The sequence below is a fragment of the Lolium rigidum genome, chromosome 1, assembly GCF_022539505.1.
Source record: "Lolium rigidum isolate FL_2022 chromosome 1, APGP_CSIRO_Lrig_0.1, whole genome shotgun sequence".
NCBI classification, from domain to species: domain Eukaryota; kingdom Viridiplantae; phylum Streptophyta; class Magnoliopsida; order Poales; family Poaceae; genus Lolium; species Lolium rigidum.
In genome coordinates this window covers 31,949,201-32,021,289 of record NC_061508.1, presented here as the reverse complement: position 1 = coordinate 32,021,289, position 72,089 = coordinate 31,949,201, and the positions used below count along the sequence as shown (strand labels likewise).

Below are 72,089 nucleotides of genomic sequence, written 5' to 3'. Positions count from 1 at the left end.
AGCATCGATTGCTATATTTGTGCTAGAGCTTTTATTTTGAAAACATAAAGAGAGCATAAAAGTAAAATTTTGAGAGGTGTTTGTTGTTGTCAACGAATGGTAGTGGGCACTCTAACTACCTCATCAACCAGACTTTCAAGAGCGGCTCCCATGAAGGACGTTATCTCTACCAAGCAAGGTAGATCATCCCTCTTCTCTTTTGTTTACACATGTACTTTAGTTTAGTTTTTCTTTATTTATGGATGACACTCCTCCCAACCTTTTGCTTACACAAGCCATGGCTAACCGAATCCTCGGGTGCCTTCCAACAATCACATACCATGAAGGAGTGTCTATTTGCAAAATTAAGTTGCTTACCGATGAATCGAGTAAAACATGTGAAGAGAATTATTAATGCAAGTTAATTAATCGGGCTGGGAACCCCATTGCCGGCTCTTTTTGCAAAATTATTGGATAAGCGGATGTGCCACTAGTCCATTGTGAAAGTCCGTCGAAGTAAATGACAAGATCGAAAGATAAAACACCACATACTTCCTCATGAGCTATAAAACATTGACACAAATCAGAGGTGATAAATTTTGAATTATTTAAAGGTAGCACTCAAGCAATTTACTTTGGAATGGCGGAGAAATACCATGTAGTAGGTAGGTATGGTGGACACAAATGGCATAGTAGTTGGCTCAAGGATTTTGGATGCATGAGAAGTATTCCCTCTCGATACAAGGCTTAGGCTAGCAAGGTTATTTGAAACAAACACAAGGATGAACCGGTGCAGCAAAACTCACATAAAAGACATATTGTAAACATTATAAGACTCTACACCGTCTTCCTTGTTGTTCAAAACTCAATACTAGATATTATCTAGACTCTAGATAAACCAAATATGCAAACCAAATTAGCAAGCTCTAAGTGTTTCTTCATTAATGGGTGTAAAGTATATGATGCAAGAGCTTAAACATGAGCACAACAATTGCCAAGTATCACATTATCCAAGACATTATAGCAATTTACTACATGTATCATTTTCCAATTCCAACCATATAACAAATTAACGAAGAAGAAACTTCGCCATGAAAATTAAAAGCTAAGAACACATGTGTTCATATGAACCAGCGGAGCGTGTCTCTCTCCCACACAAGCATTTATTCAAACAAAAACAAAAACAAAAGCACACAGACGCTCCAAGTAAAGTACATAAGATGTGCCGAATAAAAATATAGTTTCAAGAGAAGGAACCTGATAATTTGTCGATGAAGAAGGGGATGCCTTGGGCATCCCCAAGCTTAGACGCTTGAGTCTTCTTATAATATGCAGGGGTGAACCACCGGGGCATCCCCAAGCTTAGAGTTTTCACTCTCCTTGATCATAGTATATCATCCTCCTCTCTTGACCCTTGAAAACTTCCTCCACACCAAACTCGAAACAAACTCATTAGAGGGTTAGTGCATAATCAAAAACTCTCATGTTCAGAGGTGACACAATCATTTCTTAACACTTCTGGACATTGCTCAAAGCTACTGGAAGGTAATGGAACAAAGAAATCCACCCAACACAGCGAAAGAAGCAATGCGAAATAAAAGGCAGAATCTGTCAAAACAGAACAGTCCGTAAAGACGAATTTTAAAAGGGCACCAGACTTGCTCAAATGAGAATGCCCAAATTGAATGAAAGTTGCGTACATATCTGGGGATCACTCACGTAAATTGGCATAATTTTCTGAGTTACCTACAGAGAATTAGACCCAGATTCGTGACAGCAAAGAAATCTGGAACTGCGCAGTAATCCAAATCTAGTACTTACTTTACTATCAAAGACTTTACTTGGCACAACAAAACACAAAACTAAGATAAGGAGAGGTTGCTACAGTAGTAAACAACTTCCAAGACACAAATATAAAATAGAGGTACTGTAGCAAAATAAACACATGAGTTATCTCCCAAGAAGTTCTTTCTTTATAGCCGTTAAGATGGGCTCAGCAGTTTTAATGATGCACTCACAAAAGATAGTATTTGGAGCAAAAGAGAGCATCAAGAGGCAAATTCAAAACACATTTAAGTCTAACATGCTTCCTATGCATAGGAATCTTGTAAATAAACAAGTTCATGAAGAGCAAAGTAACAAGCATAGGAAGATAAAACAAGTGTAGCTTCAAAAATTTCAGCACATAGAGAGGCATTTTAGTAACATGAAAATTTCTACAACCATATTTTCCTCTCTCATAATAACTTTCAGTAGCATCATGAGCAAACTCAACAATATAACTATCACATAAAGCATTCTTATCATGAGTCTCATGCATAAAATTATTACTCTCCACATAAGCATAATCAATTTTATTAGTAATAGCGGGAGCAAATTCAACAAAGTAGCTATCATTATTATTCTCATCAAGTGTAGGAGGCATAGTATAATCACAACAAAATTTACTCTCCATAGTAGGTGGAACCAAAAGACCACTATCATTATAATCATAAATAGGAGGCAAAGTATCATCAAAGAAAATTTTCTCCTCAATGCTTGGGGGACTAAAAAGATCATGAAAACCAGCTTCCCCAAGCTTAGAACTTTCTATATCATTATCAACAATGGTGTTCAAAGCGTTCATACTAATATTACTACCAAGCATGCAAATAAGATTTCATAGGTTTTTTAATTTTCACATCAAACAATCCATGTTTTAAATCAGGAAATAGAATAAGAAGCTCATTGTTGTCCATTATGCCAAACTAGTGTAAACAAGAAACAACAAGATGCAATTGCAGGATCTAAAGGAAATAGCTTCGAGCACAAACACAATGGTGCCAAAAAAGTACTGTTACCTGGAACCGGAGTATGAGTGCCTTTTTACCTTTCCTCCCCGGCAACGGCGCCGGAAAAGTGCTTGGCGCGTAGTTGACGAGGGAGGAAAAGTGCTTAGTTGCCGGGCTTGCCAATGTGTGAGTGCCGTTTACCTTCCCTCCCCGACAACGGCGCCCGAAAAGTGCTTGATGTCTACGGGTGCTTCTATTCTTGTAGACAGTGTTGGGCCTCCAAGAGCAGAGGTTTGTAGAACAGCAGCAAGTTTCCCTTAAGTGGATTACCCAAGGTTTATCGATCTCGGGGAGGAAGAGGTCAAAGATATCCCTCTCATGCAACCCTGCAACCACAAAGCAAGAAGTCTCTTGTGTCCCCAACACACCTAATAGGTGCACTAGTTCGGCGAAGAGATAGTGAAATACAGGTGGTATGAATAAGTAGTAGCAACGGCACCAGAAAAGTGCTTTGCCCAGGACAGTAAACAAGCAGTAGTAACGCAGCAGTAGTAACACAGTAGTAGTAACGCAGTGTTATCACCAGAATTTGACCGAGTCAGAGGTGGGCCGCGATCGAAGATGGGTGTGAAGAAATATATATAGAAGAAGTATGTGGATCGGCCTTTTATACCAAGTTGGGCTTAATTGCCCGTGTATCTGTAACATATTAGATCGTATCGTAGTTTAGAGATAGAATCTTATTCGTGCACGGTTTAGTGCACGCCCACATTAGAAAGTCCGCTGGACTATAAATATGTACCTAGGGTTTATGGAATAAACAACAACTCACGTTCAACCCCAAAACAAACCAATCTCGGCGCATCGCCAACTCCTTCGTCTCGAGGGTTTCTATCGGGTAGCGACATGCTGCCTAGATCGCATCTTGCGATCTAGGCAGCACAAGCCCCACGTTGTTCATGCGTTGCTCGTATCGAAGCGCTTTTGATGGCGAGCAACGTAGTTATCATTAGATGTGTTAGGGTTAGCATTGTTCTTCGTTTAAGCATGCTTACGTAGTGCAACCCTTGCATATCTAGCCGCCCTCACGCCTATCTCAGGTGTGGGGCGGCACCCCGCTTGATCATTATTTAGTAGATCTGATCCGTTACGATTGCTCCTTGTTCTACAAGGATTAGTTTAATATCCGCAATAGTTAGGCCTTACAAAGGGGGAGGATCCGGTGGCACGTAGGGTGGCGTTCGCAAGTCCTAAACGGGATGTTCCTAGGATCAACATCATGTTGGTTTTTTGGCCTTGTTTAGGATCGGCTTACGAGCACCGTGCGTGGCCGCAAGGCCCAACCTCGGAGTAGGATGATCCGATTATGCGGTGAAAACCCTAAATCGTCGTAGATCTCATTAGCTTCATCTTGATCAAGCAGGACCACCAAGTATTCGTGCACCCCGTACGGATCATGGGTGGATCGGCTCTTTGAGCCGATTCACGGGATAACCCGAGAGCCGATCGAGGCTCGTATTTAACGTTTACATGTATGCCCTGCAGGAAACTAAGCGAGGCATCCTCATCACCTTCCCCGACCGGGTATAGGTCGGGTGGCACGCCCTGCACTTCGCAACGCCGCGTGTGACCGGAAGAGCATTGCGGGCCGTCGCTCGGAGGGGTCTCAGCCAGCCGCAGCTCTAGGCTCTTCCCGGCTCTACGGTGTTGACAAGGCCGCTGCCCGCCGGTGGGTTTTGGCAGTCAACACATTCTGGCACGCCCGGTGGGACAATCGTCTACATCAACCATATCGCCATCTACATCTGAGATGGCGGACGGCACGCCAGTCACATGCGACGAGATCAAAGCCATCCTCGAAGCCGCACTCTTCGGCTCTTCCCACCGAACCCTCTCCCATGGCGTCAGGGGGAGGGGTTCCACGCCCGAAGGCGCACTTGAGGGGAGAGATCTCTCCACCCCGTCGGAGGAGCGCATCAGGTCTCTGAAGCATGGGGATCTGCCCAAGGAGCTCAGAAGGAAACATGACGGGATCAAGGCAACCCTTGGAACCAAACTCATCGGCTCCGCTGAGAAGACCCGGCCGCACGATATCGGGCTCGGTAGAAACCCACGTCCGGGTCCCGGTGTCGACACGGTGGATCTCAGCCACCCCATAGATCAGCCAAAGTTTTCCTTTGGTGTCAATATGGCAGGATCTGCAAGCCGCCATGACAAAGAGGAAACAGAAAGCAGCCACTCCCGTGGCAAGGATGAAGAGGGAGCCGATCCGCGCGACCAACCCCGAGGTAAGGACAGGCGGTACCTGGCAAGAGAGGGAATAAGAAGCATGCGGTGTCAACGCCCACACCCCAAGCACCCTCTCAACAAATACGAGCAACACCACGACCGACGTCGGCGCTACGACGCGGACGATGAAAGGAATTTCCGGTCTGATGCCGAGACCGGAAGGCACCGCCAACATGGCAGAAGCAACAACGGGTACGATCGTCGCGCCGAAGGGAGGCCAAGGGAGCAAGATGACAACGCCAGACATTGGGACTGCCCCTTCTTCAGACACTGCTGGGATTCAGGAATGAGCCGATTGCCCACAATCGGCAATTGCCCAGAATGCAACAAGAAGAAGAAGGAGGCAGCCAACGTATCTGTGTTCGAGCGCCTAGGGCCTCTCCCGCCACAAAGCAAACGCGCTGAGTCACCTCGTTGGGCAGATCTTGAGGATTCGAAGACGAGGGAGAAGTGGAAGAAGATAGGTACCACCGGCCAAGGTGGTGCCCCGACGGACTCAGCCGTTCCCAAAAGCGCAGGGTTCAGCGATTGCGCGGCCTGGAGGAAGCCGAAAGGTTGTACCTGCATACGCTAAGGAAGGCACGGCCTGATCTGGCTGCAAAGGTTCAGCGAACCCTGGATGAAGAGGGTCGCCCACGGAAAATGGAGTGGCGCCTAAACAGAGGAAAGCCGATGATGAGACATCGGCTGGCACAAACATGGTACTCGTCTTGCCGACAGAGCGTAGCGCTCCACGACTCTACGGAGCACTCAAGGTGGACAACAGCAAGCGCATCAAGTCAGAGGTTGGGTTGGTTTTATCCAGCCTGACCAAGTAGCAAGATCAAACCAATGAGCAAACCAGGAGAGGCTGATCCTTGTGATCGGCCCCAAAATTTATGAAGGGAACTTACAAAACCTTCAACGAGCAAGCAATATGGAGGCCGATTCCAGCGATCGGCCAAAATTATCCTCACCCACCATTCTGCCTGGGTTCAACATGTTATCCAACAGAGCCGATACCATCAATTTTCTTGACAGAATCGGCTCGGGGGGGCACCCAGGTATATGAAAATACGAGGATATGCAACGTAAGCATCTCATCTTCTGGTGATGGGTATTGGAATATGGGGGCCGATGCACACGTCGGCATACGAGAGTCAGTGCGGATTTTTACGGAGCCGACGTACAAGTGCAATGCCCTGGCTAACCATACAAGCCGATATCTGCAGTCATTCAGCAGGTATCGGCTCGGGGGGCGTATAATCAGATGAACATGTGCAGATAAACATGTGAGAACATACGTGCAAGGAAACATTGGGGGCCGACTAAGAGAAATCGGCCAAATATAAAAAATATATGAAAATTCGAAAAATTTCGAACACGATCGATGCAAGCAGGCATCGACTTAAGGATATGAAAGCCGATGCATGGCCATCGACTCAAGGGGAGTAACTGTTACGATCAGAGGGTCAATGGAGCACAAAGGGAGATTTTTTATGAAGGAACTCCTCAATGGAGCAGTTTGGAAGCTCAGATCCTCTCTTCGAGAACAATGACAGGAGCAGCATGGGCGTGCGGGTCAGGTCTAGGATGGATTGCATCAGGTCCACCAAAGGAAAGGAGCCTATCTGGCCGGCAGGAGCTGAAGAAACTCGGGGGGCAGCTCACCTTGAGGGCTCTCTGCTTTGGGAGGCCGATTTATGTTTAAATCGGCTAGCTCGGCATAAGGAGCTCCCTCAGACATGATCGAGCCCAGGTCCATACAGCTCTGTTTTGCCTCGGCTAAGACTCGGGGGGCAACAAGCCTGGAAGATGCCCTGTTTTTAAGATCCGATTAGAGTCACCTCGGCTGCGGCTGCATCATGGTCGTCTCAGGGAGGAACTGGGAAGGAAAAGCCGTCGTCTAGTACAGGGCTTGGACCGTGCTGTTGCTGCAAGAAAAGGAAAGAAGTCCGACGCGTTGCTATCGGTCTTAGCATGACAAACGGAGGGAATGAAATTGGAGCGATTAAAAGATGAATGGAAAGAACAATTTCATTAATTCCAAGGAGCGGCTTTACAAGAAAGAGCCGATGGCTCTCAAAAGAGGGATCTGGGTGCCTAGTGCACTCGCTACTACTAGTCCTATACTACTAGTCGTCGCTGTCCTCGTCATCACCGCCGTCGACGTCGTCGGCGCCGCTCCCGAGGAGCTCCTCGTCGCTGCTGCCCCAGCCCTTGGCCGGAGCCTCTTCCTCCTCGTCATCATCATCATCCTCGCTATCCGCCCAGGAGCGGAAGCGCTTGGTCGGCGGGTACCCGATGGAGGAGGAGGAGTCATCCTCCTCCTCTTCCTCTTCGTCATCATCTTCGTCCTCGCTGTCCGCCCACATGCGGGGGCGCTTCTTCGGCGGGAGCTGGGCGGAAGGGGAGGCCTTGGCTTTCGCTGCTTCTCCTTCTTTCTCCTCCTTGTCGGAGGAGAAGGGATTCACTGCGGGGTGGAGGTTGTCCTCGTTCTTCTTCTTCGGCGAAGATTGGGGGAAGAGTTTTGAGAAGGAAGAGGAAGAGGAAGACATTGCCACAGGAGGAGAGGGTTTTTTGGTGCCGATAGCTGGGATGGAATAGAGGATAGAGAGAGCTAACCAGTCGGCACGGTTAAATAATGAGAAATCTGGTGAAGGTTTAATGCCATTACAGCTTCCAAGGGATCGATGCTAAAGGCTGTCGAATTTTTAGAGAAGCTGAGAAGACAGGGCATAATGATGACGGATGCTGTAACGGCTCTGCTCTGCCACGACATGACCCTTCGAAGGGAAAGCATAATGATTTTGGAAATGTTATTTCCAAAACCAGGGGGGCATGTGTTATCACCAGAATTTGACCGAGTCAGAGGTGGGCCGCGATCGAAGATGGGTGTGAAGAAATATATATAGAAGAAGTATGTGGATCGGCCTTTTATACCAAGTTGGGCTTAATTGCCCGTGTATCTGTAACATATTAGATCGTATCGTAGTTTAGAGATAGAATCTTATTCGTGCACGGTTTAGTGCACGCCCACATTAGAAAGTCCGCTGGACTATAAATATGTACCTAGGGTTTATGGAATAAACAACAACTCACGTTCAACCCCAAAACAAACCAATCTCGGCGCATCGCCAACTCCTTCGTCTCGAGGGTTTCTATCGGGTAAGCGACATGCTGCCTAGATCGCATCTTGCGATCTAGGCAGCACAAGCCCCACGTTGTTCATGCGTTGCTCGTATCGAAGCGCTTTTGATGGCGAGCAACGTAGTTATCATTAGATGTGTTAGGGTTAGCATTGTTCTTCGTTTAAGCATGCTTACGTAGTGCAACCCTTGCATATCTAGCCGCCCTCACGCCTATCTCAGGTGTGGGGGCGGCACCCGCTTGATCATTATTTAGTAGATCTGATCCGTTACGATTGCTCCTTGTTCTACAAGGATTAGTTTAATATCTCGCAATAGTTAGGCCTTACAAAGGGGGAGGATCCGAGTGGCACGTAGGGTGGCGTTCGCAAGTCCTAAACGGGATGTTCCTAGGATCAACATCATGTTGGTTTTTTGGCCTTGTTTAGGATCGGCTTACGAGCACCGTGCGTGGCCGCAAGGCCCAACCTCGGAGTAGGATGATCCGATTATGCGGTGAAAACCCTAAATCGTCGTAGATCTCATTAGCTTCATCTTGATCAAGCAGGACCACCAAGTATTCGTGCACCCCGTACGGATCATGGGTGGATCGGCTCTTTGAGCCGATTCACAGGATAACCCGAGAGCCGATCGAGGCTCGTATTTAACGTTTACATGTATGCCCCGCAGGAAACTAAGCGAGGCATCCTCATCACCTTCCCGACCGGGTATAGGTCGGGTGGCACGCCCTTGCACTTCGCAACGCCGCGTGTGACCAGAAGAGCATTGCGGGCCGTCGCTCGGAGGGGTCTCAGCCAGCCGCAGCTCTAGGCTCTTCCCGGCTCTACGGTGTTGACAAGGCCGCTGCCCGCCGGTGGGTTTTGGCAGTCAACACGCAGTAAAACAGTAAACAAGCAGCGATAGCAGTATTTAGGAACAAGGCCTAGGGATTAGACTTTCACTAGTGGACACTCTCAACATTGATCACATAACAGAATAGATAAATGCATACTCTACACTTTTGTTGGATGATGAACACATTGCGTAGGATTACAAGAACCCTCAATGCCGGAGTTAACAAGCTCCACAATAATGCTCATATTTTAGTAACCTTTAGTGTAAGATAGATCAAAAGACTAAACCAAGTACTAGCATAGCATGCACACTGTCACCTTCATGCATATGTAGGAGGAATAGATCACATCAATATTATCATAGCAATAGTTAACTTCGCAATCTACAAGAGATCATGATCATAGCATAAACCAAGTACTAACACGGTGCACACACTCGTCACCTTTGCACACGTGCGGGAGGAATAAAACTACTTTAATAACATTGCTAGAGTAGCACATAGATAAATTGTGATACAAACACATTGCAATCATAAAGAGATATAAATAAGCTCCTCACTATGCCATTCATCGGTGAATAAGTATTCCGTGAAATATAGCCTAAGAGACCCACACGGTGCACACACTTGTCACCTTTACACACGTGGGACAAGGAGTCTCCGGAGATCACATAGGTAAAACTCACTTGACTAGCATAATGACATCTAGATTACAAGCATCATCATATGAATCTCAATCATGTAAGGCAGCTCATGAGATTATTGTATTGAAGCACATAGGAGAGAGATGAACCACATAGCTACCGGTACAGCCCCGAGCCTCGATGGAGAACTACTCCCTCCTCATGGGAGCAGCAGCGGTGATGAAGATGGCGGTGGAGATGGCAGCGGTGTCGATGGAGAAGCCTTCCGGGGGCACTTCCCCGCTCCGGCAGGGTGCCGGAACAGAGACTCCTGTCCCCCAGATCTTGGCTTCGCGATGGCGGCGGCTCTGGAAGGTTTTCCGTATCGTGGTTTTTTTTTCCTCAGGGGTTTCGCGACGGAGGCTTTAAGTAGGCGGAAGGGCAGAGTCGGGGGCCTGACGAGGGGCCCACACCATAGGGCGGCGCGGGCCCCCCCTTGGCCACGCCGCCATGTGGTGTCGCCACCTCGTGGCCCCACTTCGTATCCTTTTCGGTCTTCTGGAAGGTTCGTGGCAAAATAGGACCCTGGGACTTGATTTCGTCCAATTCCGAGAATATTTCGTTACTAGGGTTTCTGAAACCAAAAACAGCAGAAAACAACAACTGGCACTTCGGCATCTTGTTAATAGGTTAGTTCCAGAAAATGCACGAATATGACATAAAGTGTGCATAAAACATGTAGGTATCATCAATAATATGGCATGGAACATAAGAAATTATCGATACGTCGGAGACGTATCACACAACAATGCAATAAAACTAAGATAAGGAGAGGTTGCTACAGTAGTAACAACTTCCAAGACTCAAATATAAAACAAAGTTACTGTAGCAAAATAAACACATGGGTTATCTCCCAAGAAGTTCTTTCTTTATAGCCATTAAGATGGGCTGAGCAGTTTTAATGATGCACTCGCAAGAGATAGTATTTGAAGCAAAAGAGAGCATCAAGAGGCAAATTCAAAACACATTTAAGCCTAACATGCTTCCTATGAAAAGGAATCTTGTAAATAAACAAGTTCATGAAGAGCAAAGTAACAAGCATAGGAAGATAGAACAAGTGTAACTTCAAAATTTTCAGCACATAGAGAGGTGTTTTCGTAACGTGAAAATTTCCACAACCATATTTTCCTCTCTCATAATAACTTTCAGTAGTATCATGAGCAAACTCAACAATATAACTATCACATAAAGCATTCTTATCATGAGTCTCATGCATAAAATTATTACTCTCCACATAGGCATAGTCAATTTTATTAGTAATAGTGGGAGCAAATTCGACAAAGTAGCTATCATTATTATTCTCATCATCAAATATAGGAGGCATATTGTAATCATAATCAAATGTATCCTCCATAACAGGCGGTACTAAAAGACTACTATCATTATAATCATCATATATGGGAGGCAAAGTATCATCAAAGTAAATTTTCTCCTCAATGCTTGGGGGACTAAAAAGATCATGCTCATCAAAACCAGCTTCCCCAAGCTTAGAACTTTCTATATCATTAGCAACAATGGTATTCAAAGTGTTCATACTAATATGTTCCATGGGTTTTTTAATTTTCGCATCAAACCATCCATGTCTTAAATCAGGAAATAGAATAAGAAGCTCATTGTTGTCCATTATGCCAAACTAGTGTAAACAAGAAACAAAAAGATGCAATTGCAGGATCTAAAGGAAATAGCTTCGAGCACACACACAATGGCGCCGAGAAAAGTACTTTTACCCGGGACCGGAGTATGAGTGCCTTTTACCTTTCCTCCCCGGCAACGGCGCCGGAAAAGTGCTTGATGTCTACGGGTGCTTCTATTCTTGTAGACAGTGTTGGGCCTCCAAGAGCGAGAGGTTTGTAGAACAGCGAGCAAGTTTCCCTTAAGTGGATCACCCAAGGTTTATCGAACTCAGGGAGGAAGAGGTCAAAGATATCCCTCTCAAGCAACCCTGCGATCACAAAGCAAGAAGTCTCTTGTGTCCCCAACACACCTAATAGGTGCACTAGTTCGGCGAAGAGATAGTGAAATACAGGTGGTATGAATAAGTATAAGCAGTTGTAACGGCACCAGAAAAGTGCTTGCTGGCGTGTGGTTGATGGTGGTAATATTACGGACAATACAGATGCAGTAGAACAGTAAACAAGCAGCGATAGCAGTATTTAGGAACAAGGCCTAGGGATCATACTTTCACTAGTGGACACTCTCAACATTGATCACATAACAGAATAAATAGATAAATGCTAGACTCTACACTCTCTTGTTGGATGATGAACACCACTAATCGTGTAGGATTACACGAACCCTCAATGCCGGAGTTAACAAGCTCCACAATATTCGATGTTCATATTTAAATAACCTTAGAGTGCATGACAGATCAACATAACCAAACCAAGTACTAACATAGCATGCACACTGTCACCTTCACGCTACGAAACGAGGCATAGATCACATCAATACCATCATAGCAATAGTTAACTTCATAATCTACAAGAGATCACAATCATAGCCTACGCCAAGTACTACACGATGCACACACTGTCACCATTACACCGTGCATGAGGAATAAACTACTTTAATAACATCACTAGAGTAGCACACAGATAAATTGTGATACAAAACACATTGCAATCATAAAGGGATATAAATAAGCACTTCACTATGCCATTCATAACAGTGAATAAGTATTCCGTGAAATATAGCCTAAAAGACCCACACGGTGCACACACTCGTCACCTTTACACACGTGGGACAAGGAGTCTCCGGAGATCACATAAGTAAAACCCACTTGACTAGCATAATGACATCTAGATTACAAGCATCATCATATGAATCTCAATCATGTAAGGCAGCTCATGAGATTATTGTATTTAAGTACATAGGAGAGAGATGAACCACATAGCTACCGGTACAGCTCCGAGCCTCGATGGAGAACTACTCCCTCCTCATGGGAGACAGCAGCGGTGATGAAGATGGCGGTGGAGATGGCAGCGGTGTTGATGGAGAAGCCTTCCGGGGCACTTCCCCGTCCGGCAGCGTGCCGGAACGGAGACTCCTGTCCCCCGGATCTTGGCTTCGCGATGGCGGCAGCTCCGGAAGGTTTCTCGTACCGTGGCTTTTCCGTATCGAGGTTTTAGGTCGGGGACCTTTATATAGGCGAAGAGGCGGAGTCGGAGGGTCGACGAGGCGGTGACACACTAGGGGGCGCGGCCAAGGCTCGGGCCGCGCCACCCTCGGCGTCCGGTGGCCCGATGGCCCCCCTCTGGCCTCTCTCGGGTGTTCTGGAAGCTTCGAGTGATCCTAAGATGCTGGGCGTTGATTTCGTCCGGTTCCGAGAATATTTCCTTACTAGGATTTCTGAAACCAAAAACAGCAGAAAACAAGAATCGGCCCTTCGGCATCTCGTCAATAGGTTAGTTCCGGAAAACGCATAAATATGACATAAAGTATGCATAAAACATGTAGATATCATCAATAATGTGGCATGGAACATAAGAAATTATCGATACGTCGGAGACGTATCAACAAGGGTACGGTTTTGGTTTCTAACGACATGACCCCTCTTCCTCTTGGTGTTTCTAATGTTTTGCGGGAATTTGGCGACGTGTTTCCGGATGAGGTACCCGCGGGACTACCACCATTGCGAGGTATTGAGCATCAAATCGATTTGATCCCCGGAGCTTCGCTACCCAATCAGGCACCATATAGAACGAACCCCGAAGAAACGAAGGAGATACAGAAGCAAGTACAAGCGCTACTCGACAAAGGTTATATCCGCATAAGCCTTAGTCCTTGTGTTGTTCCTGTTATTCTAGTTCCTAAGAAAGATGGTACTTGGTGCATGTGCGTAGATTGTAGAGCTATAAACAACATTACTATTCGATATCGTCATCCTATTCCCCGTTTAGAGGATATGCTAGATGAATTGAGTGGTGCTTCGTTGTGTTCTCTAAAATTGATTTGCGTAGTGGTTATCATCAAATTAGGATGAAAGAAGGGGATGAGTGGAAAACAGCCTTCAAAACAAAATTTGGTTTATATGAGTGGTTAGTAATGCCTTTTGGCTTGACTAATGCACCTAGCTCTTTCATGAGACTGATGAACCATGTTTTGCGTGAATTTATTGGCAAGTTTGTGGTTGTGTACTTTGATGACATATTAATCTACAGTCGTAATGAATCTTATCATACTATACATATTCGACATGTTTTGCAAGTGTTGCGTGATAATAAACTCTATGGTAATCTTGAGAAGTGCACATTTTGCACAGATAAGGTCATATTTCTGGGTTATGTTGTCTCTAAGCATGGAGTAGAGGTAGATGTGTCTAAAATTGAAGCTATTCAAAATTGGCCTACTCCCATGAATGTGAGTCAAGTAAGAAGTTTTCATGGTCTAGCTAGGTTTTATAGAAGATTTGTGCCCAACTTTAGTACTATTGCTGCACCTTTGAATGACTTGACTAAAAAGGGTGTTGTTTTTGAGTGGGGCGCAGCCCAAGATCATGCTTTTGACGAACTTAAGAGATTGTTAACTTTTGCACCGTTGATTGCACTTCCTGATTTCAATAAGCAATTTGAGATTGAATGTGATGCTAGTGGTATTGGAATTAGTGGTGTGTTGATGCAAGAGGGTCGTCCAATTGCATATTTTTCTGAGAAAATTTCTGGTGCTAAGTTGAACTATCTTATATATGATAAAGAATTGTATGCTTTAATTAGAGTTCTTGAGGTTTGGCAACATTACTTGTGGCCAAAAGAATTTATCATACATTCTGATCATGAAGCTTTGAAATATCTGAAAACTCAATATACTTTGCATAAGCGTCTTGCTAAGTGGGCCGAGTTACATTATTAAGCATAAGAAGGGAAAAGATAATATTGTTGCTGATGCTTTATCTAGGAAGAATATGCTATTAACTCAACTTGATGTTAAAATTCCTGGATTAGAAGTGCTATGTGATTTGTATGCTACTGATCATGATTTTGCTGAACCATATCGCTTGTGTGCTATTGGTAAAGCATGGGAAAAATATCACATACATGATGGGTTCTTGTTTAGAGCTAACAAACTATGTGTTCCAGAATCGTCTGTGCGTTTGCTCTTATTGCAGGAATCACATGCTGGAGGTTTGATGGGTCACTTTGGGCGTGAGAAGACGCTACTCATGCTAGCTGGCCACTTTTATTGGCCAAAGATGAGGCGGGATGTGGACAGGTATGTGAAGAGGTGCATTACTTGCAACAAGTCCAAGTCCAAGCTGAAGCCTCACGGTTTGTATACTCCTTTACCGGCACCTACTACACCTTGGGAGGATATTAGTATGGATTTTGTGTTGGGTTTGCCGCGTACTAAGAGAGGCCATGATTCTATATTTTTGGTAGTGGACAGATTTTCTAAAATGTCACATTTTATTGCCTGCCACAAAAGCGACGATGCGTCGCATATTGCTAACCTGTTTTTCAGGGAGGTTGTGCGACTACATGGAGTCCCGAAGACTATTGTTTCTGATCGTGACGTGAAGTTTATGAGCTACTTCTGGAAGACGCTGTGGAGAAAGCTGGGGCCGAAGCTACTTTTCAGTACTACTTGTCATCCCCAAACTGATGGACAAACAGAAGTGGTGAATAGAACATTGTCACAACTGTTGAGATCCATGATCAAGAAGAACCTGAAGGAGTGGGAAGATTGTTTGCCGCATGTGGAGTTTGCTTACAACAGGGCGGTACATTCTACCACGGAGTTGTGTCCTTTTGAGGTGGTGTATGGTTTCAAACCCATTACTCCACTTGACTTGTTGCCTTTTCCCATACACGAGAGAGTTAATATGGAGGCATCCAAGAGGGCAGATTTTGTGCGAAAGATCCATGTGAAGACTAAAGAGTTGATAGAGAAGAAAGGCAAGAGCAATGCTGCAAGGATGAATAAGAAGCGCAAGGAGATGTAGTTCAAGCCTGGTGATATGGTCTGGGTACATTTTCGCAAGGATAGGTTCCCGAAGCTACGGAAGTCCAAGTTACTTCCTCGTGGTGCTGGTCCTTACAAAGTGCGTGCCAAGATCAATGATAATGCATACTCGATAGATCTTCCACTTGATGAGTTTGGTGTCAGTAATTCTTTCAATGTTGCTGATTTGACACCATATGACGGAGAAGACCTTGGAGCGTCGAGGTCGACGCCTTTTGAAGGGGGGGAGATGATGAGGACATCCCTACCTCACTACCACCTCCGTCATTACAAGATAAAGATGAACCTGCTGTGAAGCTCAAGTCCAATGAAGTTCGGATTGGACCTATTACAAGGGCTCGTGCGAAGCTACTTAAATAACAGGTGAACTTGTTCCTAAACGATACTTTGATTGATGAGAACTTTATACTACCTAAGTCTTGCTACTTATGTATCATCAGGTATGAAGAGGAGACAAGCATTGCACGAGGAGGAGAGGAGCAGCTGGACGTGAAGATGGACGTGAAGCTGGACATGGAGCTGGACATGAAGATATCGCATGGTCACGCGAGGGAGGAGCGGGAGGCATGCGCGAGAGGAGAAGAAGAAGTCCAGGCCGGCCCAGCATCCGGTCAGACCGGCCGCCACGCCGGCGCGCCCGGTCCCTGGCCCGGTCCGACCGGGCGGCACGACGGATCCGGCCCGGCGCCAACCGGGCGGGGTACTAAGCCACACGCCCCGCCACCCGGTCGCCATCCGGTCCCTGGCCCGGTCCAGACCGGACCGGCCGGTCCTAGGCCCGGTCGACCGGCTCCCAGACTAGCCGTGTCCGAGTCTGTCTCGACCACGTTTAAGATAAACCCTAGTTTTTAGTTGTTTGCTTTGCAAAACTATTAAATCCCTACACCATATTGCTTGATATTGTGTAGATCTGAAAGTCTTGTGTGATCTGTTGTTCCATTGGGAATTAGTAGATTGCAACTTACCGCTTCGTGGTCGGCGGCTACGTGCGCAAGTGTGTGAAGTTACGAATATCTTGCAGGGTTGAGAGTTGTTGCATTGGTGACAGGGACCAATCGAGAGATCTTGTTGCGTCATACAAGTTATCATCCACTACATCGTCGTGTTCCTCCGCTGCTATCACCCCGTGATCATCATCACCACCGTTGCTTACTGAGAAGATCGGCCACCCCATATCAAGAGGTCATAATAACTACCTGCCACAAAGTAGGGAGACTTTCATCCATATGATATTCAACTCCACATGATGTTTGCACAAGCTATACAAATCTGTGGTTAAAAATTCCATGTTTCATGTATATGTTACATGATAAATTTATTTTTTTATAAATAAACCAACAATCAAGATATGATGCCCATGTATTTGTGAGGGCCACCTTGCTAGTTAATTATAGTAACAAATCGATATTTCGATTGCCTAAAATGCATGATAATACTTATGATATCCCACTATGGCTAATCAACATTACTACCTTGTAAAATATTAAAACCTAAATGTGGAATTATTGAATATTACAAAATTTTCTATAATCTTCAAATATATTATTAAAATAGCATATGTCTATATTAATGTTGCCCGACATACAATTACCCATGTATATACCCCTCGAGGGAATGAATTCTACAAAAAGAAAAGACCGAGAGAAGGAATATTGTGCAGTTAATGGCGGACTAATGTCTTATGAGCATCTAATACAGTACGTCCTCAGGTGATGGCCATTTAGTTTTAAGACTAGTTGATACTCCTTTCGTCATCTAAACCGCAAGGTCAAGAGTTTTCACCTGAAGCATAGAGCAACGAATTTAGCCACAACGGCGCCTCCAAGAGGCTTACAGTTGGCGTCGAAACGCTGAGCTTTTATTCGGAAAATTCTTCGCACACACTCAATATCTTGAACTGCCTACTGTCTTCGAGCCCCGGCTCTAGAACGCGATATAGGAGAAGCCAGGACGCCATGCTGTCAACTCCAGGATCTTCCATTGCCTGCTCCTCGACATCCTTATCTGTAAAAAATATATAGATCCATTTTAGTTATAAAATTATCTTTATCTGTAAAAAACTAAAAATTAAGCAAATTGTTTTAGGGCGGGAGGACAACGATTCATGTCACCTAGATTTTCCTAGCAGAGCAATTGAAGTCTGTGTCGCTGAGAAGCAAGAACGTGGTATGTGTCGATGGATCATGGATGCATCGTGGGACGCCTGGCGTGGTGTCCTCTATGGCTTGTCACACAATTCAAGGATCTGACAACAAAGCAGCATGGACCGCATGTTCGAGTTGCACGGTAGCCGAAGGGACATCTGTCAAAGGCAGGCAGGAGCGTGGTGCACGCGGGTGACGTGAATCAACTTAAAAACAAAGAGGTGAAATGATCGCACGTTAGCTGCAGAGAGCGAGATGTACATGTACCTATCATCCAAAGGCAACAGAGGCTAAAAAGGGGTGGGCGCGCGGCTAAAAAGGGGTGGGCGCGCTCTGGTCCTGACTGCGCTCTATAGGCCGTGTCAGCACGAGATCTGTCTCGTCCACCGATGTCCTTCCATGAGAAAACACTACTCATCGCTGATTGCCACCGCCGTCCTTGTTGCGATCGACAATGTGGTCCGCCGTCCGTATAATTCCAGGCCGACCGATCCATCACCTATTCACCTGCCATCGGTGGACCGGGCATCTGCATCATGTTCATGTCGTGCCCACATCAACCGTACTGGAGCATCCACATACCGTCCGAGGACGACGTACGGCGCTCTTTCCTGATTTTAGGGGGCTTCCCTTGAACGGCATATGTTTGTAGTGTGATGATAACTTCGGTTCATGGTCTCAAGCATTTGTTTTCAAAGTCAAATGTTGTTTACAAACTATAGGAAAAAATGATTGATTTATGCAAATGAGCCTAAACTCCACTAGCCAAGTACGAATGTAATTATTAGGTTCTACATATTCCACATACTAGTGACACATTGCCAATACAATTCAAATACATCGACCCTTTGTGCCTGCAACGTTTCATGTTGCTGATGGCAACAACTCCGTGTGTACCAACTCGTTGGGACTCCAAGTAGAGAGTGTTGTAGCAAACGTCTTTTTCCCAAAAGGATGACTTGAGGGTTTATATCGAACTCTCTGAAATTAATTGTTGAAGAATTAATCCCCTTCTCCTCTTCAAGCAATCTAAAAACCAAAATAAATTGCCTTGTGTCCCCAATTTCACCGCTTGGTTGTGAAGCACAAGGTTTCATGTAAGTAATATGAAGAGTATATAGTAAATAAATAAAAGTAAAGCAATCTATACTAGGCAAGAAAAGTAAAACAATAAAGTAAAGGTCTTTTGGGTTTTAGATTGAATTTTGGTAAAGGTTAAAATATTTATTGATTTTCCAAATTAATAAGTGCTGAAATTGTAGAAGTTGATAAAAGTGTTGGTTTGGTGTTTCTTATGATTAAAACTGGACCGGGTTCGTGGTTTCACTTGTCTACTCTCTCATAAATGCGTATTGGACTTAAACAATTCATAAATTATCACTACGATAGAGCTTTGATAACACAATCATGTAACACGTATTAAAATATGTTGCATGCAAAATCCAAGTAACACAATATTTGTGTGCCTACGGCCGACAGTAACACAAACTATATAAGACCCTAAGTTGTGTTACAGATATATCGACGTAGTAATATATAAATATGTGTGGCGTGTAGTGTGATACAAGTACATTGAAATAGTAACACATTGAAATAGTCACCTCTTTGTTTTTGCCGCAGGGACATATGTCAAAGGCAGGTAGGAGCGTGGTGCACGAGGGCGACGTGAAGCAACTTCTCCTAATAAAAAACAAAGAGGTGAAATGGCCGCACGTTAGCTGCAGAGAGCGAGATCTACGTATCATCCCAAGGCAACAGAGGCTAAAATGGGATGGGGCGCGCCATGGTCCTGACTGCGCTTATAGGCCGTGGCAGCACCAGATCGATCTGTCTCGTCCACCGACGTCCTTCATGTGCAATGCGATTCCATGAGAAAACACTACTCATCGCTGATTGCCACCACCGTCCCTGTTGCGATCGACAGCGTGCTCCGCGTGCGCTTGCCTCGTGTAGTTTGTTATACGTACTCCGTATAATTCCAGGCCGACCGATCCATCACCTGTCATCGGTGGACCGGGCACCCGCATCATGTCGCGCCCACAGCAACCGTATTGGAGCATCATGTTGGCTGATCGTGTTTCGTATTGGAGCATCATGTTGGCTGATCGTGTTGGTTGGTTTGCTGAAAATCCGGGCCACGTTTCTGTTTTCTCCCTATCTGCTATGGTCTGCTGTGAGTCCGTAAGTAATTCTTGTAGAATCTATCCGTATGTGTAGCATTACTGATCCACACACCGTCTGAGGACAGCGTACGGCGCTCGCTCCCGCTTTTAAACGGCATATGTTTGCAAGAAAAAATAGAGAAGGCAATTTATAGTCTACTTTGAATTTAAAGTTTCCACCATCAAAATGATCACCAAGTTTGGCCTCCAAAATTACAACAGAACATAGCAGTAAATCAAAATAGATCGTCCGTTGGCGATGTTCCTGCCGCCTGCCGCTCCTGAGCGCATGCAGCTGACGCTATCACGTCCCAAAGATTTCCAAATTTTGAAATATAAAAATAAAGAAATTTACAAGATTGTTGGCTATAAAAAATTCCACACTGAACTAAAACTTTTGTGCCTAGTTAAAATTAGTTCCCTAAATGATAAATTCATAAACCTTTAGTTTCAAAATATTTGGAAACAACACTTTACTTTTTAAAGGTTTTTATTTTATTATCAAAAGGAAATATTATGACACAAAGTAGAAGTACTAAAACCCTATTTTAAAGTACTGCATAAATACATACAACATTTTGAATTTTTGTAATTTATTCTGAAGCCAAAATAGTGCCAAAACATTTTAGAACTAATATATTTATTCCAATTTTCTAAAACTATTTGATCAAAGTTTGAATCAATTTGGATTTGGCAAATCAAGTAAAAGAAAAAAAAACTGAATGCTCTGAGAAATATGATTCACCTGCATTTATTGTCCACACATCATTTTCCTCATTGAACTGAATGCTCTGTATTTTCTCATATAATGTGTGTAGTTGTTGATGAGCCATGATAGATAGAGGCAGCTGGAACATATCATAAATATCCTCTTCTGTAATATTGTGTACAGAGGCCATATTTTGTTCTTGGTCCTTGGCAAAAGAGTATAGTTGAGGCATATCTAATTCCGTATAATCTTCATCCCATTTATCTTTCCATAATTGTTTGGATTGTCCACTATTGATTGAGCAACTGGATATACTTCTGAATTTATCATTTAGTGACATACAATCTCTCCACCAGAAGGAGCCTTGAGGTATAGTGGCATGTGGTGCACCTCTGTTATTATAATATGCTTGCCAAATGAGGTTTACCCAAGGTATATCCTTGTGATTATAGAATTTATATAGATTCTTCATCAGTAATGCTTGATTCTGTACTCTAGAATTTAGAACTCCCAATCCTCCCTGCTTCTTAGGCTTGCATATAGTATCCCAACTCACCAAGCATCTTCCTTGCATTTTTTGATCTCTGTCAGCCCAAATTAATTGTCTTCCACTTTTTTCAAAGTGAATGAAGATTGTGACAGGCACTTTTATCGAGCACATAGCATACATTGGAAGGGAGTTGATGACTGAATTTAGCAAGGTTAATTTCCCAGTATAGGACATCAGAGAGGAAATTCCTGATAATCTTTTATCCAACCTGCTCACTAAAGGCATGAGCTCTGCAACTGATGGTCTTGTGGTACCAAGTGGTAATCCAAGATATGTAAATGGTAAGGATTCCACTTTACATCCAAAAACCTCTGCGAGTCTGGTTGCTTCCTCTTGGATCACATTAATTGGAACCAATGTTGTTTTGTGGAAGTTCACTTTGAGCCCTGTGGAAGTACTGAACCGCTCCATTAACCCTTTAAGGTGGTTTAGTTGGTTTTCATCTGCTGGCATTATCATGAGTGTATCATCCGCATATTGTATGATGGGGTACTGTTGCCCATAGTCACAACCTGTTGGTAAACTAATATCTCCTTTCCTCCATGCATCATTTATTACTGCTTGCAGAAGTTCGGATGTGATAACAGATAATAATGGCGATAAAGGATCACCTTGCCTGACTCCCCTCTTACATATAATTTTTCCCCAGGTACTCCATTCAATAGCACAGAAGTTGTTGCCGTGTATAGGATAGATTTGACCAATTGAATCCATTTAGGTCCAAAACCCTTTGCTTCCAGCATAGCAATAATGGCTTTATAATCCACCTTATCAAAAGCTTTTTCAAAGTCAATCTTGAGTATGATGATTGGTTTCTTTGATATGTGGCATAAATGCAAGTATTCAAATGTCCATCCTAAACAATTCTAAATTGATTTTCCTTTGATGAACCCATATTGGTTGTGGTGCAAGATGGGTATAATATCTTTCTGCAATCTGTTGGCCATCAATTTGGTGATAAATTTTAGTGGCAAACTGACCAAAGAAATGGGTCTGAAATCATTCATAGTTTGTGGGTCATTGCATTTAGGAATCAGAGTGATATGAGCAGTGTTAATAGATTCCAAGCAGGTAGTACCATTGTAAAAATCTGTGACTAATCTCTTGAATTCCTGTTTGACTGTGGGCCAACATTTCTTGAGGAAGGCTCCATTAAATCCATCAGGCCCAGGGGCTTTGTCGGATGGTATTTCTTTGATAATCATATCTACTTCTTCATCACTGAATGGTTCATCAAGGTGCCTCAAATCATGAGATTGAATTATTTCATTGAGATTGAAATGCATCACAGTATATTCTGACTCCCCTAGTCTCTTCTTGAATGAATTCCAAATGATATGTCCTTTATGGTCATGATTACTGACAATAGATCCATCTTCTGCTGTGAGTGAAGTAATGAGATTTTGCCTGTAGCTCTGGGTAGCCACAGTGTGAAAGAATTTGGTGTTTTCATCTCCCAATTGAGCCATCTGATTTTTGCTCTATTCTTCCAATAAATCCTCTTAGCCTCCAACATTTTCCTAGTATGGGCTTCTAGAATGTTCTTGAAATTGTTTTCCATAATGGACAGGTTTCTCTGTTCCTCAATGTCATCCAAGAGAGCCAAAGTATAGTGACAATTGGATATAATAATATTTAATTTAGATATGTTCTTGCTCCACTTTTTCAGTCCATATCTGACACTTTTGAGCTTTGCATAGATAGTTCTGGTTGGGTCTTGGTAATATGTGGCTTCCTCCCAGGACTTATTCACTATTTCCTTGAAACCATCAAAGTCTAACCAATAATTTTCAAATCTGAAAATATTAGAGTTAGGTATATTAGTTCCTATCTGAATATGAATAGGAACATGATCTGACCCCAATCTTGCCAAAGGAAATGATAGAGTGTTGGGGAAATCACTAGTCCAATCAGCAGATGTGAAAACCCAGTCCAATCTTTCCAGTAAGGGGTTGTCTTGCATGTTGCTCCAAGTGAAATCCCTTCCTTTAAGTGGGATTTCTTCAAGATCATGGCTCTGTATCACATTATTGAAAGCCATTATATTATTTGGGTCTCCACCCTGTTTATTTCTATTGGAAGGAGCTCTTATCAGGTTGAAATCACCCACAATCATCCAATACATCATAGTGGTGGTATTCAAATTTTCCATCCATTCCAGGAAATCGGATCTTCCCTCATTGTGGGCAGGACCATATATGTTAGTAAGATACCATGATTTCCCAGATAGTTGGCATGTAAATTTCACTGTCACATGATGCTTGCTATTATCCACCAATAGCCCATCAAAAAGATTTTCATTCCATACAGTAATTATACCACCAGAATTTCCTATGGACGGTGAATATGCAAACTGATTAAATTTCCTTGGACAAAAATTCCTTAGATATGCCAGCTCAAAGCTTTATCTCTTAGTTTCCTGGAAGCACATGATGTTACAATTACATTCATTGATTCTCTGTCTTATATCATCCCACCTTTCCTGGGAATTAATCCCTCTAACATTCCAATCAAGAATATTCCAACATCTTGTCATTATATAAACCCATTGTTCAATATATGCACAGGTCTTGTCAACATAATTGGCAACCTGAAAAACAAAATGCTCATAGTATATGTATAATCATATATTGTGTAACTGTGGTAAGTCATCTCCTCCAGGAAAAAGGATGGGAAACAAGTGTAGTGTGAGCGTATACAGAGAAATAAAACAGACAGGGAATAGGTGAAAGAAAGGAAAACAACATAGATAGATGGGACACAAGTCACACATGAATAAAAAACCAGGATAAAGATGAAGTGATAAGGTCTCATAACAAATGATCTTACGGATAGCAAAATATGATCCAAACACAAAGGATAGATAAACCTAAGGGATAGATATGGGGGAACTAGCTTGCTCATAGAGCAGTAGAGACAAAAGTATGGGTCGTGATACATCATTACACATTTGCAAGCAACTTTTCTGCAGAGATCTCCGTAGGAGGAATCTGGCATTGCTCCCTGCCAATGGCTTGGATAGTGTCCAAGGGAAGTTCTGGTGGTGGAGGGGCATTCTGATCACGGACAGATGCAATATACTGATACATGAATTTCCCTTATATGTTTGCTTGTCCTCAGTAATGATAGTCATGATTCCCTTCATGGTAGAGAATGAGTCATCAGTGACGTTAAGAATCTGAATCCTAGCACCAATCACATTGTTAGCCATGATCTGATCCTTCAGTTTATCTGCATTCATCATGGTGTGTGTAACAAGTTCATGCAGAGCACAAAAAGCATCAATTGCCATCACAGTTGGCTGCATGTGTTTCTGATGTTGTGCCTGCTCCATAGATTCTTGAGGCGGCGTATGAACCATGTGTTCCATCTCCTCATTGTGTTCCACATCAGGTTGGTTATTCATGATATTCTGGTTGGCATCATGCCCAGCAAAAATTTCATCATTCCAAATGCCCCCAGATGGCAGAGCAGGGTAAGGGTGTGGATTTGCCCCATGAGGTGTGATACGTCTCCGACGTATCGATAATTTCTTATGTTCTATGCCATATTATTGATGATACCTACATGTTTTATGCACACTTTATGTCATATTCGTGCATTTTCTGGAACTAACCTATTAACAAGATGCCGAAGTGCCGATTCTTGTTTTCTGCTGTTTTTGGTTTCAGAAATCCTAGTAACGAAATATTCTCGGAATTGGACGAAATCAAGACCCGGGGGCCTATTTCGCCACGAACCTTCCGGAAGACCGAAGAGCATACGAAGTGGGGCCACGAGGTGGCCAAACCACAAGGCGGCGCGGCCGGAGGAGGGCCCGCGCCGCCCGTGGTGTGGGCCCCTCGTCGGCCCCCGACTCCGCCCTTCCGCCTACTTAAAGCCTCCGTCGCGAAACCCCGAGGCGAAAAACCACGATACGGAAAACCTTGCGAGACGCCGCCGCCGATCCCATCTCGGGGATTCACGTAGATCTCCTCCGGCACCTGCCGGAGAGGGGATTCATCTCCCGGAGGACTCTACACCGCCATGGTCGCCTCCGGAGTGATGAGTGAGTAGTTCACCCCTGGACTATGGGTCCATAGCGGTAGCTAGATGGTTGTCTTCTCCTCATTGTGCTTCATTGTTGGATCTTGTGAGCTGCCTAACATGATCAAGATCATCTATCCGTAATACTCTATGTTGTGTTTGTCGGGATCCGATGGATAGAGAATACCATGTTATGTTAATTATCAAGTTATTGCATATGTGTTGTTTATGATCTTGCATGCTCTCCGTTATTAGTAGAGGCTCTGGCCAAGTTGATGCTAGTAACTTCAAGAGGGAGTATTTATGCTCGATAGTGGGTTCATGCCTGCATTGACACCTGGGACAGTGACAGAAAGTTCTAAGGTTGTGTTGTGCTGTTGCCACTAGGGATAAAACATTGATGCTATGTCCGAGGATGTAGTTATTGATTACATTACGCACCATACTTAATGCAATTGTCTGTTGCTTTGCAACTTAATACTGGAGGGGTTCGGACGATAACCTCGAAGGTGGACTTTTTAGGCATAGATGCAGTTGGATGGCGGTCTATGTACTTTGTCGTAATGCCCAATTAAATCTCACTATACTTATCATGACATGTATGTGCATTGTTATGCCCTCTCTATTTGTCAATTGCCCGACTGTAATTTGTTCACCCAACATGCTTTTATCTTATGGGAGAGACACCTCTAGTGAACTGTGGACCCCGGTCCATTCTTTTAATACTTGAAATACAAATCCGTTGCAATACTTGTTTTACTATTTTCTCTGCAAACAATCATCTTCCACACAATACGGTTAATCCTTTGTTACAGCAAGCCGGTGAGATTGACAACCTCACTGTTTCGTTGGGGCAAAGTACTTTGGTTGTGTTGTGCAGGTTCCACGTTGGCGCCGGAATCCCTGGTGTTGCGCCGCACTACATCCCGCCGCCATCAACCTTCAACGTGCTTCTTGGCTCCTCCTGGTTCGATAAACCTTGGTTTCTTTCTGAGGGAAAACTTGCTTCTATGCACATCATACCTTCCTCTTGGGGTTGCCCAACGAACGTGTGAAATACACGCCATCAAGGTGGCAGTGGGTCTTCATCTCCCCCAGGCCCAGCAATTAAATCAGATTGCAAAATATAATTGATAACAGTCCATGAGTCACCATGCCCTTGCTCATTTGTGCTATCACAAAGCACAAGACTGATAGGAATATCTAGAATGTCTGGCACCCTGACTTTGACTAGGATTCTAGCTCTGTTCGAAGTGTCTCTATTCCAAACAATCAGTTTGCCAAATTCACTTACCGCTTCCCTAACCTTTTCCACATTCCATGCACCTAAAGGGTAATTCATCATCATAATCCAAGCTTCATGTGTGAAAGTGCAGTTCCTATGGTTTAAGGCTCTGTTATGCTTAATCACATGTAGTGTGCTATCTCCCATATTAAAAGGGCTATGGGTCACAGCAGCATCTCTAGTAGCAACATCAACAAACTGAACCAAGGCAGTACCCATACCAGATCTGGAGATGTGATGAACATGATGACCTTGGGTGTCGAGGTATCCTCTGATGAGTGTAGCGTCTGATGCAAACTGTTCAGGGTTGGTGGCAGGGATGATCTCCACAATGCCCCGCTCTTCGAAGAGATTCAGAGGAGCGCCGTTGAAGACATGATAGCCACGGCGACGCTGATGATCGTTTGGCTCGACGGTAATGAAACCAGGAGGGAGATGGGGTGTCGGATCATAAGGATAGTTGGCCATAGCGTGGATGGATGAGGCAGAAGGAGAGTTTGGTGGAAGCTCGGTTTGTCGTGGCGGCGATGGTGGAGCAGAGGAGGGAGACGAAGCAGCAGGGCTGGAGGAGGGGTTATGGCAAGGTGCCAGGCGTTTAATGCGGTAGATCAATACCCTCTTTTGCCGTGCCTGACAAAGATTCTTGGCGTGTCCATATCTGTAACAGGATTTGCATCGAATATCGGAGCGGCAATCCGGCTTAAGGTGACCAAAAGCAAGGCATCTTTGGCAGAAGACAGCGGGAGAAAATGAAATGTCGTGGTTGGGCTGGGTCAGCTGGGCGTTGGTGTTGGGCTGGATCGGGTTAACGGGCTGATGATTGATAGGAGACTAGTGGGCCGCTGAAGGAGGGGTGGAAGAATTGGGTTGATCGAGATTTGAAACTGCATGGGGGCGCGAGAATTCCGCGATCGTGCCACCCAAACCGGATCCTGGCGAGATTGTGATGGATGTGAGAAATGGTTGGCACGCCGGCGAGAAGATCGATTGTAGCTAGCACCGTGAGATGTCGAATTCCGACGAGAGATAGAATGCCATTCAAGTTGTTGCTCGTAGAGCCAAGAATCAAATTCTCTTTGCCAATTAGGACCGCCAAAACCCCAAAGGTGGAAATAGCATGTGAAACTCGGGCATGAATAAGATCTAAGGTTATTGATCAAAAAACCAACAGCCTTAGAGAAAACGGTGATTTGAAACACACGATCACTAATATGAATAACATTCAGATGTGCATCCGGTCCACCAATGCAAGATTGGAGGGCAAGTGTGACATGATCCAGATCTAGGCGAAAGATTGCACGACCAGAAGATACACAGAGGAGAAAACCATCAGAACCAGAAGGGAGACATACCGGAGTAGAGAACGCAGATCAAACCTTACCCACCAAATCAAGACCCGGCTTGAAATCCAGTGCGTCCCGGATGGCCGCCGTGTCCATGGATGTATCCGATTAGGTGGATGGAGAGGATGAGGATGAGATCGCCGTGATGATCGCCATGGAGGGGGAGGGGGAGAGAGGAGGGGGAGGAGACGACTGACGAATGCAATTTTTAGGTTCTACATATACCACACACTAGTAACACATTGCCAATACAATTGAAATGCATTGATCCTTTGTGCATGCAACGTTTCATGTTGCTGATGGCAACAACTCGGTGTGTACCAACTCGTTGGGACTCCAAGTTCAGAGTGTTGTAGTAAACGTCGTTTCCCCAAAAAGGTGACTTGAGGGTATATATCGAACTCCCTGGAATTGTTGAAGAACTACTCCCCTTCCCCTTCTTGAAGCAATCTAAAATACAAAATAAATTGCCTCGTGTCCCCAACTTCACCTCGTGATTGTGAAGCACAAGGTTTCGTGTAAGTAATATGAAGAGTATAGGAAATTAATAAAAGTAAAGCAATCTATACTAGGCAATAAAAGTAAAACAATAAAGTAAAAAAATTGGGTTTTCGATTGGATTTGCAAAAGGTAAAAATATTTATGAATTTTCCAAATTAATAAGTGCTGAAATTGTAGAGGTTGATAAAAGGTTTGGTTTGGTGTTTCTTATGATTAAAATTGGATCGGGTTCATGGTTTCACTTGTCTACTCTCTCATAATGGTGTAATGGATTTAAACAATTCATGAGTTATCACTACAACAGAATAGAGTTTTGATAACACAATCATGTAACACATAGTAAAATATGTTACATGCACAATCCAAGTAACACAATATTTGTGTGCCAACGAACGACAGTAACACAAACTATATAAGGCCCTAAATTGTGTTACAGATATATCGACATAGTATCATATAAATATGTGTGGCGTGTAGTGTGATACAAGTACATTGAAATAGTAACACATAAGTATGTGTTGGCGGGAGTGTGTTACAAACTTTAGTGCGGGTAACACATACTCATGTGTTAATCCAGTTTTACAAGCTCTATTGTAGGTCGGCTCCTAAGTTTATTGGGGGCAAGGGCGAAATTTGAACTGGAAGATCAAAACTTAATATCTTGGGGCCCATTCGGTGAAGGAAAAGGGATGGCACTGGATTTAGGTTTAAGTGTTGCCTTAGTCTATTTGTTAAGGAAAATCCTCCTCTGGTTTCCCTCGATGACAGTTGAAGCCCCTACCCCTTCAATCTTAGGGATCTTTAGTGTTGTTGCATGCATCAGGAGCCGCCACGCCATAGCCGGTGATGGGGCCGCCGCCTGACTAGCTCTTCACTTGCTACTGGTCTCCATCAATGGAGCTGTCGGGTTAGCTCTTCGCTTGTTGCTACTCGATCTTGGTTTGTTGCAAGACCTTTGGCTGCTCTCCTGGCTCCCAGCTCCTGACTCTTCCGTTTGTGCTGCTCCTCGCGTCAATGAGGGCGGGTGCGCTGCTCCGTTCAACTAGCTATCCATGCGTCATCGGAATTCATCGTAGGCCTCGGTTTCTAGGGTTTGGACGGACAACGAAGGGGGATCCCGACCGTACTAACAACAGGTGGACTTGACATGCTATCACATAAGGCGGCCACTTAACGGAGAATTCCGGCCACATAACGTTGAGCGCTTACAAGTGGGACTTAGTGGCTCCATAACGGGAGGATATTACAGCACCATTTGGTTTGGCCAACATTCGCTCAAACATGTCCCTGAAAGCAATTGGCTTCCCAAGTTCTTAAAATTCTGCTATTGCAAGTAACAACGGGCTTTCTAAGAGCATCTCCAACAGACGCGCCAAAGGGCACGCGCGGCAAAAAAAACCCGCTAGTTTGGCGCGCGCAGGCGCCCGCGCGAACCTCCAGCGGACGCGCCCCCCGCGCTAAAAAAATTTACCGCGCCCGCGCTTTTGCGCTATCCCACGCGGGAAACTTAGCGCGTCGACTGCCGCGCGCTCTATAAACGCGACGCGCGCGCACACCCCAACCGTCTGAAGTTTCCGCGTGTCGCTCCGCCTCTGCCCCTCTCTCTCTCCACCGCTTTGCCTCCCACGCCGACGCTCCGCCTCCGACACCGGCAAGATGCCTCCGCGCCGCCGCTCCGCCTCCGGCTACCGCGGCGTCCGCGCGCGGCCAAGCAGCCGCTTCGACGCGGAGATCCGCTGCGACGAGGAGCGAATTCGTCTCGGGACATTCGACACCGCGCACGAGGCGGCGCGGGCCTACGACGCCGTCTCCTGGCGCCTCGGCTGCTCGCGTCGAACAATGAACTTCCACGACGTCTGGACGCGGGAGCAGGCGGAGCAGCTCGCGCCACCGTCGCCGGTCATCACGCGCGAGCAGCAGCGCCGCCAACGGGATCTCGAGCAGCGCCTCCTCATCGCCGAGCACGACGAGCGCTTCCGCCTGGAGTGGGCACGCCAGTTTCCCGAAGACGTCGCCGCCACGGAAGCGTTCTACGTGCAGAAGGAGGCGGCGGTGGCGCAGAAAAAGGCGAGCCGCGAGAAGCGTCGGACGGAGTCCGCGGCGAGGAAGCGGCGAGGGCTGAGAGGCGGCGAGGAAGGAGGAGGATAAGAAAAACGGCGCAAGGCCGTCCACCATCATCCTCTCCTCCTCCTCCTTCGAGTGGACTTCGACGTCGGTGTCGGAGACAACTCCGAGTAGCCACTCGTCGGACTACGACTGGGATTCGGAGCAGGATTAGAGTAGTTTAAAATAAAATGTCGCGATGTATCATTGAACTTTTAATATATTTCGTATTTTCGATTAAATTTTCATATTTTGTTTGATTTATTTTGAAACGAAACGGTCGAACTAGCCGTTCGCGACGCGCCGCACGCTGCATAATGGCGCGCCCGGCGGAGGAGCACTTTTTCCGCCCAAGCACGCGCCGCAAAATACCGCTTCCGGCGGGGGACGCGCGGTATCTGTTTACAGCGCATTGCAACGTAGGTATAGCGCGTGAATATATGCCGCGTCTGTTGGAGATGCTCTAAACTTTTTACCGAAAACGGGAGATCCGCATATCAACTAGCCCTCCGTTATCCTATCTTTGAAAGAGAAACTATATATGTCCGCTTGAATGAAAAAATAAAAACGGGGCTTGACACAATTCAAGGAAGGACCGGCGGGGCACGACCGCGACATGGGCCGCACGTACGAGTTGCAGGTTTAGAGCTCCAGAAAGTGGTAAAGTAGCAGGTGTCAGAGGTAGGAGTGTGGGGCACGAGGGCGACATAAAGTAACCTGAAAACACAGAGCCGAAATGGGCCGTACCACGAATACCTGTAGCACGAGTAGCACGAGATGTGCTTATTACGACGTACACTCCCAGACAAGTATAGACTCGTGTAGCACGAGCCTGTCTGGATCTCGCAGGCCGGCTGGACCAACTCGACGTCGTTTATGTGCACTGATTGCCATCACCATGTCCATGCATGTGGCTATCTTTATTTTGCCTTGTCAACAGCGAGTTGGCTGCACCACGCAGTTTCGTTGTCTAGTGAGCGCACTTGTCTAGTACGGCCTCCGTTTCAAAGAATAACGCGCATATTATTCCAAAACGAAATTTGACCATAAAAGTTGAGCAATAAAATCTTGATTATATTATATGTATATAGTATCGTTGGATTCGAATTAAAAAACACTTTTTAATGATACTAATTTCATACAAACAATCTTTATCTATTTAAAGTAATTCTTGGTCAAATAAAAAGCTCAAAAAACGAGGACAAAACGCTGTAAAACATAGCGCGCACAAAACGCATCTTTTTCAGACGCTGTAAAATGCAGCGCGTTGGTGCATGCACAAATAGAAATCAACAACTAGAAAGCGCTATGAAGATCAAACACAATCAAATATAAATAGTTTGTTACAACACTATCAAATAAAAATTGATCGTTAATACAACAAACTGTGAATAAATGAAATATAACAACTAGAAATGAGATATAATTATTGTTGGCCATTCCATGTCCACCACTCTTCGATCAAATCATTCTGAATCTCAAGATAAGTTTCCTCCTTCCGAATAGTTTTGTAGGAGGCATGGCCACTATCTCTTCTCTCCTATGCACTCGAACTAGTCAGCCCATCAACTCATAGTGCAAGCAGTCATTGTATTGACCACGCTCATCCCCGATAATTATGTTATGCATGATGATACATGCATTCATTCATGACATACCAAAGGACCTCTTGATCACAAGATCTAGCCGGTCCTCTGACAATAGCAAATTGAGCTTGCAGAATCTCAAATGCTCTCTCAACATCTTTTCTTGCCATCGCTTGTGCATTATGGAAATGAACTTGTTTCTTACCAGATGGTTTGACAACTGGCTTCACAAATGTTTGCCACTTTAGGTAGATGCCGTCGGCTAGAAAGTACCCAAAGTTGTATGTGCGGACATTGGCTTGACACTGAACCGGTGGAGTATCACCCAAAGCAATCATGCTCATTAAGGGTGACCGTTGTACAACGTTGATGCCGTTCAACGTACCGGGCAATCAGAAAAAAGCATGCCAAATCCAAATTTCGTAGTCAGCCACAGCTTCAAAGATTATAGTGGAATCTTTTTTGTGGCCTTTGAACTATCCATGCCATGCGGCAGGATAATTCTTTCAACTCCAATGCATACAAGCGATGGAACCAAGCATATCTAAAAATCCACGATTCTTGTTGAACTCAAGAAGCCTTGCCGTATCTGCTTCATTGGACGCTCGCAAATAAACCTCGCCGAACACCTTCACAATTGCAACGACAAAGCGCATCACACACTTGATAGCTTGGCTCTCACCCATCGTCAAATGGTCATCAACTAGATCAGTTGGTATCCCGTATGCCAACATACACAAAGCAGCGGTGACTTTTTGCTCCGTACTATGCCCTAGTTCTCTGGCGGTATTCCTCCGTTGCTCAAAGAACCGGTTGTACTTCATGAGCTCCTTTGTGATTCTCTTGAATAAGTTGATGCTCATCCGAAAACAACATAGCGCTCTGGAAATGTGGCATTCTCTGCAAAATAGCTACGCATAAGCTTTTCGTGTGCTTTTATCCTCCTTCGCCACAATTTCTATCGACCAAGAACGGAACCACCATGGTTCGGTCTCTTCTTTGCGGGTATAGCACATAGCATTGTCATCTCTTCTTCTTCTTGAATGTCCCATTCTTCATCAGATGAATCGTATGCAAAGCTCATCTATCCATGAAGCGCAATAAATTCAACAAACAGACTAAAAACTCTAATTCAAAGAAGGCCGGGCCGCGGAGCATACCTTCGAGCACCTTGCGGGCGCTCCAGATGCAGGGAAGTCGCGGCGGCGATTTGGCGACAGCGGATCCGTGATTCGGACGCCTGGATGCATGGCGGCTACATGGAAGTGGCGCGTCATCGATTTTCCGCGTCGGAGTCGCCTGATAGGCGCCGCGAAGCCGCCGGAGGAGAAAGGGGTGGAGGTTTCGGCAGCGGAGGAGCGGCGCGCCGAAGTTTCAGAGCGGCAGTTGGACTTCGCGTGCTCGCCTTTTCCTTTACCGCATCCAGCGTGCCGGGCCGCTATTTCGCGCGCTGGGAAAAAATTAGCGCGCTATTATCGCGGCTGGAGCGATATATTTTGGCGCCGGCGCGCTAAACTAGCGGCTTTTTCCGCGCTGGCGCTTTTTAGCGGTTCTGTTGGAGATGCTCTAACCGTATCGATGGCGCCGTGACTGAACGCAACCATTATGAATTGATATCTTCTTCGGACTTGATGCACACATAGATGGAATAGCAACCAATACATATTTCTATCCTTCATATTCGTTGAACTCAATCGGAGACTTAATCTTGATATACCTCAGAACAATACATTATTCTTACCAGAAGATATGTTTATTAATAACTGCTTATAAGACCATTTTGGCACATACCCTTTTATCTCAAGCTTGTGATCAAAAGAATCCATTGACAGAAATTATTCATGGGTGAAAAGTGAGTTGCTTAGGTCCTCGAGGGCTTCCCAAAAGGCCTATTTACTAACTTCTTTTTGTTCCGCATGTGATAAAGTTATAAAGACATTTTTCCAAATCATATTTTTAGTCATGTTAGCACCATGCTTCGCTTATTTCCGATATCGGGTATATTATACTAGTTTACTCTCTCTAAGATTTTGCCGTTAGAACTCGTACACGATATCCGATTGTGGCTTGAATCACTAACCACCAGTTCTCAATCGAAAAGAGTGACCTTCCTTTCTTTAATCAAACAAAGATACTGATCCACAACAACACTACTTACTTCCTTATACTGTATCTTATTTCAGAAATACCACCAGTTCTCAAGGCGGCATGCTACCATGTGAGCCTTGGTACGCGACTTGAGGCACATGTGCGGGCGCAACACATCATTATTATTGATTCGCAAAAAAAAAACACATCATTATTATTTATTTTTCTGATTTTTCAGAAGAGGCCCAAATTGCCAAAAGGGCCCAGAAACGGCCTCCGGCAATAAGGCGGCCAGCCGGCACGGCAGCCCGTTTACCATGTGTGCCGTGCCTGGTCCATGATTGGAGGCCGCACGGCCTGCTTAGAAACGGGCTACCGTGGGCCGTGCTAGGCCAGGCCTGTTTAGTTTCGTGTCGTGCCCGTTGGTCAGCTATACGGTAGTACGAGAAATCTGCAGATTAACCCTAAAAAAAATGAGCAATCTACACAGACTATATACGAGAGATGGAAAGAAACACTTGCACCGGGCGGCAGGTTCGATGAGCTAATTGCAAACGAAAAGAAACACTTGCCAGCCAGAGAAATCGCTACTGCGCGCTAGCTAGCTAAGAGTCAGTGAGCAAAGATGGCGCCGGAACCAGATAACCCGGTGAGGGTCCTGGGGCAGTGCCAGGTCTCGCCGTGGCCGTCGCCACCGGCAGGGAAGCCACGGTCGCTGCCACTCACATTCTACGACCTCGCCTTCTGGGACGTCCCGCCCGTGCAGCGCCTCTTCTTCTTCGACAACACCGACCTCCTCGGCGGCCCCGAGTTCCTCCTCAGCGAGCTGCCCCTGTTCGAGAAGTCCCTCGCCGCTGCGCTGCACCATTTTTATCCATTGGCCGGGAAGCTGCCATGTGGGATGCCGGAGACCGCGGCGCCCAAGATCGTCTTCTCGGACGGCGACTCTGTCCGCCTGACGGCGGCGGTTGGGGACGACAACTTCGAGGACCTCGCTGGCGACCATGCGCGCGACACCGCGAGGCTCCGTGCGCTACTGCCTCCGCTGCTGAGAAATGGCGGCGGCGGCGGCTCTCGGTGCAGTCAGGATGTCTTCGCCGTACAGATGACCGTGTTTCCTCTCGCCGGCATCTGCATCGGCACAACGCTGCACCACGCAGTATGCGACGGTTCCAGCTATGTGCACTTCATGAGGACGTGGGCCGCCATCCACCGATGTGGCCTCCTGGATCACAGCGGCGGGAAGTCGATGGCGGTGGAGCCGCCCCCGCTGTTCGACCGCAGCGTCGTACGAGACACCGACGGCCTCCGGGAGGTATTTCTCAGCGACCACCGAGCATACGCTGCGGCGGGCGACAAGGGACCCCACGACTGCGACCACACCAGCGGCACCACGGAGCTCGCGACGTTCCGGTTCACGGACAGGTTGCTCCGTTGGCTGGGCAAGCAGGTGGAGTCCGAAACCTCGGCGCGGCGGTGCTCGCCGTACGCGCTGGCATGCGGCGCGATGTGGGCAGGCATCGTGCACGCGCGGGGCAGCAGCGCCAGCTTCGGGTTTGTGACAGGGTGCAAGCCCCGCGCGAGCCCACCGATACCGGCGAGCTACTTTGGGAACTGCCTGGGGCTCTGCCGCGTTGAGGAGAAGGTGGCGGCCAAGCAGAGCTGCCTCGAGGCGGTCACCACCTCGGCGGCGGCCATCTGGCGGGCTATCGAGGGTCTGGCGGAGCAGGGGCGGGTGTTCCGGGACGCGCGCGGGTGGGTGAGGCTCGTGCGGGAGTACGCGTCGGCGCGCGCGGTGACCGTGGCCGGGTCGCCGAAGCTGGGCCTGTACGCGGCGACGGATCTCGGTGCGCCGTGGGGACGGCCGCGGAAGGTGGAGATCGTCTCGGTGGAGCGGACGGGGGCGCTGGCGCTGGCGGAGAGCGGCCGTGACGGGGACGGCGGCATCGAGGTCGGGCTGGCGCTGCCGCGCGGGGAGATGGAGGCGTTCCGCGCCTTCTACGGTCAACTGTTGCATGCCGCAGCATGACAGTGCCTGCGTTTGGACTGGTCGATCGTTCTGCTTGACGGCCACCGTAAAATTTGTAATTTTACCTCTTGGATTGGATGGATGCATTACTCAGTTTTACCTGTTGAATCTTTTTCTTGTATTTTCTCCGTGTAGTGAGCTGTGTGTTTGTTAGCATAGGAGCCTTTTATGAGTGTTTTGTTGTTGTTGATGTTGTTGTTGTTGTTGTTGTTGTTATTGTTGAGGGGAGCCTATCATAGCTAGCTTTATTAATAATCAAACAATAAAAATGTATTGAACTAAAGCAAGTGTCTGCCTATTACATGTGCTGAATTATTTGTTTCTCTCCGTCAACTGGAATTGAGTTCAGTTGGTCGAATGTCCCATTGGTTTCTTAAAAGGAAAATGTTCGAACTCGACTTTAGTTTTACAACGAGATGAGCCCAATCTGTATGTTGAATGTTTGGCTATGTGTAAGATCAATTTCCTATCAAGTATTTTGGTATTTCAATCCATTGTTGGAGGCTTACAAATATTGAATGAAAATTGGTAGAAAACTTTACAAATTAGATTAATCAGCTGTAAAGGTAAGCTATTATTCTTGCGAGGAAGATTGGTTCTCATTAACTCCGAACTAAGTAATACGGTATTATATATGATATCTTTCTTCCAACTACCGTAAGAAGTCTTAAAACGATTGAATTATTTTTGATCTAGATTTTTTTAAGGTGATAGCTATAAAAAGAAAATACTGGTTTTGGCTAAGTGGAGTTTGATTTGCCGCCCTAATGACCAAGCAGGACTCTGAATTCATGATCTTGAGGTCAAGAATAGAGCCCCTTCCGGTAAATAGTTTTTCAAACTTCTTTCTGAAGATGAGTTGTAGCAAACACTCCTTAAGAGAAAGTAGGCTGGCTCACGTGTGTTGTCTAATGTTCATTAGAAATCAGGAGATTCCCACTTCTGGATTGGCAACAAAGAAATTCTTCTTCCCATATGGTTCTTTCTCAATTAGAGATGGCTCGTAAATTAGGTTCTAGGAGACTAGGAAGATAAATGGCTTTGCAAGACACATTACGAGAACAATAGCTGGCCTTGTTCAACACTGTGCGCCAAAAAAGCGACATGCTCGCTAAGTTGTTGGAAACTTCACCACCAAATGTCTCGTTCAAAAGAGATCTTATTGGCTCTAGACTGCATCTTGAAATGCTTTGCTACAACGTTTGCCTTTGGTCCATTTTATGCAAGGATCCGATGGATTTTCATGGAATCTATACGAGAGTAGAAAATTCTCAGTGGATTCTGTGTACAAAGCTCTAATCCTACCAGAGATGCTAGTTGATAATAACAAGAAAATTTGGAAGGTGAAATTCCCGCTCAAACCCAAAATTTTCGCGTGGTATCTTTGTTCGCGGTGTAATTCTTTTATGAGTACCTTTTATGAGTGTTTTGTTCTCCTTCTCTTTTGTCGTGGGAAGCCCATCGTGGGTGGCTTTATTAATAATCAAACAATAAGAATATTTTTAATAAAGCAAATCTCTACCTATCACATGTGCTGAATTGTTTGTTTCTCTCGGTCAATATTTGAACTTGATTTGCGTTTAGTCAGTCGATCGTTCCAGTTGGTTTCTAAAAAAGTTTTTGTTTCTTCGAAAATACATCTTGAAAGGTGTATCAATCACATAGAAGAGTTCCAATGAAGGCAAAGTGTGTGCTTCCCACTAGGGGGCAGCTCCCCACCAAAGCCTACTCTCCTAACTGCCAGAGTAACCCTCTAGGTTCCGGAAAGGAAAAGGCGGTTCCGTGGCAGCTTGGCCAAGCGCCACCTATCGTACTCTTCCTTCATCTTCTCTCTAGCATCCGCATGTGGCGCCACATCAACGTTGAAGACCACATCATTCATGTGCCTCTAAGTGCACTAGAAGACAATGATGATTGACGTCCACATGTCCCGTCTATGTGCCTTAGGATAGGAGCGAGACCAACGCCACTACACCAAGTTTGAGTCCACATCTAGGAGCTAGACAGCCTTATCCCAGCGGTCGAGCTCCTAGGACCAGACATGACGCATCACCACACAACCCAAGAGTAGGTGCTGCAAGGTCTTCGGCTCTTGGTCACACAATGAACATGCCGCGGGGCAAGGAAGTCCCCGACGCTGGAACCTGTTAGCCATCCAACAACGATCCCGTGAGGCCAACCAAGCGAAGAAACAGTTGTACGACGCCCGCGACCACCAGATCTCGTCAGTGATGACTACTTTCGTCGAGCCAGAGAAGAAAGTTTCGTACACTGACTTGAAAGAATAGCATCCATCGTCTGACCAACGCTAGACCATCACATCGCCTCGCTCCGGGACTAGGACAACAGCACCCAGCCTGTGCTAGAGCTAGGAGAACTAAGCTACAACCCCATCCTCCATATCAACTCGATATTTCCAGTGAGACAAGCACTCAGTATGAAATTTTCATAAATCACAATAATTTCATTTCCATTCGATCTTCACTCGGTGGATTCATGGCTTACGTGGTAGCTCCCATTTCTCCCACGAGTGGTGTCGCTTTAGAGCTCTGTTGGGTGATGGTATGGGCTACTACAACATTCCCAACACCGCCGATGTTTGCAATGAAGATGAAGCACAAAACGAAGATGGCAATGGAGAAGATGAGGCATGAGTGCCGGTTGCATTGTTTTTTTGATTGTCATGTGCTTGTGTGAACTTTGATTATGTTCATGAACTTGTTTGTGTTAAACTATGCTATGCTTTTGAACTATAGTATGATGATGAAGCTATGGTGTTGAATGTATGTGTTATTTATACATGATAAATTTATAAAAGGATATAGATTCATATGTTCATCACTTGTGTTTAGTTTTGCGAAGTGTATCTGAAAATGCCGCGGCCGGCTCGGCACCTAAAAAGTGGCGCCAAAAACAAAACAAAAGTGGTGCTCAATACTTTTGGACATGAAGACGTGAATAGTGCGCGCGCAGAAATTAGATTTGGCCTAGCGGAGGGAGAAACAGAATAACAACAGATCCCACGGCGGATGGAGTGGGGCGACGAGTGGCTCGCTCTAGACAAGCTGCAGCACGTCCTCGCCTGCCTCCTCATCGCGCTCGCCGCTGCGGCGCTGGCCGGCCGGAGCTCCCGCCCCTTCCTCCGCCGCCACGCGCTGCCCCTCGGCTGCGCCGCCTCCCTCGCCGTCGGCGCCGCCAAGGAGGTCGCCGACGAGGCTCGGCTCTTCGGGTCCTCCGGCGCCTCGCTCCGGGACGCCGCCGCCGACCTCCTTGGCGTTGCCCTAGCCGCGGCCCTCGTCTCCCTCGTCGCCCGCCTCCCCCGACGGCGGCGCCGTGAGAAGGCGCGCGACGCCGACGCTACTGACGGCAGCATCTCCATGGTCTGAGAGATCCGTGTCATCCCCAGCTACTACTTTTCGGTGCTAACGGGCTTTTTATTCTCGCCGGCCCACGTTTCCGGGCCGCGACAGGCCTTTCTCGACTGCGTGGCCTTCATGGTGTGACCTTGCCGCCGACCAACGCAGCGAAGACCACCCGCTATGGCGCTACTCGCCGCCGCCGCCCGCCGTCTTCCTCGCAGCCTCCGCCTCCTAAAGCCCCACCACTTCACCACCGCCTCTTCTTCCCCCTCCTTTGGCGAATCCGAGACCTCTGCGCCAGCATGGGAGCCGCAATCCCCCGTCCGCACGCCGCCGGACGACCAGTTCGCGGCGTGGGTCACGCGCCTCCGCCCGGGCTTCACCGCCTGCGACCTGGCCGACGCCATCAACTCCGAGCAGGACCCGGACCTGGCGCTCGCGCTCTTCCGCTGGGCCGCCCTCCGCCCGGGCTTCCGCCACGCCCCGGCCTCCTACCTCGCCGCCCTCAACGCCGCCGCCTCCGGCAAGCGCCCCGTCGCCGCCGAGAACCTCATCCAAGACGTCCTCGCGGGGGCCTGCCCTCCCGACCTCCACCTCTTCAACGCCTGCCTCCGCTTCTGCTGCGACCGCCGAAGCCTCTTCCCCATCGCCTTCGACATGTTCAACAAGATGCGCGCCCTCCCGCCCTCCGCCGCCTGCCGCCCCAACGTCGAGACCTACACGCTGCTCCTCAGCACCGTCGTCCGCCGCGTCCGCCGCCCGCCCGCGTCGCTCGTCTACCTCCACGCCGTCAGATCCCTCTCCCGCCAGATGAAGGCCTCCGGCGTCGTCCCGGACACCTACCTGCTCAACCTCATCATCAAGGCGTACGGCCGCTGCCTTGAGATAGACGATGCCCTCAAGGTGTTCCGTGAAATGCCCCTTTACAGCTGCGAGCCGAATGAGTTCACCTACGGCTACATTGTCAAGGCTATGTTCCAGAAGGGCAGGACCGACAAGGGGTTAGAGTATCTGAAGGAGATGAGGGACAAGGGGTTCGTGCCGAGCGGAGGCGTCTACATGTCGGCGGTAGCCGCGCTAGCCTTGGAATGGAGGTTTGAAGAATCAAGAGAGGTGCTCTTGGATATGTTGGATTGCAAGAGGAAGCCAGATATGATCACCTACAGGACGCTGCTGGAGGAGCTGTGCCGAGCTACGCGGACAGAGGATGCGTTTGAGTTGCTGGAGGAGCTGAAAGAGAAGAAGCGAGGGGCATTGGACCAGAGGATGTACTCAGAATTGCTAGGTGGGCTGCACTGGATCTCTCAGCCACAACAGAATGCTCTTCCTCGCCGTGACAGGGGCCCTGATGAAACGGACTCTGGGGATTGAAGTTGCTTTGGTGAATTGCATGTCTAATTCATGACTGCTTGAGAAGTCTGTACATCTGCTTGGTAGATTCAAGATGGATTGATGCATATATAGGAGCCGCCTTCTCTGGGATTATCTGGCTGACTCGACTTCCCACAGTTACTCCTACTGGCATGATTGATACAAAGCCCACTGGTAGAGAAGATGCACAAAATACCTTCGTTGGAGATGTGGGATAAAAGAAGGCGACATCAACTTTTCTAGGCTTGATAGCTGCTAAACTTGCCTGGCAATGGCAATTTTTGAAGTAATTCCCGCGGTTGCACGGCATTCAGAAAAACGTTGTTCCAGGTACATCGTATGTAAACAGCAACAGAACAAAAGTGTACTAGTGTGATACATTTTTCTTTTGCTCCTAAAGTTCAGCAGTAGAATAACTATTGTCGAAGTAGTATTTATGCCTGTGAGAAAGCGCTCTTTATCTTCTCTACATGGTATTCATAACACAGTCTGTATTGATTGCATTGTATAACCTGGTTCATGATTGTCCAGTCAAGATATTTGTGTGTGAGAATAGCACATTGTTTGCCATGTCCTTTCCAAAAATAGCATGTTCAAGTTCAACCACTAATCCTAGCATACCACATTGCATATCTTGATACTCCCTCCGGCCCTAAATGCTTGTTGCAGATTTAGGAAAAATGTAGGCTAACGTATGTCTAGGTTCATCGAACCAGCGACAGGTATTTAGGGCCAGAGGGAGTATAATAATTGAAACGCAGATCCTTGTTATATATATATATATATCAGGATTTTGAGTGTACATCATCGATTTGAAGAAACTACCCTAGGGAATCATATAGTGCTGGAGATAACTTGCATGCTTTTACTCTTGTGAAATCAATAATGTGCTGGTACTGTGAGATGTCCATTTGCACAAATGGCTTTGCTCTGAATTTTTATTGCTATCCTTGACTTGAAACCCTGCGTTCTGCTGAGCTAGTTTGTACTATCAGATCTTAGCGGTGGTTCCATTTTGATCATGATTACCTGCATGGAGCAGCAGCAAGTGCCCTTGGCTGGCAACTCCCCTACCCCAGTTTGATTTCTCACACAAAACTTCGCCTCCACAGATCCAATTTAAACTGTGGCCATCGTAGCTTCAAAGCCCAAGTGGGAAAGTCATAAGCTGCAGAAGTCGAGTCTACTATTGGCGCAACAGTCAGCATACACGTCGTCGCTGGTCAAGTTCTTCCATCCTTCCGTTCCAACAAATGTTTGGTAATGTACTAATTTGCATCTTGTCCTAGTTATTAAGTTGAAAATAATTGATAGATTCAGACTTGTAGGTGAACCTAAGAAATAACATCGCATCAAAAGGTGATGTACAGGAAGTATCTTAGCCTAGGTGTGCACACCATAAGCAAATGAATCCAAGGAGTAAGAGGAACCCACCTATTATGAGCTGACAGAAAAAAAAAATCCTTCCCCACAGCTTCATCAGCTTCACCCTAGAATTGACCTCATCTAGACCTTGCATACTGCTCCTCTTCTCTCTGGTTTGTCTCAAACTTCAGTCCTTACATGCAAAGCAAATATTCAGCAAAATCAGTGAGCGAAATGAGCACTGCTTCACTATTAAGGATATGAAAAGCATTTGGACTGCAGAAGTACCCTAAACAAATCTAGACAGTGAAGCAGATGAGGTGCATACCGTCAGACGTTCGTGTGGCACGGCAAAGTAGTCCGAGCGCTGCAAGAAGGCCAAGAAAATATTAGGAACAACTCGCTCTCTCTCTCTCTCTCTCTCTCTCTCTCTCTCTCTCTCTCTCTCTGGCTCTTTATACCTCTGTAGCATGGCATGTCGCACCATGTCAGTCTGCGATACAATACGTGGCTTTAGTGCACTAAGCAAAATATATATGAAAATTGCATCTAGATTCTCGACTCTTGATTCTTCAATGGTGGGCTTGGAAGCTCCCCATGTTGCGTCCACTCGAAAGCTTAATTGACAATGACTGCCATCTGATCAACTTTAGACTGCCATCGATGTGCATACAATTGTTAGCTTGATTAGCCTACAAATAGATGCTGAATTGAGGCGTAATTCATAGTTTAGACCTGCAGCTTCTGCCTGCTATAGCTGTACAACCAGCTCGAGGAGCTGGTCAGCTACTGTCTTCCTGTAGTCCTCCAAGCGCCCATCGATCCCACATCTGCAAGACAACAACATCAACCATTGTCTTAGTTCTTAGCTCTGCACCTCGAAGTCTCAATAATTTCCATCACTTGGGATACAGACTCCTGGTTAATGTATTGTAACCAAACGATGAACTTTTAGTAACCATTTACCAAAGTAAAGAAAATGAATCATCTTCAATACTGTTGGAAAAGTTAGCTACCAGAGCTAGATAGTTTTAGTTCAACACAACAGCAGGTTATGCCAACATACTCCTGATGCTCGCCCCAACGCCAACCATTGTAAGCAACCTGGAGGTGCTTCTGCCCTCCTTATTGATTTGCAAAGAAGACACGAAAAAAAAAACTTTAGTACTCTAATAGAAGCATGAATATTTATAGGTGCCATGTTTGACTAATTTCACAGTCGGTGCACATAGATACCTGACGGTGGTGTGCTCGTCGGGGCTGCAGTAGTCACCAGAGATGCCAGCAATGGAGACGTTGAAGAACTCGGAGACGGAAAACCGGGTCAGCAATAAACCAGAGATACCTGACGGTGGTGTGCTCGTCGGGGCTGCAGCAGTCACCAGAGATGCCAGCAATGGAGACGTTGAAGAACTCGGAGACGGAAAACCGGGTCAGCAATGACATCGCAGCCCTGATGCCTAGCAGTAGGGGACGTTCAGAGGACGAACTTGGCCCAGATTGGGCCCAGCCCCTGCCGCATGACCGTCATCAACCAACAGTCATGCCGCCCGCAGGCACGAGCTCAACGAGGCGTGCACAGCCATTGTCGTCCCGCAGCACCATCACCTGGAGGAACCAGAGCAGGCCCCGACACCGCCACTTCCGTTAGCTGCTTGGGAAGGAGAAGAGGGCCCCAGTGGTTGCCTCAAGGGAGAGGAGGGTGCCGCCCTCGGTGGGGGCGACGGGAAGGGCAATGAAGAGGGCAGTGGGTTCGGGCTTTTTTGGAGGTCGTGGGAACTCTAGATTATTTGGTGGGAACAAAGAAATTATGACCCGCAATAGAAGGCAGCCGGAAAGGAAACCAACGCTAAAATTTTAAAACAATAATCCTACACCTACAAAAGAAATCTTACGGATTGGTTCTACGGACTGATGTGGAGGTTGTTCATTGGTTCTTTTTCTTTTCCCTTCCTAAAATAGTGGAGCACGTTCTGATCTTCTTCTCATCTGCTTTGCCACAGTGGCTGTCCGTAAGAACTTTTCTGTAGATTTTTTTTTTCGAAATGAAGAACATAGCCCCAACCTCTGCGTCCACACAGCTTTTTCTAATTAAATTATTTACAAGAGCCTTGCAAAGAGAATACAAAGATCAACTCAAAGCCACCATCCTAGCGACAACTCTCTGTACCTACAAAATCAACACACATCATCTAAAAACCGAATGCCTTCCCAAGCCGCCCATTGGCATGTAACCAGTCAAGGCAGACTTGGTGCACACTAGCGCACACGTCGTAGAAATCAATACCGCCGTCTTCCTCGAACCCATCTCCAAGGGTGATCAACACATTGACCTTGCTAGGCCCGCCATCAACGCCACCATGACGCCGGATAGGGTCCATCATCCCGCATCCATCACCAAAACATCGCAGCGCCACGCCGCAGAGACTCGCCTACCATGATACAGTAGATGAACACCACACCACCGCAGCCCACCGCTGTCCAGCAGCCGCTCCAAAAACAATGCCCCAAGAGGTCGAACAACACAGATAGCGTCACCATTGTCTGATATAGGAGACCCAGATCTAGGGTTTCCCCTGGAATAGCACAAGTGAGAAGACGCAGACTGCTCCGGCGATGCCTTCAAGAAGGTTACGGCACGTGACGTTGCCATCGCCCGCCATGAGCGGAGTCGGAGCACGGTTTTCACTAGCGGCCGCGCATCTTCAAACTCGCTGCTAGGACCATATGTGAGATCAGGAGATCGCCACAACTAGCCTCAATTTGGCTGACCGCATCTGGCGGAGGAGACGGACACCACCACCATACCCAGAGTCGCTCTGCCCTAGGATTCCTCATGATGCAGGAGAAGCCCAGGATTTCCTCACCGCCGACTGGAACCGCAACAGGACATGGGCCCAGATCAGGGCCGATCTCCACGCAGCTGCCACCCGGCGGTGCCGCCGCCAACGAATCAGCGCTCCATGGCTGCCGCCACCCTTCATCGTCGCATCAGGGGAGGCACGGGTGGACGCCGCTGCCATGCCCGCCTGTCCACGACCAAGCATAGTCCGCCGCCGCCACGCCACCAGGCCTGGCAGCGCCTCTGGCCATAGATGTAGCATTACTCATTTCATAACGTAACTCCCTATCAGGCAGGAAAAAAATCCTAGCGCACACGCCAAACACCCACCGATTAGGGCAGGGGTTAGCTAGGCCGGTGGCTGCTGGGTCATTCGGCTGGGCTGGTCCGGTAAGGAGGAGAGTGTTTACCATTTTAAAACCATTCCTTTATTTCTATTTTACTAATTTTAAGATTAGTTTCAGAAAATAGAAAAGGAAGGACAGGATTTTGTAGAATTTAAAAGGGTAAATACTCCGTAAAGTTCATAATTTTTTTGTGCAGGTTTAATAAACTAAACTTGGCTTGGGTTATGGAAGTGCAAAATTTAGGTCATGCCAACAACTTTTTATCCACAATTTTTTTTCTCCCATTGTAACACACGGACACGTTTGCTAGTAAGTGCTAAAAATAACAATTGAAATTATTTTGATGTTTATAATCAGTACAACAACGAAGGCCTTGAAAGGCTCCTCCAAAAAACTGAAGAACGAACATGATTGTTATTATGCTTGCAATGTAGCGCTGTATAAGGCAGGATTCATCTCTGCTGGACATAATCTGCATTTAGCACTAAGGTGGACTATGATAATCTACCTTTTTAAACTAGCTTTAGCCAACTTTACTGTTTGGCTAACAATTATTTTTCTTACTTTTGTGGATATTTCCTTACAATACGTAAGATGTATTCAAAACAATACACTTCAGCAACCGTAAACTGAGCCATAAGAACTGCCACATAATGATCCGGCTTGTCGTATGATGCAAACATGTAGGAAGTGTTGCAGCCAAAGAAAACAGATCAGAGGGGCTTGTTGTCCAACCACCGCTGACCCATGGCAAAACCTTGTTTAGGCTGGTGTCGTATAGCTGTATGGCCACCACCCTGCGTGCATATATATGATATTAAATCATAATTTTAGTCTGTGGCATATGTTTCCTCTATGTAGTGTCAGTATCTTATGTTTAAGAGTTTATGCGCAGTACGAATATCAAAAAAATAAAGATGGTGTACCTTTACTGTCGCAAATGTCAAATGGTTGTCATATTCAACTGTAAATCTGCGCAGAAAAACAACATATTTTGCTAATCAGACTCCGCACACACCACAGTGGATTTTTAGAACCTGGGTATACATTTGACCTAGTTACTTAAAAAAAAACTTAGCAAAGTGAAGATTATAAGTTTTGAAAACTACGTAATAAAAGGTCTTAAACGTCGGTGTTGGGTAGAAACTTAACATTGTATATAACTGTACATATGCGAACATTTGTTGTTTTGTGCGAAACTTAAAAAGTAGTTACTGTATTAAAGGGCACGGTAGAGCTATGAAACTTGTGCCATGGAAATCTATTTGTTATATTTTATAAAAACTTAGAAAAGTAAGTTTTAATAGACTGTTCTACACTATATATACATGCTTGATTTTTTTTGTAATTTTATGAAATAAGTGTGATTTCGCAAAGTTTTGAAAAAGCAAGATCAAATGTACCAATTTTCATGGTAGAATTTACCACACAAAATCAACATGAAAGACGTGTGAAGCACACAATTCCTTTGTCGGCATGTGTGATGTACATGGGCATAAATTCTTTGACTAAATTTTTATATGCAATAGAACCTTCTTGCTTTTGTGAAGCCCTATGCACATAAAAATCATTCTAGGACCTTGTGCATCTCGTTTTGACAAAGAAAAACAGAAGTTATGCTTGGTCTTAATGAAAAAATAGAAAAGGAAAGTAGAGTACTGAATTAGAAGGATAAGAATTAGGTGACTTAACCCTGCAGACTGACCATCCACATGCCATGCTCTCCAGTCGTCAACAATGGAAAAGTTGAAGGATCTTACCCACCGTTGTGTTCCCAGAAATGGTACCCCGGGATCATGGTCTCCGCTGCACTCACAGAGATCACTTTTTTAAGCCGTGGAAGAAGATTCAACCAGTGTGTGATCTTATAACAAAATAAAAAGGAATACTACATATTCAAATCAGATATTGTCCTTCGATATTTTCACCTGAACACAAGCACACGGTAACCCCTAGTGATGTGGTTGAAGTGATAAGGTATGCTGCTTGGGACGTCTTCCGTGTAGGGTAATCCATTGACGCATCTTATCCACTCTCCAATTGTGCCCTATATGTCTTGTGGTATTACTAATCTCGAATAACCCATGGTAATACTGTGTAGCAGGAAAACATACACTAAAAAAGGCCCTCAGTTTTAACTTCAAAGCAACAGAGGCTTCACTACTTGATGTGTGTGTAATCTACGGAAGCAGTTGATATAAGAGTATAAATGTAAAACATAACAATATGGTTACCTCCTTGATCTGAAGAGCATCTCTAGTCACCTTTTCATTTGCCCAAATGTCAGATAGGTAGTAACGGTATGACTGCATTTCAGAAAGTGATGTTGATGAAATTGTCATTAGGGAAAATCAAAGAGATGAAACCAGAAAGTACCATATTCGACAAGACTGTCATATTTATTGGATAAATACTTAAAACATACAAAAACATTTATTTCAGATAACTTACAAAACAATTGATAGTAGGGTGAGGAGATGGCACGCTTGGCTTAATGTTTTCTTCTGATAGGAACCTGTTTCTTGAAGTCACATGTTTTGGTGAATCACTTACACATTTATCATCCAAGATATGATCGTCGTCAAGTTCAGAAATGAGCTGCAATACAATGTACCAGTATGTTTTAATTATGGCTATTAGTTTCAGAAAAACAATATGCCAATACATGAATCTTACCTTCTCGATTTTATTTAGAACCCCAGCACACACAGCATTATGTGTGCTTATATAGTTCCCTTTACAGTTCTCCATTGCAGCCTTTAAAAAGACAAAGAAATATGATAAATGATTGTATCACTGCACTTCATCAATGTGTTTGAATGTGGAATTACGTACTTCATATAGTTGATCAGATATGATTCCAACGCCATGACTATAAAGTATTCTAGAATTGAAGTCATCAAACTTGGAGCCTGTAATAGGGTTGCCAACTAAATAGCCCTATAAGAAATTGAGCGAACAGAACAAAATGGGAAAGGTTATGATTTCACATTTCTTGTGCACGTTCTGTCATTACTCATTACCACCAAGTGAAGCCTATCAACCAAGTTTTTAAGGCTAGAAAATTACTTGCCTGGAGATTAATCACAGGTTGCTTCCTTTGTTCATTTCCTGAAGTGAAACAAAATAAAATGAAGATATCATTACAAGTTGATTTTTAATTAGGATACAAGATTATAACTAATCAATCCTAAGCAACTCGAAACATGAACTGGCATGTTCCCAAGTTAAAAATGTTGAGTTCATAGAGATCTATGTGAGACTATATAGTAGATGAAATAAGAAATGCAACATTTAACTCATATTTTTAAATGGTCGGCTAAGTCCATTAGCCTGCTAAAAGGTGGCTATAGCAGGCTATAGGCCTCCTATATCTATTTTTGCGGGATGCTGCTATAGCCTATAACCGGGTATTTAAAACCTTGATTTTAACTTTTGTTTCTCCTCTAACTTGCAAGGAACTTTTTTACACATTATTATTTCTGTAAAGATTCCACAAAAATATGGAAAGGGTCACAAGAAATTGCATGTCATCTCCTTATTTATTTCTTGGACTTGCGGGTATTATCTGAGTTACCTTCTGAGATGTATTGCGCGATGAGTGGAATCATCTTTCCAGCATAAGAACTTCCTCCTAGGTAAAATTCATTTGACCGATAGCGCGGGTGATCGTCGAGCCACTATATTGGTGTGCGTAAGACTTAAGAAATTAACACACAATATTCTTCCAATTAAAACATGAGAGAGTTCAGTTCTGCCTGTTTCCTCACCTTGTTCAGAAATGTCACGACTTGCAAGGAAGACGACGTGTCCCCAACATCATAACCTTCGGGATCACGAGCATATGAGAAACCAGAACCGCTGGGAGAATCCAAGAAGATGATGCTTGCTATCTAAGCATTTTGAACAAAGGAAGACTAAGTTAAGTTTTTGGGAGATAATAATCCAGAATTACAGACAAAAGAAATGCGATCCATGGGTAGCACCCGGACAGTTCTTATTTAGAGGAAGTGAGCATGTGCGGAAATAGGGTTCGAACGCTGGTAGGCGAGCACACAGCACAGATAACAGGCTGCAAGCCAACTGACCAATGATCGGTTGGAAAACAGTATAGACTTATTAATAAAAAAAATACTGAGTAAGTGAATATCCCACCTTGGACCATGAATACTGATTGTAGACCAGTTGTGGCAAATTACCATCGTAAGGTGCCAACACAAAATTGATGGGACCTGTAGAAAAATTATCACAGATGGTAATAAAAGAGAGATAGATCCTCATCAGCTGCAAATCTCCTCATATTGAAATAGATCTACATGGGCCTCGGCTCAGATCACTAAGTGTAGGTAAAGAAATGTATCCGGAGTTTTTCTTGTGGCGACCATGAACATGGAAATGTACAGTTAATATTTGGATCACCAATTTGATCTTCCATTGATTGTGAATTGCAGCATCCATGGCGAAACTGACGATACTGGACTGTCAAGTTTTAGAGGGACTAACCAACTTCGAAGGCGAAGCCGCTGAAGCCCGAGCAGCAAGGCCCGCCCGTCAGCCATATTATCAGAGGGTCTGTGCTGGGGCTCCTCTCCGACTCGACGAAGTAGTAGAAGAGCTCCGTCCCGGTAGCCTCCTCCACGTCAACGTATCTGCATCGCCATACTTGGTGAGTCCCCCATTAATACCAGTGAGCAGCAATGAAGCTTTAACAGTGAAGGCATACCCGGTTTCGAGGTAGAAGGGCAGAGGGCCATCGAATCCAGGCAGGTGAGTGACTACCGCCGACGCCGAGGCGTGGCGCGACAGCGGCAGAAGCAGCAGGAGGCATGCATATAGATGCAGCAGCAAGAGGAGCTTCATGTGCAATACAGCTTTCTCTTCCGTCTGCCGCTAGAGGAGCTTCATGAGCTTCATGAAGTTATACTGCTGCTCGCCCAAGTTTGGTCAATCCTCTCACTCTCAAGCCTCGTAGGATGCTTTAGTTATACTCTGAGTATATAGAAGAAGCTAAACCGTTGACATCATTGACAAAGAGACGTGACCGCGTGGAAGTCATTGCTGGATCAGCCAACTCATGAATTATTGATTGCAAGAAACATTACTCCTAAATTATCTACTCCCTTCCTTCCATACTAGAGGGCCCCTAAATTATCATTAAGTTAGACTACTAAATCAGAAAAAACTAATAACTAATACGTACTAGAATTATTTAGTAATCAGCATTGAAATAAATTATATATATATATGTATGTGGTCACTCCAATTATTTTTGGGTACCGACAGGAGCAATATATAGTGATGGCAGACCACAGAGATCAGGTCTTGTAAGAATTGATGACCTTAAGAACACAAGCACGAGCACTGACACATACCTTGCATGAAAATGGTTACAAACAACTTTGGCATGCGCTGCTCGCGGTGGTTGTATTGATGTATGCAAGAGAAAATCTAATCGCCTATCGGATTGGCTAGGCGATACACATCCATGCAATACAGCGAACGTTGGCATAATGTACGATCCAGAAACTCGAACTTTTAGGGAAGAAGCAGTGATGGTGATCGAGTTCGATCTGACCAAAACAACTATAGGGGATCAATGGCGAACAAGATATCTGGCCCGTCGACCATCACGCAACCAATACCCTTCGCGTTGGCTCATCTAAGTTGGATATGTACCTTAGTTCCACCGCATCTAGGATCCCTCATATTCCCTCCTTTTTATACATGCCACAAGCTCACATTCCAAGTAAGAAAATACGACCTACTAATAAATACCACCATTAATTATATGAGTGCTAATTGAGCATTGCATGTGGTTTTCAAACAGATGAATCCCTAATTTTTTCATGTTGCATTACCCTCATCGGATATAGATATATATATATATATATATATATATATATATATATAGGATAAATACTTCCTACTCCTGGGTGTAACTACACCCATGTCTCATATACTACCATACGGAAGTATATAACATACTTTATTGGTTTGAGTATGTTCGTACACTATATCTAAGATACTCCATACCAACTTTGGTGAAAAAAAATTAAATACACCCATAGTTTGCACTATATATACAAAATACATGCATATTTATACGTAAAGATGTAGCGTACGTAAAAAGGTGTACATACTACCTACAAAGTAGTATATATACTACCAAAATATTTTTATATACTTCATACTACATGTATATACTCTTCGGTATGATAGATACTACCTAGATTATGTGGAACACACGTGGGAGTAACTACACCCGGGTGTAGCATGATATATATATATATATATATATATATATATATATATATATATATATATATATATATATATATATATATATATATATATATATATATATATATATATATATATATATATATATATGTATAGAAGAGAGGTTTCTGAAGTAAGGCAAGTTGTGTGTGATAAGCAAGGGTCAGACCATCACCCCGACATAGGAAGCCCAGGACAAAGCCAATGAAGACAAAGTCAATGAAGACAAAGTGCCAATAGGCACGTTGAAGTTGTATTATTGCGTCAAGTTGCGTGATAAGCTCTTTCCTATTAGGAGTGTGGCTGAGCAATGACGAGATAAGAAAGATGAACTGAGTGTAAACTTTGCTACGTTTCTCTGTTGCTCTCCTTAAACTATATTCTTGTACTGAATCCATGGATCAATAGTTAATTAATCGGCATGTAGCCATAGTGAAGGGTCGTTACATTTGGCTATCAGAACCAACGGTCTTCAGATCGCTACCAAAATACCCAAAACAATTCACAAGATTGCCCTAAATTGGTTCAATGTGAAGTGGTCGATTAGTCAAGACTTGGTTAAGAAGGAGTGATCTTGATGTGTTGAGATCCTCAAGAGAAGACACCATGTGAATGTGACAAAGGGTTTTATGTAGTGGAAAGGAAAATAGTTTATCTTGGCCACACTAGGGTTTTAGTTAGTGAGTTGCTAATTGGTTTTACCTTAAGAATATTTTTTTTTGAGGGAGCTTAAGACAATCTTCTAGCAAGCTGATCAAGGCGATTCATCTTAACAAACAGATCAAGACAATCCATCTTAACAAAAGATCAAGGCAATTCATCTAACTTTACCATTTAGAAAAAAGTTTATGTTCCCCCTGATTTTTGCACTCTCGACAACTAAACAAAGTTGCCCCTGGTGGTTCCACCGCGTCTCAACCTGCCCCTGAAGCTGATGCACTTCGTTGTGGGATGCGAGCGATTCACCCACTGATGGATAGGTCGAGCGGTTGTAGACGTGATTCGAGAGTGAAGATATTGGGCTAGGGTCTCCCGTAGATCCCCAACTTTCTTAGACTTTCATGGCATCTATGTGGTGTCTGCCATGGTTTTGGCTCCCGAATGGAAAAAAAATCCCGAGGGGGCTCAGGATTTCCGGTTACCGCGGTGATCGAGAAATCCCGACTTGTTACCAGACGAATTTAAAGAGCAAATTTTAAAATAAAATTCTTGGGTTTTTTCGTATTTATGTTAACCGGACAGTAGCCACAAATACACCAACAGAACATGCAGAATGGCGGAAAACACATCATTTATAAAAAAAAAAATTAAAATTTCAACAACAATTAGCATCTAGATAGTTTACACACTGTATTTGCCGTTGATGTTGTTGAATATGTTTCCTAGTGGCAAATAAATAAAGATATTTTTATTTATCATATTTATGTTTATTCATAATAAGTTTTATTCCATGCTATAATTGTATTAAGCGGAAACATTAATGTACATGTCGTATGGAAACAAAACCTCGTCCCTATTGATATAATCCATTGAATAATAAGATGATCAAGGTTTCCTGATCATGGACCAAGTAGTTACTAATAATGCAGTTGAATGCACTAGGACGTCGCCTAGAGGGGGGGGGGGGTGTGTGTGTGTGTGTGTGAATAGGCTGTGTTTGGATGTTTGCATTGGGGTTAGGTATTGGACATTCGGGTGATTTGAGGCCCGAATACCACGATTGAGGCTGTTTGGCAGGTCTGGGTATTCGGCTTGTGCATTCGGGCCGAATATTGAAGTGCCAATTTTTTTCCTAGGCCGGTTGCTTGCGAATGACCTGGGTTAGAGCTCGACATTTGCAAGCATTTGGCCTGCTGCGGCTGATTGTTGCATGCCCGTGCGAACTAATGGTAGGATGGTGAAGCCTGCGTGAGACATCGCTGTGCCCTCTATCCTTGCTCTGTTCTTAATAGAAGGTCGCTTTGATGCATCTCTTGAAACGAATCTGCCCATAGGTTTATTGTGGAACAAAGCACGGATATGACAGTTTTAATTTTTTTTTGTATCTACAGAGCTACGAGGATGTGCAGATTTTGGTAGTACAAGGAATTTTGATTGGCTTGCATGCATTTTTTTTGTTCGCGGAAACTTGAGAAAACGTTGGAATATCGCAATTTTCTTGTCATTTTTATTATTGTTATGTGACATATAATATACAACTATCCAAATATATACTGAAATGTTATACAGAAAATATTTTGAAACGATATAGACACTCGCATAGAAAGCAATTCATCACTTTGACCATCCAAACAATATTCACATTCAACCTCAATATCAAGCCTAGGTTCCAAATATCTAAACATCCAAACAGAAATATTGACATTCAATCACAATATCAATATCTTTGGATATTGACATTCAAGCCAATACAATGCCAAGTAGGGTGTCAAGGTGGGATCCCGGTGGGATGTCATTTTGTACTATGTAGTTCAAATTTTGATGTCAAAATTTGTACTAAAAAAGTCAAATTATACTACAAGTGGGACAAAAGTGGGATCCCACTTGACACCCTTAATGCCAAGCCTCCCAATGCAAACATCCAAACAGAGCCGGGTATAGAACAGTGTTTACTAGTTTAGGGGGTTTTTCTAAGTGCACCAACAACCTGTGCTAGCATGATGAGCAACAATGTGATAACAAGTTAGGTATAGAACATCAAGCATGATAGATATCACAATGTAAATCACATAGGTAAAAGAACTCGGGTTGAGAAGTAACCGGTGCACGAGGAGACGACGATGTATCCCGGAGTTCACACCCAAGGGTGCTACGTCTCCGTTGGAGCGGTGTGGAGGCACGAGGCACTCCAATGAGCCACTAGGGCCACCGTATTCTCCTCGAGCCTTTCCACCAAGGCGAAAGCCTCGATCCACTAAGGAACTCTTGAGGGTGGTCACCGAACCCGTACAAGCATAGGCAAACTCCCAAGTATCAAGCTTGAGGCAACTCCACAACACGGAGGCTCTCAAGTACAAGGCCACAAGGGCTACAACACGCCACACCGGCGACAAAGCCACCAAGACTCAAACGCGCCACAACCGGCTCCAAAACCACAAAGGCTACCACACTCCACAAAGGCAACAACGCCACAAAGGCTACCACGCCACAAAGACGACAAGGCCACAAAGGCTACAACACCACAAAGGTAACAAGGCCACTAAGGCAACAACACCACCAGGGTCAACACGCCCTCTACAAGACCGAAACCCCGGAGAGAACACAAACCGATGCACCTAATGCAATGACTAAGAACACCACTAAGATGCCCAAGTTCTTCTCCCCCAAATTCCAACAAAGCTACAAAACCTATTGGGGGAATAAGGGAGGAAGAACAAAATAGGAGGAGGAACACCAAATTACTCCAAGATCTAGATCTAGCAAGATCCCCTCACTTGGAGAGGGATTCAATTGGTGAAGCTCTAGATCTCCTCTCTCCTTTCCCCCAAAAATATGCAAGAAATAGTGGGGGAGGGATCAAGAGGAGGAATAAGCTCTTCAAGGTCAACAATGGAGGAGAGAGAATGGAGAGGAATAAGTGGTTAGGTCGAAGGTGGAAGAGGGGTATAAATAGAGGCTCCAAAATATAGTTGTTGTGCTGAAAAACGGTCAGATTCGCGCCCGAGCGGTACTACCGCTTGTCAAAGCGGTACCACCGCTCGCGCGCGAACTGTGCAGAAAACAGCTAAAAAACGGCACAAACCGGTAGTACCGCTCTGCGGAGCGGTACTACCGCTTGTGTCTGAAACTGATCAAATCCAAATCATGCAGGAGAGAGAAGGGACATCGCGGTGCAGAGCGGCAGCAGCGTGCAGGGCCAGGCAGCGTGAGCGCATGTGGGGGCGCTGGTTGCATGCGGGCAAGGAGCAGCGTGGCAGCAAGTGGTGGGGCCAGGGAACGAGGGCGAGCGGCAGAGCTAGGGATGGCACCCGCAGGGTATGGGTGTGGGTAGAGCCATCCCATACCCGTACCCGTCACCTTCAGTCTTACCCATCACCCGTACCCATATCCGTCAATGGGTACAAGTTTTTCTCATACCCGTCACCCGGCAGGGTAAATGGGTACCCAAAGGTAAAAATACCCGTGCTTATAGCACATTAAATTGATAAAAAACATATGACATGAGGTGAAACAATCATAAATTGGGGGCTAATCCACACTAACCTACCAGTAATTGTGAGACAACAATGCGAAAGGTTCGACTTAGCTATGTGAAGACATGATTAGACAGAATTATGTACTTTAGAATATTACAGCGTTCTACTTGTCAAATTTAGATGGGTACATGGGTACGTGGGTATGGGTTCCACCGTCCTATACCCGTACCCGTCCTACCTGATGGGTATGATATTTTCCCATTTACAAACCCATGGGTAATATTTTGTCCCATACCCGTACTCCTATTGGGTTTTTACCCGACGGGTACGCGGGTCATGGGTACCCATTGCCATCCCTAGGCAGAGCGAGGGGATCGAGGGCGTCTCCCGATCGGGGTCAACGCCACGGCCTCGATCCCTGGATCGATCGAGCGCGGGTGAGGTGCGTGGGTGAGCGAGGCCGCAGGAGCGAGGCTGGGCCGGGGAGTGGGGCAGCGGCGGCCCAGTGCGGGGCAGGGAGGCAGCTGCCAGGCTGGGCGGGAGTGGGCCGTGCGGGGTGGTGGCGGCCCATGCGGGAGAAAGCTGCTGGGAGCTAAGAAGAAAAGGGAAAAAGAAAGAATGGGCCGAGCGATAGTACCGGGCTCGGTACCGGGCCAATACTGTAACATATACGGTACTACCGGGCTGGTACCGGCCTGGTACCGCTCCGGGTCCAGTACCTCACAAAGAGGCTTACGGTACTGGGCCGATACTGCGAGCGGTAGTACCGCGGCCCACATGTGCTGTTTTTCTTTTCCAAATCAAATGCAACACGGAAAACGCAATAACTTGAGCTAGATAATTCCGATTAAGGTGAAACCAATTTTGCTAGAAAGAGGACGACAAGAGCTATCTTCTCACATGGTGAAATCATGCAAAAGAGTGGATGATGATTTTCTCATGGTCATAGAGGTGTAACCTCTCAATATGGTATATCGGGAAAATCATCACCCTCGCACTACAACATGCGATGCATCCGGAATCCGTTTCCGATGAGCTAGAGCTTGTCATGAGAATGAACACAAGCTCTAACCCATGTTATGGATAAGAACCAAGAACAACCAAGAAACACGATGCAATGCATGCAAGGTTTGAGCTCTCTCCGATGATGCGACCCACTTATCCTATCGAGCACAAACCTTATCTTTGCGCGTTCCACTCGAGTCGGCAAGCTCCGTCTTCTTATCTCTTCAACCTTGTACATGCCACCGTCTTCCTCCAACATACACGCCACCGTCTTCATCCATCTTCAACGCACGCCACCGTCTTCATCTCTCTTCTACGACGTCTTCATCTCTCTTCATCTTCTACACCGTCTTCATCTCTCTTTGACACCGTCTTCATCGGTCTTCTTCATCGTACTCGATCTTCTCCATCTTGCAACCTTGAGACCAACACATGGCTATGGACACGACCTAAGATAGATTCTCAATACAACCGTTAGTCCATAGGAATTGTCATCAATTATCAAAACCACACATGGGGGCTCCATGTTCTTTCAATCTCCCCCATTTTGATAATTGATGACAATCTCTTTGAGAGTGTTTAAATAAAGAAAATAGCGAACAACCCCAAGTTGAATATTTAGAACAAACTCCCACGTAATATATGCATGTGTGAATGAACTTGAATTTCATTACATATATCGACAATTAAAGCCTAGCGGAGTATCCTCTAAATATTCAACCATGCAAAGCAACAAATGCAAGCATGAGAGGCAAATGCTTAAGAACCAAACAAAAGCAATTCCCTCAAACCCTCCAAACTTCTCCCCCATTGGCATCGATTGCCAAAATGGACGAAAGGTTCGGAAGGCCAATATAGTTAGAATTCCTCCATAAGGTGTGCATTTCTCATAATGTGAGTGAAATCAAATGCACGTATTCAATGAAGAATACCGGAGGAAATCAAACTATATTGAGGATCAAAGATTGCAAAAACGATAAGAAGGGGAGGAATCTTCGATAAATGAAGCAAGCAATCCAATGAACCAAAAAGAAACACAAGCTTAATAAGAAGCAAGTAAAAAACAAAGCTTGTGCCAAAATCAAATATGAGTGCTTGAAGATGCAAATAGGATAAAATGAGCACTCATATCAAATTCTTTGTGGAGCCACCAAAGAGATAAACAAGAGTAGAAAGAATGGACTCCAACAAAGAGGGATATCAAAAGATATGTACCATGTCTCATGTATATAAGTTTCTCTAAGTGGAAAACATCACGAATATATTTATCCATAAATAAACATGCACACAGAAGATAGGTACAAGAGAAATAGAGCAAGATATCCAAAACAACCAAGCTTAAGGACATATCTCATTTTAAGAGGCTAAAACCAAATATAAAGTAATGAGATAACCAACTCCCAAAGAAAGCAAGGTTCCAAATAAACCAAACCCTCAACACTTTTCATGATGGCACAAAAGTACCGAAAAGAAAAGGTTTGTCTTCCAAGGTCAAATTCTTGAAACAAGAGAGTGTTCTAGCAAACATAGGAGAGCTCCCCCAAAATTAGTGCACCATTTAGGATTTTGCATTCGAATACAAAATGCACAAATGCGGGATCATCGCTCAACCATTGTTTATCAAAACACTAACAAGGTTCAAGTGAAAAGAGGAGATACATAAGAAGCAAGGAAGACACATGGGAGCCTAACCCACAAAGACAAATTCTTGGCAAGAGATAAAGCAATTGAGCACATGAGCCAAGTGTGAGGATGATCCGGAACAATACCACATAATTTATTACCAATTGTCCAAGGACAAGAGGTTTTAGGAAATACTTCCATATGGTAGTTTGTGAGTATGTCCAAGATCATCTTCACAACAAAGAAAGCATATGGTAAAGAATAAGAATTGACCATAATGCAAACGGAGATTCTTGAGAGCTTCAATTAGTTACACCAACATGCAAGGCAATGAATATCATAACATGAAGCACATGATTTTCCAAAGAGTATATGGAGCTAGCAATACAATGTGGAAAACCATGTAAAGAAAAGCTCCCCAAACAAAATCCAAGAGAATAGCAATAAGAGCATTTTAGGAAAAATGGGATTTGTTTGAGCAACATGTCACATAGGAGCAAGATAATCTAAATATCAATTCTATGTGACACAACCTCAAGTGTTCACATTTTCTAGGCTTGTAAGATGCACAAAGCATAATACTCCCCCATAATGTGATAAAGACATTTTTCGTGCAAGAGGCAAATAAGAACCACGTGAGATAATTAATGGACATTATAGAATTTTAATTCATCATGTCGCACATTTTAAGAATGTGGGATTCACAAAGCATATCACTCCCCCAAAATGGGATAGTCCATTAATTTCTCACACGAGCCAACAACTAAGATATCAACAAGATGCAATAGGCTCGACATAAGAACAATTGTACATGATGTGCCACCCAACATATATAAGCATGAATGCAAGATAAGCAAGTAGGAGGCACAACATACACAACCGCATGCAAGGTACAAAACCAACACATGAAAAAGGGGGGCGAGTAACTTTCAATGTAAAGGAGTTGAGGACTCGTTACCGCAAGGAGGTGCATGGGTAAAGGATGAAAGGAATAATACTTGACTTGAGGAAATAAGAATGATGAAGATCCCCTAAGTCTTCATGAACTAGTCAAGTCTCCATGCCTGACATAGGCATCCCAAATGGGCCTGCCGAATATAGTACCCGGGATTTATTGAAGGCCCACTACCCGAAGAATAAGAAGACTCGAGAGCCCAAGATGTATTTAAGGAAAAGATAGAGTTGTAATAGGAAGTGTTATTTGTAATCTGGCGGGATGAGTTAGAAACCGTCCTGGACTCTGTAATCCTTGTATAGCACGAATCCCTCGGCTCCACCTATATAAAGGGGGTCGAGGGACGAGAAGATCATCGAATCATTGTACGCAAACCCTAGTTTTCATATTCGTCGAGTACTTTTCGGCTGAAACCTTCGAGATCTACTTGCCCTCTACTTCTAACTAAACCCTAGCCTACAATCCATAGGCATTGATAAGTTAATCCCTTGTCAATTGGCGCCGTATGTGGGAATTAGAGGCGTAAGGATCTGATCTCGATGGCACGTTCAAGATCTTCGACATCGTCAACCGGAAGCAACACTATGGATCAAGGTAAACAGATCGCTACTGGTCTTGTTGATTTTGTTCCTCACCCACCCTCCCGTTTGGATGCATATGCGTATCTGGTGGAGCCCTTGGAGATGACGTTCGGAAGGTTCCACTTTCGCGTCGAGAAGGAAGGATCGTATCGTGTCGAAATTCCGATTTCGTCGGGATCGTCGGCGGTTGATTCTGATTTTTCAAGCTATGCATCGTCAACTGAGTCAGAAGGAGAAACTTCGGCAACACATTACGTTAGCATCGAGCAAGAGAGAAACTCGCCAAGATCTTCGGCAACGCATCGTACGAGTCATCTGCGGACTCATATATAAGCGATGGCTCAAGCGATGTCGACAATTACGACTTCATCGACAAGTCTCTCACGGTGGGCAAGGTCTTCATCAATCTCAACAATGATGTCACCGAACCCAACATAGATCCGAGTACAAAATATCATCAGATTTATGCTATCGAAAATCAAGAGGAAACATCGGAGGCTTTCGACGAGTTGGGAAATCCTTTTGTCGATCCCTCAGATCTAAGGAGAGGTATGGGCACTAAATATGACGGGCCCACACCACGCGTCAGAGTTCAACTTCCACGAGCAGCTTGGGATAGAGCGGCAAAAGCCTTAGATGGTTCGGAGCCAATGACGACGACGGCTACGGCTCAAGAAGCTGCAAGCTTATCAATATAGGCTCGCACGAACTGCCCGAGAAATAGAAAAACGAGACAGCTGAGTTGAACGGGAGAAAGGAGGCAGCTTACGCATCCGGCGAGGAGAAGGGCAGATTTAAGTAGACAATCTAGAGTTTCGGGTGATAGCCACGGGGAAGATCGGAACGAGAGGAAGATCAAGGTTACAACATATACCTGAGGCAGAAAGAGAATACTTGGTTCAAAACCTCGACATGTCCTTTATGACGATAGATACAAGAGGAAATATTATCCCTAAAACACCGGAAGCTGGGTATATGGCGACACAAGCCTACATCCTCGCATCCAAACCACCCCCGGGAGATCCAAGGGAGACATTATACAACATGGCACTGGCAGGAGTTGGAGCTATGGGGACGAGCATTCGTAGCAATGCCTCCCGAAGGAACGCCAAGGCAAAATAGTCCACGACCTGCGGCAGCAACGGCGGCAGTTCCTGAAGGACCGAGTGGAGCAAGAGACACAGGAGTACAAGCAAGGGTCGATAGAGCAAGGCAAAGCAGAAGGGATCATCGGCGGCCCCGGAGCTTAATGACGAGGATATGTGCGGTCTACCATGCTTCACGAGAAGAGTCCGAAAAACTCGAGTCCCCTCAGGATTCAAGTTACCCGATCACTTCAAAAAGTTCGACGGCCTGCAAGATCCGGAGGACTGGCTAATTGATTACCTCGAGACGGTGAAGCTAACTGGAGGAACTAGAGCAACAGCCATGCAAAGTATTCAGGTACATTTAAGTGGAGCCGCACGATCCTGGATCAAAAAACTTCCGCCAGGATCCATCGACAGCTGGGAAAATTTCGAGGACGTATTCGTCAAGAACTTCAGGTCCACATGCAAGAAGCCTGCGTCGTTAGAAGAGCTGAGGGCGTGTCGACAAAAGCCAGATGAGTCAATGAGAAAATACATCCAAAGGTGGAACATCATAAAAAACTCGGCGAGAAAATATATCTGACGAGAGAGCAATAGATGCGTTTGTCGCGGGAATCAGGCGCGGAGACTTTGTCGAGGACTTGGGAAGGACCAATCCAAAAACAGTATCCGCGTTGATGGAAATAGCAAATAGATGGGCAGACGGAGAAGACGCTGTCCACAATAAACGACACAGGTCGCCAGAAGAAGACCGTGGTCGAAATTATCGGTCGAGCGACGATTTCCTCGGCGGTATCCAAGTTATGACGCCCCGGGGCAAATTTCGGCGGGATTTCGAGCAAATACGGGAGGAAGCAACGGAGACGATTATCGGAGAAGCAATGAGCAGCGAAGCGATAATAGGGACGACTCCCGCAACGAGGCAAAATAGTGGGCCAAGGTTTCCAAGACCTTTTGTGTCTCCCGAAGAAATGTTAAATGGACCGTGCCGGATGCATTTTTTCCTCGATAGCAATGGGAAAAGACGGTCGGGACACCTGCGGAAGGATTGTCGAAATTTTCAAGCAATGTTCGGATGTGCGGAAAACGCTCACGCACGAGCAGCACGAGAGAAACCCTCGGGAGCCTAGGAGTGAAGTTCATCTACCGCCACCTCCCGCGATTACGAGAGGACAATCGACACCAGCTCGGAATAGCGGCAGCACTTGCACCACCACCCTATGTTGATCCTAACTCCAACGGAGCGGTGTCGATGATTCGGAAGGGAAGGCCGTCCAATAGAGCTCAAAAAGTAATCTCACGACGGGTGTTTATGGCGAGAGAAAATGCCTCCACCAACGGTTGAGTACCTTAATTGGTCGGGACAAGATATAGGCTTCACAATAGCGAGATCATCCGCAGCAAGTTCCTCGACCAGGGCGATCGGCACTTATTTTACCGGCGGTTATTGCGGGTTTTGATGTTTCTCGAGTGTTCATAGATGGTGGCAGCGGCTTAAACCTTATGTATGCGAGATACATTGAGGAAGATGAACATATCCTTAGCAAACCTGAAGCCAACGAGACACAAGGTTCCACGGCATCACACCGGACAAACCAAGTTACCCATTGGGAAAGATCAACCTCGACGTTCGGTTTGGAACCCGAGAAAATTATAGAATCGAGAGGCTGGAGTTTGAAGTCGTGGATTTTCCATCGCGAGTACCACGCTTTGTTGGGACGACCAGCATATGCTAGATTTATGGCGGTACCACACTATACATACCTGTTATGGAGATTGCACTGGACCCAAGGGACCAATCACGGTCGAGAGGAGTTTCGCCCTAGCTGATAAGTGCGACAAGGATTTCCATCGGTTATCAGAAACCTTCGGGATGCAAGCTGAATACTTGGCATCAAAAAGCATGACTGATTACGACGTACTGCCAGACGTCGGAAGGCCAAACAAAGAATCAACTTTCAACACAGAGAAAAATTCTAAGGAGGTGCAGATTCACCCGACAGATCCAAAAAAGACGACATCCATCGCAAACAACATGGATATCGCATAGGAAAGCGCGCTCGTCGAGTTCCTCCGTGAGAAGCTGGAAAATCTTCGCATGGTGTCCAGCTGACATGCCGGGAGTACCCAGGGAACTTGCCGAGCACCACCTAAATTTGGATCCAACAGCGAAACCAATCAGACAACCTTTGCGGCGTTTTTCGGAACCAAACCGCAAATCTATGCTATCAGAAATAAATCGACTAGAGGAAGCTGGTTTTATAAGAGAGATATCTACAGAAGCCACATGGGTAGCTAACCCAGTGATGGTGCCGAAGAAAAACACGACAGTCCTTCGCATGTGCGTCGACTTCACGTGTCTCAACAAACATTGCCCTAAGGATCACTTTCCCCTCCCAAGGATCGATCAAATTATCGACTCCACGGCGGGTTGTGAACGTCTTTCCTTTTTGGATGCATACTCTGGTTATAACCAGATCAGATTAAAAGAAGATGATGAAGCCAAAACAGCGTTTATTACACCTTACGGCGTGTTCTGCTACAAGACAATGCCCTTCGGTCTAAAAAACGCGGGAGCAACATATCAGAGGATGATGCAGAAGTGTTTAGCAACACAGATCGGGAAAAACGTGCAAGTATACATCGACGATGTCATCATAACATCAAAAAAGGGGGCAACGCTGATCGAGGATCTCAAAGAAACTTTTGACAACCTCGACAAATTCTGCCTCAAGCTGAACCCGACGAAGTGTTCCTTTGGCGTCCCAGCAGGAGAACTTCTGGGGTTTCTAGTTTCAGCAAGAGGGATTGAAGCAAATCCCGACAAAATACAAGCCATAGTAACAATGAGGAAGCCAACGAAGTTGAAAGAAATACAGCAACTAGCTGGGCGAGTCGCAGCTTTGAGCAGATTCGTCGCCAGGTTAGGAGAAAAAGCGCTACCATTTTACGCGCTGATAAAACAAGGAGATAAATTCCAGTGGAACGAAGAAGCCGATAGAGCTTTCGAGGATCTGAAGCGAAAAATCTCGACACCACCAATCCTGGTGGCTCCAAAGGAAAAGGAACCTCTCCTGCTGTATATTGCAGCCACACCCCAAGTGGTTAGCACGGTGTTAGTTGTCGAAAGAGAAGAAGAAGGGAAAATCCATGGAGTACGGCGGCCAGTATACTTCGTGAGCGAAGTCTTGTCACCCTCAAAACAAAGGTACCCTCAGTACCAAAAGCTAGCATATGGAGTATTCACTACAGCACGAAAACTGCGCCACTATTTTTCGGCACATCCGATCATAGTGGTCAATGAAGCTCCCTTGTCAAATATCCTGAACAACCCAGAAGCTACGGGTCGTGTCTCCCTTTGGGGAATAGAACTTTCCCCTCGGGACATCACGTACGAAAAAAGAAAAGCAATAAAGTCGCAAATACTGCCGGACTTCATCGCGAGTGGATGGAGTTGCAAAATACGGGACCTCAGATTTATCGAGAACCTGGACTATGAACTTTGATGGGTCCAAAAGACTAGAAGGGGCTGGCGCAGGAGTAGTACTCATATCACCTGAAGGCGACAAGTTGAAGTACATCCTTCGGATGACGTTCCCTAACGCATCCAACAACGAAGCAGAATATGAGGCTCTCATACATGGGATGAAGATGGCGAAAGCCTGCGGAGCAACTCGATTAAAAATCTTCGGCGATTCACAATTGGTAGCTCAGCAAGTTATGAACCAATGTGACGCCGTTAATGATAGCATGATGGCATACAAGGAGGTGTACAATGAGCTCGAGAAGTTGTTTGATGGATGCGAGGTAAATCATATTAGTAGATTGAGCAACGACGAAGCCGACGTTCTTGCAAACATCGGGTCGCAGTGCCTTGCGGTCCCACCGGGTGTATTTTGGGAGGAGATAACGGAGAGATCTACTGAGTCAACAAAATCAAAAAAGAAGGAAAAGAAACCCTCGGGGGCTACCAAGGAGAAGCAAGAGGAGGAAGAAGAAGAGCAAGACCTGGTCATGGTAATACAGATACCATGGATGCAGCCGTATATATCATATATCCTCAGGAAAGAAATACCCGACGATCCAGTCGAAGCAAGGCGAGTAATTCGACGCTCCAAAGCTTTCACAGTGGTTAAGGGAGAACTATATAAGCGAAGTATTTCGGGCGTCTTGCAAAGGTGCGTTACACCCGAAGAAGGAAGAATAATTTGAAGGATGTGCACGAAGGAATATGTGGCCACCACGCAAGTAGTCGAGCTATCGCAGCCAAGGTTTTTCGGGCAGGATTCTACTGGCTGACAGCAATTGAGGACGCTAAGGACATAGTACGAACTTGCGACGCGTGTCAAAGGTTTGCCGCAAAACCTCACTCTCCAGCGGAGAGCTAGCCCCAATACCTTTGTCGTGGCCCTTTGCACAATGGGGACTCGATATGGTGGGCAAGTTACACAAGTCATGGCCAGGAGGAAAAGAGTATATGCTAGTAGCTGTCGACAAGTTCACAAAGTGGATAGAAGCGAAGCCGATAAATTCACCAGACGGAGCATCTGCAGTAAAATTCATAAAAGGCCTCGTCTTCAGATTTGGAGTGCCCCACGGCATCGTCACGGACAACGGCGGCAACTTCACATCCAATGAATTCAAAGACTATTGCAAAGAGGTGGGTATCAAGCTGAACTTTGCGTCAGTTGCACATCCTCAAACCAATGGGCAAGTCGAGAAAGCCAATGGCATAATCTGCAATGGCATCAAGAAACGTCTGTTGGGACCCTTAGAAAAAGCTCGACATACCTGGCCTGAAGAATTACCAAGTGTGCTGTGGAGCATCCGAACAACACCAAATACGGCGACACAAGAAACCCCGTTCTTTCTAGTCCATGGTGCGGAAGCGAGTACTTCCAATAGAAATAGAGCACGACTCCCCTAGAGTCACAGAATATGACGAGGAAGCGTCAAAGACAGCATTGGAAGACGATGTAGATGCACTCGACGAAGCTCGAGACGAAGTATTATCAAGGGTCACCAAATATCAACAAGACTTGAAAAATTATCACAGTCGACGTTTGAGGCCAAGATCTTTTCAAGTGGGGGACCTAGTTCTTCGGCTAACGCAAAAAAGTCATGAAAAACTCGAGTCACCATGGCTTGGCCCCTATATCGTCACGGAAGTAATTGGAGGAGGAGCATACAGAATAAAGGACAAGAAGACAGGGGTGGAGGAGCCAAACCCCTGGAACGTGGCGCAACTCAGGCGGTTCTACGCCTAGAGTTGAAATATAGTCCTAGTAAAACTTCAATGTACTGAAACGCCCACGAGTTTTCAGACGCACTCTTTTCCTTTTTCGGGGCACCGAGTGGGGCCGGGAAAGGTTTTTAATGAGGCGGGCTCGTGGTGCTACAATATAATAAAGATAGTGGAGATATACTTCTTATTTTTCGACACGCTCGGGGGCTCAAACGCCCAAGTCTCAAAATACATACAATATAGATTCACTGAAATATTTCGCCTTGGTACATTAATACCTCGCCAAATAAATATAGTGTATACATCAAAAAACATAAGTGCCTTGGTTTACAAAACCTCGCCATACAAATATAGAACCTCGACATCAAAGATACTCAACAATGGGCAATCTACCCATAAGGACAAACAAAGATGTCTTATTCCAGCAGAAAAAATAGATTTCAAGGAAGGAAAAATAGTGCAATCTTCGCCTAGTTAAGCTCGGGGGCTTCAACAACATAGAGGACCTCAGCAACATACAATGAGTTCCTTCGAAAATATGAGATACAAGGTTTCTAACATGATACAAGTCAATTAAATCCCAAGATAGTATCTACCGACAAACCCCTGGTTGTTTTATGTTCAGCATAAGAACCCTTGGTAAAGAACTCTGAGTCCATCCGAAGAAGTTCATCTATCATCGACTCGGCCACAGGAGCTACCATGGCATCGATTGAGTCAATATCATTCTTCCGACGAGTTTTCTTGGCCAGGCAACCGGCAACAATCTTCGTCGGGTCCAACTTTGGGTAACAAATGTTTATCATAATCATGGCAAATCTCGCTCCGGCGGTGAGTTGAGCCCGCACAAAGTTATGGATGCGAGGAGCATCTCTGAATACCTCCAATAATTCGGGAAGAGTTTTCGGAACCTCGTTTCGCGGAAACAGATTCCTATAGACAAGGGTTAATGTCGACGTGCAAAAGCTGAGAAAATCGCGCACCTGGCAAGCACGATCTTGGAACCTAACAATTTGTTGGGTTCGTTCGGGAGTGGCCAGAACAAACACCCATGATTAAGGGAGAGGTTAACAAGAAGATTTGTTCTCTCATTCACCCTCCGATCTTCGGCGGCGAGAATCAAGAAGCTGAGCTCGTTAAAAGCAACAGGGCAAGAAATTGGAAGAAAGGCACAGCAAGATAAAGAAGAGGCATCAAAAGAAGGCAAAAACGTACCTAGCATATCTGTGCTAGCCTCCAGCATCAGCTCAAGCATACTATTTTCTCGGGTTGTGGCTCCCTTTGCTTCCAGTACAGCAGCATCCCTAGCAGCCACAGCTTCTTCGGCTTGATGAAGAGCAAGTTTTTCTCCTTCAGAGGCTTTTCGAGATTGCTCCATCATGGCCAAAGTTTGTTTCTTCATAGACTGAAGTTGTTGTCGAAGTTCTTGTAAATCTTCCGACAAATGCCCGCTTGACGAACTCTTGAGGAGACTAGGGTCGACTAATATTTTCTTCGAGAAGGAAGATGCGGGTGAAGCAGCGGCGAGCAAGGAGGAGTCGAGTAGTTATCAAATATTAGCTGGAAAAGAAAGGCCCGGGATCAATGAAAAGCACGAAGGAAAATTTCATTTACTTGCTAGAATATTTACATGGGTATTACAAAAGAAAGTTCTCCAGGAAGACTAAGTGAGTAATTGTCGCCAAAGCTAAAATGGCGACAAGACCAAAAGAAACGGAAAAGGAAACAAGGAGGCATGCTACTAGACCTCCGGCCTCGAGGAGCTGGGAGTCGAAGTTGGCTTAATCCCGAGATACGCCAAGATTTTCTTCGTATTGGGCTTGGCCGCCTTCATCAGTGACTTCCACCTCGACTGCTCTATCTGATCGGTGTCGCCAACCTTCGTCCAGTCGAGAGTCTGCTGCTGTCGGCAACCGAGCAACGGTATTTTCAACGGCCACCTTCATATTCTCATGGCGCATCTTCAGCCCAAGATCTTCGATGTATTGAAAAGCTTGGCAAGGTCAAGGAAAGTCGAAGGTTCCTCTTTCTTCGGGAAGAAGTAGGGGAACAACGCCGACAAAGCCCCACTAGCATTGGCCACGCCTTCACGAATTTCGCGTCCATGGAGCTCCAAAAGAGAAAGTGCGTCAAGGAGAGGGTCATTGACGGGATTCTCCAGATCATAATCTTGGCCTGTTTGGGCTGACACACAAGACAACATATTAGTCGAAAACCAAGACACAGAAAATGCAACAAAATAGAAGAAATTGAGGATATTACTCAGCGTACGTCGACATTGCGACTTCAAACGCTTGATGACCCCTTGCTCACGTGCAGCCTGTGCAGTTTTCTGCTCGTGTAAGGCAGATTCAGCATCTTTGAGCCTTTGCTGCAATTCTTCGACACTAGCGGCCTTTGCTTTAGCATCATCAGCTTCAGCTCTAGCTTCGCTAGCGGCAAGCTCAGCCTTCTTACGAGCCGTCTTACTTTGCTCGAGTTTTCGAGCAAGTGTCTCGGCACGTTGGTTAGCCTCCGCAAGTTTTTCTGTTGAGATGTGGAAAAGAAAGATCAAAAATAGCGACAGGCAGCATGAGTAAAAAACCAGGGAAAAAAAGCGAGTATAAAAGTCGTTACCTTCGGCTTTGCTGGCATACTCGCGGTACCCAATAAATTGGGACCCGATGCGGATAAGATCCTTGATCATAGGCTGTCAAAGAAGAAGAAAAGAAGGGGAAAAACTTCGGCATTACAAAAAGTAAGGTTCCATAAAAGCAAAAAAGAGGAAAGATGGATCTCGATAAACTTACATCATCCAAGAGCTGCGACGAATAGCTGCTCGGTTGAGGAGGAGGCTCAACGATCATTTCAACCCTTGCCCTTTTTGGCGAAGGGACAAGGGGGCTCGATGGTGGAGTAGTGGTGACGACGTTTTGCTGGGGGAGGCGATGTTTCATCTCCTTCAACTAACGTGTACGAAACAAGCACGATACGTGACGTGCTTGGTCCGAGGAGCTACGTCAGTAACTGGTACTTCTTCTTCCTCATCACTAGTGAACAAAAATCGACAGTACAAAAAGCAAGACAAGTTAAATCTTTCGAGCACATAAAAAAGGGGAGGAGAGATAAAGTTGACTTACGAGCTGATGAGGGACTCAACATAAGGATCATAAGCTGCCTTCGGATGAGAGGGAACAACTTCTTCAGCCTTAGAAATGCCAGAATCCTCGGCTTCAGTCCTTTTCCTTTTGTTCTTTGGAGAAACAGCAGGAGGAAGGGATTCAGTCGATTCACTGGCCTCAGACTCAGCTTCTTTCTCATGAGAAGCCGCAGATTTGTGAGAACCCGCGACTTCACTTTCAGGAACAGAAGAGCCTTGAACATCTTCGGCAACTATACCCATTTCTTCGACTTCTCCATCCTCAGGAAGAGGAGGAAGGGAAGCCATAGTAGGGTGATCCTATAAAAAAATAGCGACAAAGGGAAAAATAGCAAGATATTAATACAATGAGATGCAGGAAAAATTCGGAACAAGATAAAAATTCGAGAAGGCAAAATACCTCGGGGAGAGGATTAGTGGAGCTGTAGGGTTCCACGCGACAAGAGGAAGGAATAGGATCCCTCTTACTCAGCGAGGTAATTCTTCGAATAAGCTTCTCCAAGTCCTTCACAGAAAGATCATTGGAGAGCCTGTTGGCGTCATTGGCACCGAGAATACGTCCAAAGGGGATTTTTGCGAGCACTGAAGAGGCTGCACTCTAATCCTAAGAAAATAGGCTGTGATTTGGACACCGGACAACTCTTTGCCTCGAGTATTTTGGAGCTGATGAATACGAGTCATAAGAGCTTCGTCGCCTTTCTCTCTTCTTCGGAAGCTTCGGCGTCCCAGGAGTGGCGGCGTTGAATCTTCGCGTTTCCGTCAAAGGGAACTATGTTGTGTTCCACGGAATTGGCGCTTTCTTCGTGTATGTAGAGCCACCTCTTGCGCCATCCTTGGACAGAGTCGGGAAATTTGACGTCGAAATAATCGACATCGGTTCGGACACAGATAACTACGCCACCTATGTTGTAGGTGGCGTTGTGAGCGCCATTACGGCGAAGGCAGAAAATGCGTTTCCAGAGAGCCCAATTGGGAGCAACTCCAAGAAAGCATTCGCAAAGTGTGATAAAAATAGAAATGTGAAGAATGGAATTGGGGGTCAGCTGGTGCAGCTGAATCCCATAGACAAAGAGAAGACCGCGGAGGAAATCATGGATTGGGGTAGAGAGGCCGCGGATAAGATGATCAACAAAACTAACCCGATACTCCATTGGAGGCTTGGGATAGCTTTCTTCACTGGGAAAGCGGATGGCGTCTTCCTTCTTCATCGGGCCGAGCCTTTTCAGCATATTGACGTCTTGATTGGAGATTTTGGATCTCTCCCACTCAAGATCTTCAGCGGCCATCTTGGACTGCGGAGTGCTTGTGGCGAGTCAAACGCGTACGCGGTGGCATCCACGGCGGCGGATTGAGCAATGTATGCGAGTGCGGGAAATCGGCGAGAATTGGGCGCAGGGGAAGATTTGCGAAGAGACACGGGTGAGCGGCGCAAGCAAGGGATGAACGGAGGTTGAAGATAGGTTTATATAAGAATTAGGGGTCGCGGTGTACCGTTGGATGAGGAAATCGTGTGGTGAGAATGGATCTTCTAGATTCAAGGGCAAAAAAGTATTTTTATTGAGATAGGCGTTACCGTACGTGCGCCAGAAAAAGCGGAGGACGTGTGTCCCCCACTTGCACGACGTGTCAACATGGTGGGAACGATGGACCCACAAAGCGAGAAAAATTTCGACCATTGATAGAGTTGAAGAAAATTTGACAAGGGAAAATATGTCGACAAGAAAAAGGAGAATGGCGACGAGGATAAGTTATTTGAATGCATCGGGAGCCTTTGGTCGGAAACAAGTTTTTGCCCAAATGCTCGGGGGCTACTTTGACAAGATAGTAAAATCTCGAGTATGACAATATAGAAATGTTGAGCCTACAGTCAAGCGCAAGTTCTTGGCTGTAGCCTCGGGGGCTACTCCCATCGGGAGCGCTGTTCGCGCACCCGAGAGATAAAAATAAAAAAGAGAGAGAAGAAGAAAAAAAGAGAAATGAGATCATATTGAGAGATAATGGCAAAATAGTGACAAGGTGGACTAAAATGTTGAGCCTACAACCAAGCACAAGTTCTTGGCTGTAGCCTCGGGGGCTACTCCCATCGGGAACGCTGTTCGCGTGCCCGATGAAACTAATAAAGGAAAAATAGAACAGCAAGAGAGTATATTTCGAGTTATAATTAACTCTACATATACTCCCATCGGGAGAGCAATATAAGTCATATTTGACTCAATAAAATGTGCCATTCCAACAGCCGGAAAAGCACTCGACAATATATTCTCGAACGCCAAAGTTGCGATCAATTTCCGAATGCCGCAAATTTGCGAAGGTAAGACCCCGGATCTATTCTCACTGGGCGTGGCATCGCCAAAGACTGCGCTCTGCTACTTTTATCCGTATCAACGGATACGAAGAAAAATCCTAACGGACGCGTTAGGTACTCAATAAATTTGACTCGGGACTCGACAGAATGGTAAGACCTTAAGCGGCACTCGTCGAAGTTTACACCGGTATCCCGAAATCATGTCCGGGGACGTGATTTTGAAGTAGGTTTTTGCGGATTGCCACTAGAGCGGTTAACTAGTACCTGATCCGTCGGATGAACT

General features: G+C 45.5%; 2 protein-coding genes across 2 annotated transcripts; one reads left to right on the top strand and one right to left on the bottom strand.

Moving 5' to 3' along the window:
* The first annotated feature begins 39,195 nt into the window (after positions 1–39,195).
* LOC124706363 (pentatricopeptide repeat-containing protein At3g25210, mitochondrial-like) lies at positions 39,196–40,915 on the top strand. Its single transcript, XM_047238034.1, has 2 exons — positions 39,196–39,546; positions 39,691–40,915. The coding sequence occupies exons 1-2, from the start codon at positions 39,196–39,198 to the stop codon at positions 40,894–40,896; spliced, it is 1,557 nt and encodes a 518-aa protein (XP_047093990.1). The 3' UTR covers positions 40,897–40,915.
* Positions 40,916–45,864: 4,949 nt separating this feature from the next.
* Positions 45,865–50,310, bottom strand: LOC124706353 (serine carboxypeptidase-like 2). The gene is made up of 14 exons (XM_047238021.1): positions 50,174–50,310; positions 49,954–50,099; positions 49,606–49,682; positions 49,221–49,343; positions 49,028–49,130; positions 48,524–48,561; positions 48,286–48,390; positions 48,127–48,207; positions 47,902–48,048; positions 47,685–47,756; positions 47,379–47,497; positions 47,143–47,256; positions 46,377–46,422; positions 45,865–46,247 (listed from the first exon to the last, which is right to left on the bottom strand). The coding sequence occupies exons 1-14, from the start codon at positions 50,308–50,310 to the stop codon at positions 46,164–46,166; spliced, it is 1,392 nt and encodes a 463-aa protein (XP_047093977.1). The 3' UTR covers positions 45,865–46,163.
* Between the last annotated feature and the right edge of the window lie 21,779 nt (positions 50,311–72,089).

What these genes read in the sequence shown, in the direction of transcription:
- LOC124706363 (XM_047238034.1), top strand. Translation starts at nt 39,196, where the DNA reads ATGGAGTGGGGCGACGAGTGGCTCGCTCTAGACAAGCTGCAGCACGTC. An exon ending in CTGACGGCAGCATCTCCATG is followed by an intron (nt 39,547 to 39,690) that starts GTCTGAGAGATC and finishes CGACCAACGCAG; the next exon opens with CGAAGACCACCCGCTATGGC.
- LOC124706353 (XM_047238021.1), bottom strand. Translation starts at nt 50,310, where the DNA reads ATGAAGCTCCTCTTGCTGCTGCATCTATATGCATGCCTCCTGCTGCTT. An exon ending in TTCTAAATAAAATCGAGAAG is followed by an intron (nt 48,049 to 48,126) that starts GTAAGATTCATG and finishes ATTGTATTGCAG; the next exon opens with CTCATTTCTGAACTTGACGA. An exon ending in ACCCTACTATCAATTGTTTT is followed by an intron (nt 47,757 to 47,901) that starts GTAAGTTATCTG and finishes TCTGAAATGCAG; the next exon opens with TCATACCGTTACTACCTATC.